A 60,948-nucleotide genomic window follows, 5' to 3' on the forward strand; every position below is an offset into this window, starting at 1 on the left:
TGGATGAAGACTATTGCTTGACATAGTGTAAGCCGCCTTGAGTCTTCGGAGAAGGGCAGGATATAAATGCAAATAAAAAAGAAGAAGTATTCATCACTGGCTGTCAAAATTAATGTCATCTTAATGTTCACAAAGGGGAAGGGGAAATGCTATCAGAGAGACATCAGATCCTCAATTCCATACTGCATCTGAAAAAAGGAGGACCTCAAATACCAACATCAGGGCCTTTCAAGGCGAAGCACAGATCTGCACTGTTAGAAGATGAAGGGCTAAAGCATTAAAGACACCACACAGAGATTAACTGTCTCATTTCTTGGACCACCCCACCAGCATGTTTTTATTCCTCACTTTGAAATTACATTTAATGGAGTGTAGACCAACAATTTCTGTGATACAATAGACTGTCAGAAATGTGTCAATCAAGAAACAAAATAAACTAAACAAGACATCACACATAAATGGAAGAGGGTCTGATCATTTAGAGAATATACCCTAGGGAAGATAAGGGTACTGGATTACTATTTTATAGATGGCTGTTGTAAAAAGCCCTGGAGAAAATCACAAAGATGGAGACATTTATCCTTAGCTAAGAATTAAATGTTATCTAGTCAACAACTATCACAAGATAACGGTGGAATGATGTAGCCTTTTGCAATAATCTGAGACAATATTTTTCAATTTTAGTAGCTTTCAGACGTGTGGACTTCAATTCCCCATGCCGGCTGGAGAATAGGAGTTGAAGTCCACACATCTAAAAACTGGCAAGATGGAGACACACCAAATAGGAAGGACACTAAAAGGTGTAGGGGGCTGTTGGATCTATCTTAATCTCAGTCAAGAATGTACTTTGCACTTGAAAGCTGCTGATAGATATTTAATTGGCAACTATAGCTTTTTAAATCCCTACTCAGAAGCAGCATATTAATGGCTCGAGGTTATTGTCCTCATTCTGCATGCCAGACAACAGAAGCATCTGGCTGGCTACTCCTGAAAACAGAACAGCCCAATGTCCTGATTAGCTGCAGGAGTCAAGAAAAACCCATTCAGGCACAATCCGTATTCAATACCAGTTGCTGAAAAAAATATAACCTGGGAGAAGGTGATTTTTAAGCCAGCTCAAGAGATTATTTATGGCTTCTATTTATTAGGGGTGGGAGGGAAGAGTACAGGTAAATTGTTTTTGAGTTGTCAGCCTGATTTGAGATGTCAGTAAGCACTGGTTGTACCTTATCACACACTCCTTTCCCAAAGTAGAAACGGGCTTGATATCAAAACAGATAATCAATCAAATTAAATTTCCCCGCCACAGAATGCTCTAAACTTCCTGTATTACCACAGAGTGCAAGCCATCCTTGTCACAGGAGCCATTCAAGCCCCAGGGAACAAAATTGCCCCACAGAGCGAAGCCGGCAGTTTGACATTAAACTTGAAGAGTCATTTGTACAGAAACAGCAGATGGAGAAGGGAAAACAGGCTTAAACTTGCCACTCTAGCAAAGCAGAGGCAGCAGAAAGCCTTCCTCAGTCCCCTTGGGGAATGGATGTCTCGGATCAATGAACCTCAGCTACTGTACTTTTAACTCTTTCTACAAAGAGTTTCAGTGTGATTTGAAAGCAAATATCAACACTGCTACTTTGCCCAATCGGACTAAGGAATCCCAAGCAAATATTGTGCTTTTAGGAACAGCCAGTTGGGAGTGCTCCAGGAGGCCCAGAGAACAGTATTAAGATAGTAGGCTTGTTTTATTTATTCTCTTGTCCTCAGAACCTGGTATTTCAGTATACTGCCTCAGAACATAGAGATTTCTTCATGCTTTTGATCCATGGAAGGGAATGAGTCCAATAGCCAGCCCTACAAGATAGGAATAGGGGTTTATTTATCCACACCATCCATTTTCTAAAAGACAGCTAAAGGTCAGGGGCAGAAGGGCATGGGCTCAATCCAGAGAAGGTAGGAAAGATCATAGACAGGCAACCTTTCTCAGCTGAGGGGCACTGTTCACTTTACAGATCAATCTTAGCAGTCTCTGGAGACCTTCCAGTGGCCTGGTTAACATGGTTAACATGGTTAGCATGGTTAACAGGTTAACATGGTTCATCCCAACTCATGTTTTTTGTTTGGGTGTGATAGTGTTAGCTTGGGAATGGGCATGGTTCAAGAGCCACAAATGAAGCCAGGGGAAAACATGAAACCAGAGATTATCCCAGTTCAGTTTGGGTCACTCAATGTTTTTTGGTGTCCTCACTGTTGCCGGCCAATAGTTTCTGGGATGCTCCTAAAAAGACATGAAGATGACATAATCTTGCCTATATCTGGGGACCCTAAGATATTTCCAGGGAGCCACAGCTGAAAAACACATAATGTAAGGCCAGATCATGTGCCAAGGGAGCAAAAGAAAAGAAAAGCTGTATTACAGGGAGTCCTCAACTTACATTTAACAACATTCAAAATTAATATGGTACTGAAAAAAAGTGACTTATAAGCAGTCCCTCTGCCAGGCCTCCAGCATATAGTTGCGTATTTTTATTGCTGTTGTTCTTTAATGTGTATTGAGCTCCATCTGATAGCCAAACACAATCTTTCATTGTTTGGAAATTAAGTTTGATGAAGTTTGACCCTGTAGGGCACCCATATTCCCATTATCCCTCATTCTAGGGAAAAAGATGCATCCTGAGAAGCCAAACTCCATTTTGTAATGTTCTGAGGTAACAGAAACATCTAGAAGAATCCAGCTTAATTTTCCACATGTTCTTCTGAAAACCAAATCTATCCTATACATAGCATCGCTGTTTCATCTTATCCTGTTCTTTAATAAAGTATCAAGATTTATGTTTACAGTCTAGATCATCAGTGGCTTCGTGTGAGGTACCAGCTGTACGCTGATGACACCTATCCTGCGCAGACTGCACTGGCTACCTGTGGCCTTCCGGTGCGCTTCAAGGTGTTGTCCCGGTGCTTGAGGCCGACGGGTCTGGATGGGGAGAAACAGGTCTAGCTTATTAAAGGATAGCAGGGTTTAGCTGCATGTTGAGCTACACACAGAACACCTTGCACTTACAACCATTGCAATGTCCCTCAACTCACAGGATCAAAATCTAGGCGTTTAATAACTGGAATGTGTTTAAGACAACTGCAGCCATTTGCAACCTTCTCAGGGGGCTTCCAACAAGCAAAGTCAAGGGAGGTAGCCAGATTTGTTTAATGACCATGGCAAAAAAAGATAGTAAAATCAGATGTGACTCACTTAGCAACTACATTAGCAATGGGAGTTGCGGTCCCAAGTACGTAAATACTTGTAAATCAAGGACTACCTGTATACTGCAAATATTGCCTTTATTATAAATAAAAATAAATATTCTATTTATGTGTGCAAATGGCCCTCTTTTTCAATAGTAATGGGACCTGCACAAAGCCCACAGGAGGAAAAAAAAGATTGGAAGCATGCCATGAGCAAAAAGGTTTAAGAAACACTGTTTTAGGCCAACTTCCTTCTTTGGTTTCGCAGTAACCAGTACAATTATTAGGAGATGCCTCAAAGAAGGGCATAAGGACATCAACCCTTCCTTGTACATTTACCTTAAGGTATTTAGTATTCCATAATTCCACCGTAGAACAGCATAAAAATGCCCTGTGTTCTAATGCAAGAATCCATTGGGCATGGACACAAATTCTATTCCTTTATTTGTTAAAAGCATATCCTACTATCTTTATGGATATAAAGACAACCTGGAACTGGGCATACCTAACCAAAACTTGGAAAGCCACAAGTGCACCCCAATAGATTCTTAGGGGGTCAGTTGAAGGGGTTAGTGTATTTAAATGCTTGATTTTATGGCTATCCAGAGCAGAAATCTATTTTACCATATACTAAGATGCACCAAAAGCAAACTATTTATACAAAATTGAACAGTATATACAATGTCCAAATTCAGCCAAGGCTTGTTCTGGCACAAAATCTGGATATCTTTATCTCTAAATTTCAGGACACATGCTGAAAAAATTCCTCAAAATTTTACTTAAGCTTTAAGCAGCTAATCTAGGGTAGTGCTCCTCAGTACTATTTTTTTTATAAAACTCCTTTTCTGCAGGAAAATATTTTAAAATTCTATAACAGACCCAGGTTTGTTAACCTGATCTGGATTTTTCCTTCCAACATCCCATGACCAACCCTGTTCCACCACTAAATTCAGAATTCAGACATTCAGATATCCAAATCCAAACATTGGGACCACCAAGAAATGAACCAAGAAACTAATTTTGAAAATTAAAAAGCAGTTTCCATTTGAAATTCTCACCTTGGTTTTACTGAAAGGAATTAACACTTTGGGGGTGGAATGGGGTGGCCTGGATGTAGGAAGGGGAGGGAGTAAACTAAAACCTAATTGGTTAATAATGACTTTTAAAAAGTGGCTGCGGGGAGGGAGAGAATGTTTCCGAGCATAAGCAAAGAAACTTCACTCTTAGAACAATTAATCAGTGGAACGGCTTGCCTCCAGAAGTTGTGAATGCTCCAACACTGGAAGTTTTAAATTTAGATTTTAAATTTATAGATTTTAAATTTAGATTTTAAATTTAGATTTTAAATTCACAGGGTTTAAATTTGGTTTTAAGATTTATATTTATATTTTTAATATTTGGCATTAGAATAAGTCTTTTAATAGTTATTTTAATTGTATATAAATGTTTTATGTGCCTGTGAACCGCCCTGAGTCCTTCGGGAGATAGGGCGGTATACAAATTTGAATAAATAAATAAATAAATAAATAAATAAATAAATAAATAAATAAATAAATAAATAAATAAATAAATAAATAAATAAATAAATAAATAATATCTTTATCTCTAAATTTCAGGACACATGCTGAAAAAATTCCTCAAAATTTTACTTAAGCTTTAAGCAGCTAATCTAGGGTAGTGCTCCTCAGTACTATTTTTTTTATAAAACTCCTTTTCTGCAGGAAAATATTTTAAAATTCTATAACAGACCCAGGTTTGTTAACCTGATCTGGATTTTTCCTTCCAACATCCCATGACCAACCCTGTTCCACCACTAAATTCAGAATTCAGACATTCAGATATCCAAATCCAAACATTGGGACCACCAAGAAATGAACCAAGAAACTAATTTTGAAAATTAAAAAGCAGTTTCCATTTGAAATTCTCACCTTGGTTTTACTGAAAGGAATTAACACTTTGGGGGTGGAATGGGGTGGCCTGGATGTAGGAAGGGGAGGGAGTAAACTAAAACTCTCTTCTTTGGATCAGACAAAAATGCTTTCTATCTGGATTACTATTACTAGACAACTTTGTGTCAATCAGCCAGTCAGTCAGTTTGAATGTATTTCAAAACTGTTCAGATATTTTTTTTCTTAAATGAGAACTGCATTTAATAGATCTGAGGAATTAAAAGGTATAAGGTAGCATATCAAGCATATCAAGCATATCAAGCATATCAAGCATATCAAGCATATCAAGCATATCAAGCATATCAAGCATATCAAGCATATCAAGCATATCAAGCATATCAAGCATATCAAGCATATCAAGCATATCAAGCATATCAAGTTTAGGCCCCACAAAAGGTTTTTGTTTCCTTTTCTATTTTGGATAGCAACAGTTTCAACAGTCAAGTTTCTTTTTCAAATAAGCATGTTGATCTAAAATCCATATATATGACTTCATGCAATATGTTAAGCTGTAAAAAAACAAACCAAGGTTTACACGAACCAGAATTCACCCTTTTGTAAAAAATGTATGTTTGGCTTGTAATTGAGCATATTCTATGAACACAGTTGGTCTCTGTCAAAAATCTGCAGCAATTCACCACCCAGTCACTACTGTGCTTTTTTTTAAAAAATGGAGTAATGTTATGCATGCCAACCCAATACCAATTTTTTACCTCCTCACAACTAAAACCAGCCAACAGAAAGGAAAACATGAAGCAAAAGAAGAGTTTTATTTTTCTGCCTTTCCATCCTTCATTTTCTGGACTTAAACTAAAACTCTCTTCTTTGGATCAGACAAAAATGCTTTCTATCTGGATTACTATTACTAGACAACTTTGTGTCAATCAGCCAGTCAGTCAGTTTGAATGTATTTCAAAACTGTTCAGATATTTTTTTTCTTAACTCATTTTTTCTTAAATGAGAACTGCATTTAATAGATCTGAGGAATTAAAAGGTATAAGGTAGCATATCAAGCATATCAAGTTTAGGCCCCACAAAAGGTTTTTGTTTCCTTTTCTATTTTGGATAGCAACAGTTTCAACAGTCAAGTTTCTTTTTCAAATAAGCATGTTGATCTAAAATCCATATATATGACTTCATGCAATAATTTTTATAGTAAACCCTGCCAATTCAAACTATCTACCCCACACACTCCCCAAAAGGAGGATTCTTTCTTTTGCATTAAATACCAGGGAAATTGACTTTTCATCTAGATTCTGTCAAGATATTTCTTTACAATTCAACTCCTCCCCTAGTCTTACTGTAAGGTGAGCATTTCCGTATTAACTTTAAATGAATTCACCATTCTCCACAAAGAAATCTAAGTTCAAACCATTAGCAGCATTTTTAACACCTACTCCAAAAAACCCTTCCCACAACTATTTGAGAGAAACAAGAATTCAATCAATGATTATTATTATAATTATAAAATGGCCTAACTCTGTACCATAAATGTATAATTTCTTATAGAAGGAAAGGTATACAGGTAGTCCTTGGCTTACAACAGTTTGCTTAGTGATCGTTCAAAGTTACAAAGGCACTGAAAAAAGTAACTTTTCACACTTACAACCCTTGTAGCATTCCTGTGATCAAAATGTGGGTGCATGGCAACTGGTTCATATTTATGATGGCTGCAGTGTCCCAATATCATGTAATCACCTTTTGTGACCTTCTGACAAGCAAAGTCAATGGGAAAGCCAGCTTCACTTAACAACTGTGCTATTACCTTAACTGTAGTGATTCACGTAACAAGTGTGGCAACAAAGATAATAAAATGGGGCAAAATTCACTTAACAACAATGCGCGAGAATGGCAGCTGTTTAGAGGAGCCCGAATCGGCGACGGCGGCTTTTCCCTAAATGGTGGCTCCGGGCTGACTTACCAGGTTCCTCCGGTCCCTCGGCGTGCTGTACGATCTTCTCGGCTGCCGCTGGAGAGGTTTCTGTATCCTCTCGGATATGCGACAGCCGAGAACGGGCCGAGGGACGGAGCGGCGGTCCAGAAGAGGGCGGCCATTTTTGGGGGTGTGAGGACGCGAGGGAGGCGAGGGAGGCCTGCTGTTTGTTGCGGGCTCCGGCCTCGACTTCGGCCCTGTCCCAGCGGTGATCCCGGCCAGGCTCCAGTGGCATGAGATCTTCGGCGGTCCTGGCCTGGCTCCAGTGGCTTCGCAGCGTGGATTCGGCCTGGTTCCAGCTGGCGTGAATCCCGGCCCGCTTTTTCGCCTGTTGGTAGGCCCGCCAGTTCCATCGGCGCTTCGCTGCGCCTGGCGAGGCCTTGTGGGCTGCGAGACGCCTGTCCAGCGGCGTCCTGTATTTGGCAGCCCCATCGGTGATGGGCGTGGTGAGGCCGCGATGGGAGAGGAGGCCGGAGCCGAGGCGGAGGTCTGTCCCCTCTTCTGGCATGTTACATCGTATTTTACATCGTGTGTCATCTATTGGCCTTTTGTGGCATGGCTTGTTTCCATCTTACCTTCCACCCCCCCCCCTACACCGGACTTTTGGTCACCTAAACTGGGTGGTCATGCACGTTCATCCGCGGGTATTGGATTGGACTGGGCTGGATTGGACTAGATTGGACTGGTCTATGGACTTTGACAGACCGATAGTCATTTCTACTTGATTAAGAGCTATTGTAGAATTGTTTTCCATAGGTTCACTATGGAGACTGCCGGCCTGTCTGTTCCTGCTTTGTCATCGTTATCTGGTTCCGGCTCCATCTGTCCTTCTTGCCAACTGGACATCCGCTGGAAGATCCACCGTTTTTACCATCTGGGATTTTACCATCTTAGCATCCTCCGCCGATTCGCACTTTTCTATGCGCTACACTGTACACGAACTCTTGCGCCTGCGAGGTGCCCCCGCCTCGCAGGAATGGCCCGCTTCGCTACCAAGGGCCGGCCTCAATGACGGGTCTTGGGACCCACAGAGGTGGCATGCGAAAAGAAAGAGCCTTTGGGGTTTTTTAGACAGGGTATTTTTAAGGGTGGGAGGGTTAGGGCGGGTGATGGGGTAGCCCGTCGGGAGGGAAACCAGTTCCAGCGCATGCTCGTGGCGACTATCTAATGGGTTCGGAGGTTATGGAAGTGTGTTCCTTTGTGTGAGGGTGAGTCCATCTGCACGGTAAGTGGAGGCAGATATGGCGGAAGGGGATCGCATCGGTTTAGGGGTCACGCGTTCGATGCATGCAGGCGATCGCGTGCCCGATCCTCTGACTTCTCCCGTTCCCGGATGGTCAAGACCCTCAGAGCCTGGGCCTTCGCCTGATGTTATGCAACGCACGGTCCGTGGCCAATAAGGCCCCTAATACATGATCTGATTCAGGGGTGCCGGATATTATAGGCGCACGGAGACCTGGTTGGGCACTGAAGGCGTGCCCTGGTTGAGATGTGCCCACCGGGTTTCCGTGCATTCCATCAGCCGAGGGCCAGGGTAGGGGTGGGGGTGGCGGTTGTTATTAAAGAGAGTCTAGAGCCGAGGGAGACCACTGTACCTCAGATTGCCGGGTGTGAATCCTCTTGTGAGGTGGGGTCATAGATGTCAGATGGGCTTGCTGGTCGTACCTGGCTCCTTGCTGCGTGACAGCTGCCCTGCCCGAGCTCCTGGAGGTGCTTGCCGGGTGGCAGTGGAGACCCCAGACTTTTAGTCATGGGGGACTTTAACTTGCCATCTGCCGGCTCGTCATCAACAGTAGCTCGGGGGTTCATGGCTTCCATGATGGCCTTGGACTTGACTCAAGTAGTGGATGGCCCCACTCACATCGGGGGAGGCACACTGGACCTGATTTTCATCTCTGGTCAGTGGTTGAAGGATCTGGACTTGAGAGATATAGTCACAGAACCTTTGTCATGGTCAGATCACTCTCCTTCGCCTGACTTTCTGACCGCTACCCAACACCGCAGGGAGACGGAACCATTACGCTGGTACCCTCCCAGGCGCCTGATGCACCCGGAGAGGTCCCGGTCGGAGCTTGGGCCATTTCCTGAGGGTCTGGCCCACGGCACAGCAGAGGAACTAGCCGCAGCCTGGGAACGGGCTGCGGCTGGGGCTTTAGACCGTGTCGTGCCTCTGCGGCCTCTGACCCGGCGCAGATCCCAACCGCCCTTGGTTCTCCGAGGAGCTGAGGGGATGAAACGCCGGAGAAGACGCCTAGAGAGTTCCTGGAGGTCCAGCCGCTCAGAGGTTGATCGGACACTAGTTAGATCCTATACCAGGACCTACCTAGTGGCACTGAGGGAAGCGAGGCGTTGCTACGCCTCCTCCCTCATTGCGTCGGCAGATAACCGCCCAGCTGCCCTGTTTGGGTGACCGCTCCTCCTTCACCAGGGGAGCGGGATGACCCGTTGCAGGGACGTGCTGAGGAGTTTAACGGTTATCTATACGATAAAATCGTTCAGCTTCGGGATGGTCTGGACCAAAATTGTGGCGATTCGGACGGGGCGTCTGAGGGCGGTCTTGGTGATATTGTCTGGGATGAGTTTGACCCTGTGGCTCCCGAGGACATGGACAGGTTGCTGGGTAGATTGAATGCCACCACGTGTTTATTGGACCTGCCCTCCTGGCTGGTGCTGGCCACCAGGAGGTGACAGGCTGGCTCCAGGCGATTACGAGCGCTTCCTTGTTGAGGGAGTCTTCCGCCGCCTTGAAAGAGGCGGTGGTGAGGCCCTCCTCAAGAAGCCTTCCTGACCCGCTGTTTTAGGTAATTATCGTCGTCTCCAACCCGCTCATGCGAAGGTTGTAGAGAGTATGGTGGCATATCAGTTTCCCTGCACCTGGAGGAAACTGTCTATCTGACCTGCTCCAGTCCGGCTTCCGCCCGGTTACAGCACTGAGACGGCTTTGGTCGCTTGGTGGATGATCTCTGGAGGGCCAGGGATAGGGGTTGTTCCTCTGCCCTGGTCCTATTAGACCTCTCAGCGCTTTTGATACCATCGACCATGGTATCCTGCTGCGCGGTTGGAGGGATTCGGTGGTTTCTAGACCGGGATGCTGTGCACAGTCACCACGCCTCGTGACGCCTCGCCTGGATTACTGCAATGCTCTCACATGGGGCTCCCTTGAGGGGCATCCGGAGGCTTCAGTTAGTCCAGAATGCGCTGGTGATAGAGGGAGCCCTCGTGGCTCCCGTGTGACACCTATCCTGCGCAGACTGCACTGGCTACCTGTGGCCTTCCGGTGCGCTTCAAGGTTTTGGTGACAATCTTTAAAGCGCCCATGGCATAGGGCCGGGTTACTTACGGGACCGCCTGCTACCGATACCTCTCACCGACCCCGCGCCTCACAGAGAGGGACTCTCAGGGTGCCGCCAGCGGCAGTGTTGCCTGGCGACACCCAGGGAAGGGCCTTCTGTGGGGGCTCCCACCCTCTGGAACGAACTCCTCCAGGACTTCAACTTCCGGACCTCCGAACCTTTCGTCATGAGCTTAAACACACTTATTTATTCAAGCGGGACTGGACTGATTTTTAGACTTTTAAATTTGTAAATTTTAATTTTAAATGGGGTTTTAGTATTTATATTGTTTTTATCAATCTGGCTATTGAATAAGTTTTTAAATTGATTTTTAACTTTGTATATTTATTGCTTTTTATCTTGGCTGTACACCGCCCTGAGTCCTTCGGGAGAAGGGCGGTATAAAAGTTTAATTAATAAATAAATAAATAAATAAATAAATGAGACATGGCACAGCACAGAGCTCTCTCTGTCTGTGTATTCATAAAAACAGTTGCTGTCAGATTGAGGCTAAAACACTTAGACATATGTATATATCTACTCACACTCACATGCATAGCAATTCTTTTTAAATTCTCAAATGATTCCAACACAGCAGCTGGCCAGAAAAAAAGACTACAACTGCGATTTTGTTTTACTTTCTGCCATGGAAATGCAATTCTTCGCCTGAGTTTCTGACCCATGCATTTGTTGATATTGAGTTTTTCCTGATCTGACACAATGCCAATCCAATGTACCCAACTAGCAAGACCATAAAGGGGAGCTAAAATATATACATAAATCAGAGAAAGAGAGAACTTTCAAGGAAGTTGCTTGTCCTCTAATAGGCCAGGTAAACCAAAGTGCACCAGGGAGTTTCCAAAATAAACAGATTTGATAGATAATATGAAAGGTTAAGAAAAGTAAGCAAGGGAACAGAGATCAAATAAATGGGCGTATCTAGAAAATGCAGGAAAAATCTGTTTCAGAAGACAAGGAAAAGCAAGGTCTCCACGTTTTGATTACAGATAGTCTTCAACTTACAACCATTCATTTAGTGACAATTCAGAGTTACAACAGCACTGAAAAAAACAGTATATCTGTTCCTCGCACTTATGACTTATAGTATCCCCATGGTCACTTGATCAAATTTTGGGTGTTTGGCAATTGTTCATGTATTTAAGAAGTTTGCAGCATCCAAGAGTCACATGATCACCATCTGACATCTTCCCAGTCAGAGTCCAATAAGCAAAGTTAATGGGGAATGCCAGATTTATTTAACGACCATGTGATTCATTTAATAACTACACCGATGCATTTAGCAACTCTGACAAAAATGATTGGAAAATTGGATAGACTCACTTAACAACCACCTTGCTTAGCAAGGGAAATTCTGATCCCAGTTGTAAGTCGAGAACTGCCTGAATCTGGAAATGAATATCATATTTACCTTACTTACTTCAGGAAACATGTAACTGATATACATCTGAACGTTATCTCACATCCCTAGCTTCATAATATTGCAGTCATATCTTTTATAAGGATATAATACTTGCTGCTATCCTTCCATTTTTTTTTCTTGTCACAAGAAAAATGCTACCTGTCTGGTAGAGCTGTTGTACACAACAGCAAGATCCTCTGTCAGGATGATTGAGCATCATTCTAATATTGCCAGGAAGAAAAAAGAGTTGAGGCCTAAACTATGAGTGGATCTGAGAAAACAAAGCTTACTGTTTTAAGAAACATCAGATGATAAATACTTGGTTGCAAAATATGAGTAGGAAGGTCATTTTAAAAGCATAAACAGGAGGGAGGTTGGAAAGGAGGAAAAGGGGGGGAAATCAGGAACAAATGAATTAAAAAGGGTGAGATAAAGAAGAATTTAAATACTGAGGCAAGCAGAGAATGCAAGAAATGTCTAAAGCTGGGAAATTCTGGCAATTGAAATCCACACAGTTTAACATTGTTGAGGCTGAGAAATACTGCTTTAAAAGACAAGGTGGTCAAGTCACAACAAGCATCACCAGTCAAGGATACAATCTCACACAGCTCAGTTCAGAACCTCACAGTTGCAGTTGACTGAGTTACTTTTTAATGCATTACTTATTATATTATGGAATGTTAGTCCATTTGGTTAGTTTATGGCAGGGGTGGTATTCACTTACCTTTGCTACCAGTTTGCAAATGTGAGTGCGCGCCCACCTCCGCACATGCGCGGTACCTTCTGCGCGTGTGCAGAGCGTCAAAAACGGGATGTGATGACGTCTGGGTGGGTGGGTGGAGCCTCTCACAGCTGCTGCTATCGATTCACCTGAACTGGATAGAACCGGCTGAATACCACCCCTGGTTTATGGTATAAGATACTGCACAAACTCAAACAATTCAGTAACTGGGTTAAATGCTGGTTAAAGACTGAGATGGGCATTTGGGAAGAGCAGTTGTTTAAGAAGACTAAGTGGACAAGAATGCATAGCAATGAACAGACCAGAATTGGAGTCCATTTGGGAAAAGCAAGAGACACTGTCTACTGAGACAGATATAAAAAAAACTTTAACAAGGGATTTTTCTTTTCTTTTTGAGTGTGGAAATGAAAAGGCGTTCATGGGAAACCTGTCCCATAAAATCCAAATACTTGGATTTTACATGTAGTTGGTAAAGCCAAATCAATATTCTTTCTCAAAGAGGGATGCAAATTTACATTATGTCATGCCTTCATGTTTAAGGTATTACAAGGTTTCTATCCCCACCTTTCTGCAGGGGATACAATTTCTACAAAAATACAATTTCTGTATTTTTATACAGGGAATATCCTGTGTGATGTTTTCAGTTACATTGATTGCAAGGAGGCATATAGCCACAGCAATAGCACTTAGACTGATATACTGCTTCCCAGTGTTTTGCAGCCCTCTCTAAGCAATTTACAGAGTTTACATATTGCCCCCCAAAATCTGTGTCCTCATTTTACCAACCTTGGATGGAAGGATGAGTCAACCTTGAACCAGTGAGAATTAGCCTGCAATACTTCATTCTAATGACTGTGCCATCACGGCTGTATACACCTTTCTGATAGACTGCTTCACTCATGGGTTTATCAGAAACAACTTTGGTCCAGCTGCTTCTGTGACTTTTTATGCCTCACATACTTCCTTAAAAGAACAGGCTGAGGAAATCTCTATCCACCCGTTTTCACCCCTCTTCTTGGCAAGCAACATTAGGCTTCCATGTGCATTTCAGATGGTAATTGTCTCCCATACTGTAAACCCTGGATCTCTGGTGTATGCTCCTTTCTTTCTGCCTGTCCTTGGGGCCACTATATTTACTTAGCCAAGACAGAAAAGCAAATTGGTCCAATACGTGAACATAGATTCTCTTCTGAAGTCCTTCCTGACATTCCTAATGTAAAATTGAACTGGATCTCCACTAAAATTTTAAGTATGTATGGCATTGTCATAAGGGAAAAAATAGTAGCATTCTTTTGTCTGTGTCAAGTCATGGCTGAACATGTTTACGGCCTAAGCACTCTTGTAGTATAAATTCATAGTAAGCACCTTGTACTGATAATGTTTTAAGTCTCTATACTTATAGCTCTCCCTGTTTTCCAGATTCTCTAATGAAACATCTCTCTGAAAAAGCTGTAAATATGTACTATGATGACACCCTTAAGGCACTATAATTAGAATGTAATATTATATATGATTATCTGATTCTTGCTTCATTCCATCTTCTTTTAACATGCAAACTTATTATTATACAGTAGATCATCATGTGCACTTTGAAGAAAACAAGCCCAGGTGTTCTCAACTTCTAAAGGAGCCTAATATGAAATTTAGACCAGGGTTAGGCTGATCTTTGCTGAGACCTGAAGATCTAGCCATCAAAGACATGTGCAAAAATGTGCTTAGAAGTGACATACCTACTGAGGAATTAGTTTTCAGATGAGAACTCAACTGAGTTCATAGCCTTTTCCACACAACATTCTACTCTTAGTACCCCAGTAGGTTTTTTAAAAATCATCCTTGTTGAAGTGAAAAAAGCCTTTTGGATGTTGCTATCGATTAACAGTTGGGACAGTATTGGTCCATGCAATAAATTGCACAGAAGATTACTGTATACACATTTGTACTCTGAGTCTCAGAAATATTCCAAACCAAGTGGTGTTTAGTGGTGGTATTCCTTGTTTAGTCAGCAAAATTAGGATCAGAACTTGGTTATTAAGCAAACTGGTCACTAAAGTGAAACAGCAACTGTGCTTATGATTTTACACTTTGGCTTTCCAAACTTGTGAAGAGTGTAAATGCATGGACTGGTAGCAAAATTACTTTTACATCACTGACATAATTGCAAAGGGTCACTGTGTTGTAGAAAAGACAAGACACAAGCCAGCTCCTCTGGGAAGGAAGGGTTTATTATATATGCGCAGGTTCAAGTACAGAACAAGGCTGTAAGTCTGAACAAATTAGGGGATTTCCAGCCAGGCTTTATATACCTTATAGCTACGTGCAAGCAGCAAATATGTTATCTCAGCATGTTACATTCCATATATGGGTATAGTTCCAAGAATAACAGAAATGGGGAACCGATATTATATCAGGGGGTCACACAAGCATGTTTACAGTTATGGTAAAGCATAATATCTGCAACGGCAGCAGGATGTGGTTATCTGAGCACAGCATATTTCTGGGTGGTAGGGGGTATATGGTCCACCGGAGGCAGCTGCTTATCTGTTTCAGCTGACAAGGCTTTTTGCTTGACCAAAGATGTTTCTTTCAGAACAAGGCCTACTGCTTGATACCTGTCTGTTTGGTTCTCATATTCCTTTACCAACCCACCTTATTCCCCCCTTTGTTACTCATCTCAAGGCAGAAGAGTAACATACCTTCATCGTTACCTCTGAGGTCATGTGTCCTAGCTGCCACATGGCCATAACCTGAGCCGTAGCGTTTCTTTTGGCTATCAAGGATAAGCTGTTGGATATAGCGCATAAAGATTGATAGTACACAAGGAATGAGGACACAACCAGCTGCAATAAGGCCTATGAGGGCCATGATTGCCTGCAAGCCAGGTAATTTCGGAACCAACTACGAAGACTTCCTTGAGATTCACTCCTTTGTGCCATACTTGGTCGGGGTTATATGTAAGCTGTCTTAGCTCAGTGGTTAACTGCTTGATTACTGTACCTGTCTCATCGATCTGCAGACAACAGTTAGACAGCTTGAATTTACCACATACTCCTCCTTCTTTGGCTAGAATGTAGTCCAGGGCTAGTCTATTTTGGTATACTGCTGTCCTTAATCTATCTGTGGTATCTGATAGCACGTTGAGGGCAGTGCTGATTCGTATGCCAGCCATGTCTAATATTGCCTGCAAACGTATGAGACGGTTTAACAAATAAACAGGAGTCCGGTAGCCCCAGGATCCATCCTCGGCCCATGTTGCTCTACCATAAGTACATACAATTCTCTCATTGGTCCAGATTTGCAAATCGGAGGTGTCCTTTTCCTCATATTCTGCTAGATTTTTACATGGGAAGGATGAAAATGGTGAATCAGGTGTATGAGAGTTGCTAAATAAGGACTAGAGTACCTGTACTTAGTTCCCTTATCCAGAACATAAAATGAAATTCTGTGCATGGCTAATCAGCATGCCAAAAAACAGAGCAAGCATGTACAGATGCTCTTAAATATGCATCCCTTCTGACCTGTCTGCTGGTTTTGCATGCTAAGCTAAAACTAGGTTGGGGGGGTTGTGATTCAGCCTATTGTAGGAATCCTACACATAGTCCTTGACTTACGACCATAACTGAGCCCAAAATTTCTGTTAAGTGAGATATTTGTTAAGTGAGTTTTGCCCCATTTTACGACATTTCTTGTCACAGTTAAGTGAATCACTGCAGTTGAAAAGTTAGTAGCACAGTTGTTAAGTGAATCTTGCTACCCCATTTACCTGGCTTGTCAGAAGGTCACAAAAGGTGATCACATGACCCTGGGACACTGCAACTGTCATAAATATGAATCAATTGCCATGCGTCCAAATTTTGATCACATGACCATGGGGATGCTGCAGTGGTCATAAATGAGAAAAATCATCATAAGTCATTTTATTCTGTTGTAACTTTGAACAATCACTAAGCAAACTGTTGTATGTCAAGAACAACCTGTAGTCTTAGCAAGTTGTCTGAACCAGACCATCATATTAAATTACAGATAGATGCATATTTTATTACAGTCATAGACCAACTCAGAAACAAAAACTTGTGGAAAACTCTTAAAAATATCACCGGTTATAGCAAACTTCCTTCTTGGGCTGAAGGAAATCAACAACTGGCAGATGACGTGAACATGTTTTACTGCAGGTTTGAAAGGAAACTACAACCACTTTTCTCCACAACAACAGCCAAGCCTCCTACAACTGACCCCATCCTATTGGGTTCACAACCCCTAGTGATCACAGAAAACGAAATGCAAGACCTATTTCACAGACAAAAGCCAGGAAAAGCTCCAGGCCCAGACAAGATAACTCCTTCTTGCTTAAAAGTCTGTGCTGACCAATTGGCCCCCATCTTCACCCATATTTTCAATAAATCACTAGAGATGTGTTATGTTCCTTCTTGCTTCAAACGCTCTACCATCATCCCAGTGCCGAAGAAGCCCACCATCAAAGAACTGAACGACTACAGACCAGTTGCTCTAACATCTGCAGTTATGAAAACTTTTGAAAGGCTAGTGCTGACCATCATGGATCCGCTGTTAGACCCCCTGCAATTTGCATACCGAGCAAATAGATCAACAGATGATGCTGTTAATATGGCTCTGCACTGCATCCTACAACATCTTGAGTCTCCAAAGACCTACGCAAGGGTCCTTTTTATAGACTTTAGTTCAGCATTCAACATCATCATTCCAGACACTCTTCTAACTAAGCTAAACCAGCTACAGGTACCTAAACACACTTGTAAGTGAAACATAAGCTTCCTAACAGATAGGAAGCAGCAGGTGAAGCTAAGCAGAATCACATCAGATACCTGTACAATTAGCACAGGGCCGCCCCCAAGGCTGTGTGCTCTCCCCACTTCTCTTCTCTCTGTATATCAATGATTGCATCTCAAACGATCCATCTGTCAAACTACTGAAGTTCGCAGATGACACAACAGTGATCGGTCTCATTCGAGACAATGATGAATCCGCATACAGACGGGAGGTTGAACAACTAGCCTCGTGATGCAACCAGAACAATCTGGAACTGAACACACTCAAAACTGTAGAAATGATGGTGGACTTTAGGAGAAACCCTCCCATACTACCACCTCTTACAATACTAGACAACACAGTATCAACAGTAGAGACCTTCAAATTTCTAGGTTCTATCATATATCACGACCTAAAAAGGACACCCAACATCAAAAATGTCATCAAAAAAGGACAACAAAGAATGTTCTTTCTGCGCCAACTTAAAAAGCTCAAACTGCCCAAGAAGCTGCTAATACAGTTCTACAGAAGAATTATTGAGTCTGTCATCTGCACCTCTCTAACTGCCTGGTTCGGTTCTGCAATCCAACAAGACAGACACAGACTTCAGAGGATAATTAGAACTGCAGAAAAAACAATTGCTACCAACCTGCCTTTCACTGAGGACCTGTATACTGCACGAGTCAAAAAGAGGGCTGGGAAAATATTTACAGACCCCTCACATCCTGGACATAAACTGTTTCAACTTCTACCCTCAAAACAACGCTACGAAGCACTGCACACCAGAACAACTAGATACAAGAACAGTTTTTTCCCGAATGCCAGTGATGAAATGCTTCTGATTTGGACCGGATTGGGCAATCCGGTACCGATGGGGGCGGGTAGTTTGGAGAACCGGTAGCAAAAATCCCTATTCCCCCCCCCCTGCCCATGCCCCCCTAATCGCCTGGTCCTCACTTGCCTACTTGGCAGCTTCCTGCTTCTTTCGGCCTCACTCGCTATTCCAGCCTTGCTTCGGCTGTTGCAATCAATTGCATCAGCTAGCAACTCAATCTGCCTGCCTTTTCCTTTGAATTGGGTAAGTAAGGTGGGGGGAGCTTTAAAAAAATAGTTAATTGGGGCTTCTTTTAGGAGTTTTTTTTTTTTAGACATAGCAATTTAAAGTGAAGGAAGTTTTAAAGTTAAGGAAGTTTTAAATTTAGCTGCTTTTATCTAAAAATATAAATAAAATAAAATAATAAAATATTTGTGCAGCTTTCTGAGATTTGATATATTTCTGTAGTGTTTCACTCTAACTACACAAACACATAAAATCTCACAAAGTTGTATGTGGCATTTTGTGTCTGTGTGAATCAGTTGTGTTGTGTTGTGTGTGTAAAGTGTGAAAGTTGGTTTTTGGGCTTTTTGTGGCTGCGTGAGGTTCCTGCTTGTTGCAGGGGCCATTTTGGGTGAAGTGCAGCTGCTTTTACATTGTGTGTGTCAGTTGTGTTGTGTGCGTAAAGTGTGAAAGTTGGCTTTTGAGCTTTATGTGGGGTGTGAGGTTCCTGCTTGTTGCAGAGGCCATTTTGGGTGAGGTGCAGCTGCTTTTATATTGTGTGAGTCAGTTGTGTTGTGTATATATAGTGTGAAAGTTGGTTTTTGGTACCTCTTATTGTTTTGTGTACTTTATTATTTTTATTATTTATTGTTATTGGCCACACCCACCCAGTCACCTGACCAACAAGCCACACCCACAAAACCAGTAGGGAAAATTTTTAGATTTCACCCCTGCCGAACGCCATCACTCTGCTAAACAAATAATTCCCTCAACACTGTCAAACTAGTTACTAAGTCTGCATTACTATTATCTTTTCATCGTTCCTATCACCCATCTCCTCCCACTTATGACTGTATGACTGTATACTTGTTGCTGGTATCCTTAAGATTTATATTGACTGTTTCCCTATGACTATCATTAAGTGTTGTACCTTATGATTCTTCACGAATATATCTTTTCTTTTATGTACACCGAGAGCATATGCACCAAGACAAATTCCTTGTGTGTCCAATCACACTTGGCCTATAAAGAATTCTATTCTATTCTATTCTATTCTATTCTATTCTATTCTAAAAGAAAATGAAGTCTGAGATATCAAGGAAAAATCATAGTCAAAATGTGAAATATATTATATAAATAGTAAAATAAACATATCAATATATGTTAATAAATAAAGTCACATTAATCAAAAAGTCACAACTATGGTCTATTGATATGGGTATTATTTCTGTGTCTGTAAACCACTTTGATAATTTTTAAATACATTTCATGTTTCTTTATATACATTATTTTCACCTCTTAATTGCTGACAAGGTGACAGGGAATAAATTAGAAATAAAAAGCATGGACAGAAATAAAAAGCATGGACAGCCACTTGTTTGAAATGGTATAGGGTCTCCTGTGTCATATGTGGCAGTTAAGAAGGAAAAAAGAAAATTGTCTTCCAAAACTCGACATCCTGCTTGAGCATGCGGCTGGACTAGAAGACCTCCAAGGTCCCTTCCAGCTATGTGCTATTCTAAGCTCACCCATAAAATGAGGGAGAAGAATTCTCAAGAGGCCCAAATGATAACTATAAGAAGAAAAATACAATACAAAGTGCCCATTTCCCTGAAAATAATGCTGATTGTAAGGGTTTTACATGGCTTAACAATGTCAAAATTGGCAGTGCAGTTTGAATCTGGGCAATGAGTCAGAAGCTGCTGAATGTATTTGCTGAGATTTCACTTAATCCCCAGAACAAGTAGTTCACATCCTCCAGGCAAAGAAAGGCAAGGGCAGAGCCAAATATTCTTTGGAAAAGAGATGCCTAATGCACAAGTATCCCATTTTCACTTCGTCTCAGTGGGTTCATCTCAGTTACTTCAAAAGACTGGGGATTCCCTCAACACCCACAATTTTGTTTAAAAAAGGATATTGACAAAAAGGACATGTATAGAATGATTTCCACAAATCTTTCCCATTTGGTCTTAGATAGATAGGTAGACAGACAGACACAGACAGACAGACGAGTGGTACAGTTGCCTAGAGGTGGAGCTCTCGCCTCACAATCAGGAGGCTGTAAGTTCGATCCTAGGTAGAGGCAAGTATTTTTCTCTCTGGGCACAATGAGTAAATATCAGCTGCGAACTCTGCATTGGCAACAAGAAGGGCATCCGGCCAGTAAGCACTCAGCTCCATGCAGTTGCCCTGACTCCACCACGATGCAAGGGATTACAGGGTTATTAAAAGGCAAAAAAAAGAGAGAGAGAGAGATAAGTAATCCTTGATTTAGAACCACAACTGAGCCCAACATTTCTGTCACTAAGCAACACAGTTAAGTGAGCTACACCCCATTTTATAACTTCTTTGCCATAGTTGTTAAATGAATCACTGCAGTCGTTAAGTAAATCATGTGGTCGTTAAGCCAGTCTGGCTTCCCCCATTGACTTTGCTTGTTGGAAGCCGGGAGGGAAAGTTACAAATGATGATCAAATGAATGAGGAACAGTGCAACTCATAAATACATGCCAGTTGCTAAGAGCCTGAATTTTGATCATGTGACCATGGGGATCCTACAATAGTCATGTGAAAACTGGGTCATAAGTCAGTTTTTTCAGTGCTGTCAAATGGTCATTAAACAAATAGTTGTAAGTCAAGGACTATCTATAGAACTTTTTGCAGTCCTGTGATTCATTTCTAGGAATCGTCGAATTCAGTTTCCTTCTTATGCAAAAGAATTATATCTGATCATTCTCTAGCTCATTCTAGTTCACTTTCTTTTAGGGTAAATGACTTCAGGCTTCGTCTGAATGATCATAACATTCCAACCTTATTAAAGTTGATATTAAACCAATGATAAAAATAAACAGAACGATTGTTGCTGAATTTTCAAACATGTTCAACATTTATATACGTCGCCTATAGATTGTTTTTGTTGTTGTGCATTGATTTGTGAGGTACCTTCCACATTTGTGTGATAAGCCATTCTGAAGTCCTAAGGCTATATAACCCAAAATTGGGGGGAAATGTCCAGGAAAAAATAATGAGAAATAAGGCATTACCTTGCAGCAAGATGGGGGAGGCCAATAAATTTAATCCATAAATAAATATTCCCAAAAAAATACCTTTTACAAGGGCATAGCAACAGCTCAATTCAATATTTTTTCCCCTCACATTTAGCTGATCCCACTCTGCAGGGAATCACTGTGAAGTAATATAAGGCAATAATTTAAAAATAGTTTTCAAATGTTACTTTTTAACAATGGACATCTTATCTTTGGAATTCCTAGGAATTTTCTAGGAGTCATTTTAAGAATTTTTGCAAGCTTTTAATAATTGATTTTGCTACTAATAATTCGTGTTTTAATTTCAGCTATGAGATTTCTTTTTTGTTTAAAAAGTTTATTACAGTTCAAAAAATAAAAGGCTAAAATAGAAAATTAGAATAAGAGAGGAAATGTAGGAGAGAGGAACAAGAAGGAATGTTTAAAAAGTAACAACACTGGAAATTTTTAAGAAAATGTTGGATAGCCATTTGTCTGAAATGGTGTAGGGTTTCCTGCTTGGGCAGGGGGTTGGACTAGAAGACCTCCAAGGTCCCTTCCAACTCTGTTATTATGCTATGACATAAGAAAACAAAGAATAACAAGAAAAATGTTAAACTTCCAATTTTTTCAACATACAGTTATAAAATAAAATATACTCTTATTTTAATTTAAAAGAAAAGAGATACAAAACTAAATATATAAAGACATACATATCAAACAATGAAATAATAACATTAATGTATATATCATAATCTCTTAATCTGATAAAACATATAACCCATAAATGCATTATCAACTCTAAAAATATACATATTGCTAGATATTTCTATAATTTAAAAAATCTATAATTGAACATTCTCTGCTTTCAGATTAGACAAATACGTATTTCCATAATCAAAAGATATCAAATCCCAATATCAAAATTTCATTTTTCTCTTGAGTAAAAATTCCAAAAGTGGTTTCTAAGTAGACCACTTGTGAGGTTTCTGTGAATATAATCATATTTTTAAAAAGTATCTGTATATTCTCCCAAATAAGGCTATCCATAAATAAGCTGACAGTCAACATTTTTATACAATTTAATCTTTGTAACTGGCTTATCTGCACATGGCACATTTTTTCATGGCATTTTCATTAAAAATTTGAGGATTGGCTTACCTGTGGATGGGCTTATCCATGAGTATATTTGGTATGCTATTTTTTCCCCATACTGTTTAGATTACTCTATCATGTGCTGCGCTATGCTCTGAAAGCTTTAAATATTTATTTTGCCCCAAATAAATATCAAATGGTGCAATAAAATATTGACTTGGCAGAAGTTTCAATGAATACGATGACAAATTTCTAAGTAAGCATACATGAAGCTTAGCAGTTAATCACTTCCAAGTTCTTAAGCTCAACATTTGGTATCTTAAGATGTATACAAAATATAATGATTAGGTTTAATTGACAAGAACTTGCCACAATTAAATGGTATATTAACATTTAAAACCATTCAAGTACATCCAAAAAGCTTATTGGTTTATGAAGAATAAAGTATGAGATTAATCATCTAACAGAAGTTATTGTTAAGAGTCAAATGGTTTTTCAGATGTTTGTAGGGAAGGAACATAAATGCCATTCCTAAAGATGTAAAAAATTTTGCCAATCTGAACTCAGAATTATTCTAGTGTTAAAGCCATTAGTCATGAGAATGGATCTCTATTTGATAGAGGTGGGATTTTTTGTGTGGGGAAAAAATCTGTTTAAAATATAAGGCTTTCAGCCCAAGAATCTTAAAAATGAGTTGGTTCACAGATGTTAAATGAGTATAGCTTTAAAAGAGAGCCAATATAGTACAATGATCATTATACTGGAAAAATCCATCTTGGTCATTATACTGGAAAAATCCATCTTTAGCTATGGAAACTCAGAATGATTTTAGGCCAATCATTATTTCAAACCCAGCCTATCTCACAAATACTAATTATATCAATAGGATTTTTGTACAAAAATATTTTGTACATACATATTTTTGCTTATATCCCATCTTTCTTTCAGGAGTTCAAGACAATGTATACTTCCTTCTTCAGTTTTGCCCGACAAGCTTGTGAACTAGGGGAAGTAATAATTCAGTGAGTATATCAATCTAATTTATAAATGCATATATGTTATTGACTTAACCTTAACTGGTTGAGTTGGTAAAGTATCTTAGGAGCCACAATGGCAAAAAAAAATCAGGAGCCCACCTAGCAACTTTTCTAACTTTTAATTTGTATTTTGTGAGCTGTAGCTTAAGTATATAGGTGGTCTTTGACTTACAATCATTCATTTAGCAATTGTTTGAAGTTATAGCGGCGCTGAAAAAAGTGACTTACAACCAGTCTTCGTACTTACATCCCTTGCAGAATCACCCTGGTCATATGATCAAATTTTGGGCACCTGATGACCAATATGTATTTATTATGGTTGGAGTGTAGCCAGGATAATCATTTGTGATCTTCCCAGCTGGTTTCCAAAAAGCAAAGTCAATGGGGAAGATGGATTCACTTAACAAGCTTACGCCAAATACCTGACCTTCGGACCTTCCGCCGCGAACTGAAGACACATCTTTTCATTCGCGCGGGGCTGGCTTAAATTTTAAATTTTAAATTACATAAATTTTATCGATTTTAAATTTTTTACTAATTTTAAATGGGGTTTTGGTTTTTATAAATTTTTAATGTTCTAGGCTAATTATAATAAGTTTTTTAACTTGCATTTTAAATTGTATACTGTAGTGTCTGTATTTTATTGTTGCCTGTACACCACAATTGCATCATTCGCCTAACAATTGCAATGATTCACTTATCGATCATGGCAAAATTCGACTCAACTCACTTGCTTGGCAATGGAAATTCTGATCCCAATTGTGGTCATAAGCCAAGAATTGTTTGTATCTCTTAATAAAAAATGTCAGAAAAGTTCTTATCAGACTTCTGATTTTTTTGGGGGGGTGGGGGGAGCACCACAGACTTAACAAGTATGCAAGGAGCAGAGCTTCAAACATACAGTCTTGGCTGTCCTCTTTTGACTTTTTAAACAACCCCTCACCCAAATGGATACCCTTAAATCAGGATTTACAATGTTTTCGTTTTGACTTAAATGGTCAACCACACCACAATTTCTTCTGGCTACTGTTGTTAGAGGTGGACTCAAGGGTTTCATGTATTCTCCCACTACCACTAACTATCAAGTCATCGTGCATATGTTGTTTGAATCTGCCCAATTTAAAGGTATTAACAAACCATGCAGCCTCTGTGGATTTGAAGCCCTGAACTGGTGAAGGAGACTCTTCTCCATATGCGCGTTTCCAAGTTAACAGAACAGAAAGCAAGGGCAGAACTCCTTACGTACAAATCTTTTCATCTTCTGGCAGAAGATGCATATAGGAGCTTTGAACAAGGACTGAGTTATTTTAGGGAATTGCTTGCCTGCAGCTGTAATCATTCACCACCCAGCACTGAAAGTATTGCCTGCCTAAACAAAGACTATTTATCTCAAATTAAAACACACTTCTGCTTATTTTTCCTATGTGTTTTTTTATATACTTTTCAAAAACCTAAAACACACGTTCCAAAAATTGATGGTGTTCTACCAGTAATACAGAGGATTTAAGTAGATGGTCAACATTGCGTTGGAAAGGTTGGTCAGACATTCCCATTTTAGTTATATGTGCATAAAGTAATGCATAAAGCAGGTCTCTTGTTCTTTAGACTTGATATGTCCAAGCAAGCAAGGAATCCAGAATTTGGAAAATCTAAGGAGGAAGGTGCCCAGGACATTCAGAAACAGAATATGGCAAAGCTACTTGATGTTCTCCAGATGTTTTGGACTACAATTCCTTCTTGCCATTGATTACTGGATTCTTTCAAATATTGGGAAGATACAAGACTACTAGACAGATGTTTGGAGGTAGAACGTGAAAAGTGAGGGAGGAAGACAAAGGGGCACTGACTAAACAATATGCATTTAGGTTTCCTTAGCAATTGGCTGTTTGCCCAACAAACTAATCCTAGACCATGGTTTATATCTGCCAAAAGGATACAGGACATGTTACGGCTAAGAACTAAGTGCGAGTAGACCCAATGAAGAGTGAAGGCCTCAGCTGAGAAACAAAGAAAAGAAAAACATATGGGCAATCCTTGACTTATGACAGGTTGCTAAGCAACCATTCGAAATTTATGACCAACCTGAAAAAGGAGCTTAACAACCCAAATTCAAAGTTCCAATGATTGAGCCCCCCTGTGACCACATGACAACTTTGGCAATATGGCCGTATTCATGGCCATTTGCAGCATCCTATGATCACATGAAAGCCAGTTTTACAACAGTTCTGGCCAAAATTGGCACATTTAGTTTTTGGCAAAACCTCACCCATAGTGAACCATTGGATTGTTTAACAACCATGGATTCACTTAATTACCATAGATTTGTTTTACAAATACAGTGCTTTGCTTAACAACTGCTGCAAAAAGGTTGTAAAATTGGGTCAGTCATGTGACTGACCCATTGTGTGACTGTTACGACATACAACCGTAATGGATAGGCCAGGGGTCTGCAAACCTGGCTCTTTTAAGACTTGTGGACTTCAACTCCCAGAGTTCCTCAGCCAGCAAAGCTGGCTGAGGAACTCTGGGAGTTGAAGTCCACAAGTCTTAAAAGAGCCAAGTTTGCAGACCTCTGGGATAGGCCATTGTTAACCTATTAATGATCTGCTACTTTATATGTGATACCCTTTAGTAATAACAGGAAAACTGGAATGCACTTTCCTAATAAATGAACAAGTCCATAATGCCAACGTCTGTGCTATTGATGTGTAAAACTTTCCAGGTAGATAAGCATGAAAATTGTGAAGCCAACTATAGCATCTGCTTTGGGATGATCTCAGATTCATATTGCAGTAGAGAAGCATGAAAATTGTGAAGTCAACAGTAGCATTTGCCCTGGGATGAACTTTGATTCATGTTGCATTTACAATACACAAAACGTAAAAACAAACAGTGATCCCCCTCCCTTAAAAGTTTATACTGTAAATAATTCTCCTGTGGTGTACAAACAACTGAAAAACATAGTGACAACACTACATAGTCATCATGGAAACAGTGGGAAATCTGCAGATTCTCATAGCAAATGATGAGTTTGGCCAACTCTTCCTGATGCTAAAAAGGGGAAGATGGTCTCCTGCAGTTCAAGTCTACGTCTGGCTCCCCTCCTCTTCCACAGCCATGGGTTGCTGCTCCTGCTCTTGTTCCGGGTCTCCAGGAAGCATGCTGGTGACTGTCTGGAGAAGGGATTCAATTTGCTCTTCTGTAAGCCTCTCTTCACTTTCTTCCACAATCTGCAAAGGACAATGATTTAGTATCTACCAGTATGTTCTGATCACCCTTTTACAGGCTAACTTCCAAGCTCCTTAGGGTGGACCTAACTCACAGAATTCCCAGCTGGTACAGCAAGAGAGTGTTCCTAAAACAATAAAGCCGGACATTATGCAGCAGAGGAACAAAAAACGACCAACTTTAACATTTAGCGAGGCTCAGCAAACCTAGGATAAAATGAAACCAATCGCTACAACTCAGAATACAGTCAACTAATCAGGTCTTCTAAAGAACTGGCACAAAGGCCTTACCTTCCCTGGTAAGGAAGGGCATTTCTACAGATAAAAGACTGTTGGCATTGATAAGAGCTTTCCCCATCTAGGCACTGATTGAATGCATTAGTCAAAGTTAGGTACTGTCAATATGTAGATACACCCTGGACTCAAATCTTATAATTGAATCATTTATCCTAATTTCTGGGTCTCCCACCAGCTCTATTGGCAGGAAGGCTGCACTGAACTTATTTGCAGACGTTTGCCCTTGTGGATCCAGGGAGGTAGACACTCTCGCTCATGTCCTCATACTGTGTCCATTTTAGGATGCCCCAGGATGTGCTATGATCTCCCCAGTAATTTCCAAATTTGAAGGTAACACTGACAAATTTTATGTTTATTACTTTTTAAGGGATGCTAGAACCACACTCAAGGATGCGGTGGCTCAGTGGCCAAGATGCTCGCTAAGCTTGTCAATCGAAAGGTCGGCAGTTCAGCGGTTTGAATCCCTACTGCCGCGTAATGGAGTGAGCTCCCGTTACTTGTCCCAGCTTCTGCCAACCTAGCAGTTCGAAAGCACATTAAAAAATGCAAGTAGAAAAATAGGGACCACTTTGGTGGGAAGGTAACAGCATTCCGTGCGCCTTTGGCGTTGAGTCACGCTGGCCACATGACCACGGAGACGTCTTCGGACAGCACTGGCTCTTTGGCTTTGAAACGGATGAGCACTGCCCCCTAGAGTTAGGAACGACTAGCACATATGTGCAAGGGGAACCTTTACCTTTAGACCCACTCTCACATATCACATACCCTCACCAAGTCATGCAACCATGCAAAGCCTTTAATTAAAGATATCATTTGATTGTCCCTATTGTTTCCCCCCCCAATAATGAATTGTTATATCAAACTATTTTTTTTACTGCAAAAGCAGATCAAGGATCATAATATAGGTATTTGATTTGATCCTAATTTTTGCTTTTTCCCCATCTCCTGCTTTTTAATATCCCATCCAACTGAGAGTTTTAGAGAATTCAGGAACTTCTTTGGCCATTGGACTGTTCAGGTTCAGCCTTGCTCTACTTGGGATGCAGCTTGAATTTACAGTGAAGCATTATTCCTTTTATGGAGCTTGACCTTGTAGTGATGAAACAGCTGAGATTTCCTAACGATGTTATAAACTATAGTATATTCCCAGAAACGTCATCCATGACAGATATGCTACAGATGAGGGCTCTGACTAAATACAGTCCACTGGAGAAAAAAAGAGCAATCTACTCCAGTGTTCTGTCAAGAAAATCATCGACGGCTCGTCATCGACAGCAGCTCGGGAGTTCACGGCTTCCATGACGGCCTTGGACCTGACTCAAGTAGTTGATGGCCCCACCCACACGGGGGGTGGTACACTCGATCTGATTTTTGTCTCTGGTCAGTGGTTGAGAGATCTGGACTTACAGGAAATAGTCATCGAACCTTTGTCATGGTCAGATCACTCTCTCCTTCGCCTGGACTTTCTGACCGCCATCCAACACCGCAGGGAGACGGAGCCGATGCGTTGGTTCCGTCCCAGGCGCCTGATGGACCCTGAGAGGTTCCGGACGGAGCTTGGGCCATTCCTGAGGGTCTGGCTCGCACGCCTGAGGAACTTGTTGCGCCTGGGAACGGGCCGCGCGGGGCCTTAGATCGTGTCGTGCCTTTGCGGCCTCTGACCCGCGCAGGTCCCAACCGCCCTTGGTTCTCCGAGGAGCTGAGGGGATGAAGCGCCGGAGAAGACGCCTAGAGAGCATTTGGAGGTCTAGCCGTTTGAGGCTGATCGACACTAGTGAAGTCCTATACTAGGACTTACCTAGTGGCATTGAGGGAAGCGAGGCGCTACGCCTCCCTCATTGCGCCGGCAGATAACCGCCCAGCCGCCTGTTCCGGTGACCTGCCCTCCTTCATCAGGGGAGCGGATGACCCGCTGCAGGGACGCTGAGGAGTTTAACGGTTATCTATACGATAAAATCGCTCAGCTGCGGACGGGTTGAACCAAAATTGCGGTGACCCTGGTGAGGTGCCCGAGGGTGGTCTTGGTGACATTGTCTGGGATGAGTTTGACCCTGTGGCTCCCGAGGACATGGACAGGTTGTTGGGTAGGCTGAATGCCACCACGTGTTTATTGGACCTGCCCTCCTGGCTGGTGCTGGCCACCAGGAGGTGACACGAGGCTGGCTCCAGGCGATTACGACCGCTTTTGGTGGAGGGTGTCTTCCGCCGCCTTGAAAGAGGCGGTGGTGAGACCTCCTTAAGAAGCCTTCCTGACCCGCTGTTTTAGGTAATTATCGTCTGGTCTCCAACCCGCCGCGGCAAGGTTGTAGAGAGTATGGTGGCATATCAGTTTCTACACCTGGATGAAACCGCTCTATCTAGACCTGCTCCAGTCCGGTTTCCGCCCGGTTACAGCACGGAGACGGCTTTGGTCGCAGGATGATCTCTGAGGGCCAGGGATAGGGTTGTTCCTCTGCCCTGGTCCTATTAGACCTCTCAGCGGCTTTCGATACCATCGACCATGGTATCCTGCTGCGCCGGTTGGAGGGATTGGGAGTGGAGGCACCGCTTATCGGTGGTTCTCTCCCATCTCCGGCCGGTCGCAGTCAGTGCTGACAGGGGGCAGAGGTCGGCCCGAGGTGCCTCACTTGTGGGTGCCGCAGGGTCGATCCTCTCGCCTTCTGTTTAACATCTACATGAAGCCGCTGGGTGAGATCATCAGTGGTTTCGCGTGAGGTATCAGCTGTATGCGGATGACACCCAGCTGTACTTTCCACACCGGACCACCCCAACGGTTATCAAGTGCTGTCCCGGTGTCTGGAGGCCGACGGGTCTGGATGGGGAGAAACAGGCTCAAGCTCAATCCTCCAAGACAGAGTGGCTGTGGATGCCGCATCCCGCACAGTCAGCTAGCCGGCTGACCATCGGTGGCGAGTCATTGGCCCCGGGAGGGGTGCGCAACTTAGGCGCCTCCTGGATGAACGGCTGTCTTTAGAAGACCATTTGACGGCCGCTCCAGGAGAGCTTTACCAGGTTCGCCTGGTACGCCAGTTGCGCCTTTCTGGACCGGGATGCCCTGTGCACGGTCACCACGCACTCGTGACGCCTCGCCTGGATTACTGCAATGCTCTCACATGGGGCTCCTTGAAGGGCATCCGAGGCTACAGTTAGTCCAGAATGCAGCTGCGCTGGATGATAGAGGGAGCCCTCGTGGCTCCCACATAACACCCATCCTGCGAGCTGCACTGGCTACCTGTGGTTTTCCGGCGCGCTCAAGGTGTTGGTGACCACCTTTAAAGCGCCCATGGCATAGGGCCGGGTTATTTACGGGACCGCCTACTGCTACCGAATACCTCTCATCGACCCGGCGCCTCACAGGAGGGACTCTCAGGGTGCCGCCAGCGAGGCAATGTCGCCTGGTGGCGCCCAGGAGGGCCTTCTGTGGGGCTCCCACCCTCTGGAACGAACTGCCCCCGGGACTTCGTCAACTTCCGGACCTTCGGACCTTCCGCCGTGAGCTCAAAACATACTTATTTCATTGCGCAGGACTGAGTTAGGTTTTAATTAATGGGTTTTAAGTGGGGTTTTATTTTTTATATTTTTAATTATTTTAATTGTTAGGCTTTATAATAAGTTTTTTAATTGTTTTTTTAGATTGTATTTATCTGTTTTTTAAATGCCTGTAAACCGCCCTGAGTCCTGTGGGAGATAGGGCGGTATATAAATTTGAACAATAAATAAATAAATAAATAAGTGGATGTCCACAACCAAGACATCATTAACACGATTTTGAAGCTTGGAAGGCATGAAACAAGCTACTGGGCAAGAGCTAAGAGCAAGGGCACTGGTGCTTATAATGTGTTGAATTAAAGCCAAAGGGAAGCCCAGCTGCTGACTGCCCAGAAGCAAAAGGAAAGGTTGAAGCTGCAAAGATATGTCTACCATTGGTCCATGGAATGTCAGACCATGAACTAAAGTAAAGTTGATGTCAGAACAGAAATGTCAAGAGTGAATATTCACATTCTTGAAATCAGCAAATTGAAGTGGACTGAAATGGGTCCCTTCACATCAGAAAAGCAATAGATCTTCAATTGTGGGTTACAATCTCATTGAAGAAATAAGGCTAGCTATTATTATTATTATTAAAATAATAATAATAATAATAATAATAATAATAATAATAATAATAATAATAATAATAATAATAATAATAATAATAATTTATTGTATCAAAGTCAGTGCTTGGATACAACCCTCCCCCAAATGGGAGATGATCTTAATTTGAATCAAAGGTAAGCCAATTATCAAATGATAAATCCCATATACCTTAAACCAAGATGCAGTGGAAATGGAAATCGAACAGTTCTATGGCAATTTGCAACACCATATCAAAAAAAAAGGCATAATTCTAATTACAGTGTAGAAATCTGAGATACTAAAGCTGCAAATAGTATCTGGATTGACAGGAAAAATTTGTCACGTATGAATGAAAGAGGCAGATAATTCTGCTAAGAAAATTAAATGTTTACAGCACTTACTCCAAGAACCTAAAACGTAACTCCACAGATGGCCATCATCAGATGGACAAGTCTGAAATCAAACTGACAACATATTCTAAAGGCAAAAATGAAGAAATTCTATGCTGCCAGCAAAAAACACGTTGTGGTGCTCACTGTGGCTCAGATCACATACTTCTTATTGCACAGTAGCATCTTAAACCAAAGAAAATAAATAAAACATCTGACTGGTATATCAATCTATTCGTTTTGGTATCGTGATGAAGGTAAAGACTAAATTTAATGGATTAGGTTTGGTAACTAGAGTGCCTGAAAAAAATCCATGGCCTTATTAACGATGAAGCAAAAAAACAACAACAACAAATAAACCCCAGAAATGCAAAAAAAGTTTCTGTTTTGCAATGAAAATAACTGAAAGCAGAAATAAACAGTACAAAAAATTGAGAATAATTAAACAGGAAAAGCAAGAGATATTTACAAAACGTAGAGAATTAAATATATTTGACAGACAACCCTAGTAAAATGATGTCCATCACAAAGAGTTAAAAAGCAACTGAATGACTGAGCAACATATCACTGTTCTAGGAGATTTATTTTTTCCTAACCATGCATATCGTTCTGCTGAAAACTATAAGAAATTTCTGATGCAAACCATCACCTATTAGATCTGCCTAAGAACAGCAAATAGAAATTCTTAGTCACACCATAAACCCAAATAAAATCCCTTCCTCTTTAAACAAACAACTTTGGTCACAGCTAATGCTCTTTATGGAGCTACTGCTCTTATCTCAGAGAAAAACAAACTTCCTCAAATGGAGGCTATGCTTTTGTGATCTTTAGCTTTTTGTAGCTATCAAAACGACTTAGATATTGGATCCTAAAAGAGGACATTTTACACCCTTGGCTTCAGTAGAGTTGTACTTTCCTATTCTGACAGTGTACAGTCTGAAGTCTTGGATTCATAGCTCCTGCTCAATTAGCGGGTGACAGTTGTGGCCAGGAGGGCCCTTGTACAATACAGATAGTCCTTGACTTATGATCACAATCGAGCCCCGAGTTTATGTTGCTAAGAGAGACATTTGCTAAGTGAGTTTTGCCCCATTTTACAACCTTTCTTGCCACAGTTGATAAGTAAATCACTGCAGATGTTTAGTTAGTAGAATAGAATAGAATAGAATAGAATAGAATAGAATAGAATAGAATAGAATAGAATAGAATAGAATAGAATAGAATTTATTGGCCAAGTGTGATTGGACACACAAGGAATTTGTTTTGGTGCATACGCTCTCAGTGTACATAAAAGAAAAAGAAAAAAAATACCTTCATCAAGGTGCAACATTTACAACACAAATGATGGTCATAGGGTACAATTTAACCCTTAATGATAGCAACAAAAAGTTAGTCATACAGTCATAAGTGGAAAGAGATTGGTGGTGGAAACGATGAGAAGAAGTAACACGGTTGTTAAGTAAATCTGGTCTCCCCATTGACTTTGCTTGTCAGAAGGTCGCAAAAGGGGATCACATGACTCTGGGATGCAATCTGTTTGAATTTTGATCATGTGACCATGGGGATGCTGCAAGAGTCATGTGAAAAATGGTCATAAGACACTTTTTTTCACTGATGTCATACCTTTGTGTGAAACAGCTAGCATGCTGCGATACTTTCAACACAAGTAGTCCTTGACTTACGACAGTTCATTTAGTGACCATTCAAAGTTACGATGGCACTGAAAAAAGTGACTGATGATCGTTTTTCATACTTACGACCGCTGCAGCATTCCCATGGTCACATGATCAACCTTCTGACAAGGAAAATCAACGGAGAAGCCAGATTCACTTAACAAATGTGTTACTAACTTAACAACTGCAGTGATTCACTTAACAACTGTGGCAAGGAAGTTGGTAAACTGGGGCAAAATTCATTTAGCAATGGTCTCACTCAGCAAGAGAAATGTTGGGCTCAATTGTGGTTGTATGCCAAGGACTTCCTGTATTATTGAATAACAACTTCTGCCTATCCCAGGATCTTGGGAAGAACTCAACAGGTGGATAAAAGTGCCAAATTCAATCTAAACATCTGGCTGACTGTACAACAAACCATAATAATAATAACAAATTCCTCAGTAAGTAAAGATTATTTTTGAGCTAAGCAGATAGAAATGATTGTTTTTCCCTACTTAAACTTTTAAATACTTGAAAGACAGTAAAAAAGATACAATAATTTAAAAAATGAAGTTACCCAGGTGAAACCCATTGTAATATTGAATTATTTTCACCTATTTCAGTTAAAATCAGCAGCCTTGACCGTGTATCTAGGAAATATTTTGCAATCAAAATATTTTTCTGGAGGGGATTAAGCTGAGAGTGCTCTCTTGTTTTATTTTCTATCTCCTGTAAACTAATAGACTTCCTTAAACATGGAATAAAGCAGATGGAGAGCTTGCCTTTTTGCTAAATCAATGACCTAAGAACTCCCACATCTTCCGCGAGAGCAGGCGCCACCTCAGAACATTTGCTTCAGCTATTCATTTTCTTCTAAAATGAAAATTTTATTTGCTCAGGGAATCTGCAGCTCTCAAGTCAATGTATCAGTCAATATCCATTTATTATGCAGTTCTCAGAGGTTTGTTAGCAGGGAATGACGCAGCCTGGAGAGGAAGTGGAAGGGGGTGGGAGAGATAGAAAGTAAGCAGAGAATATTGAGAGAAAGTGACCACGGAGTGCTGGAGATCTTGATTAAAGGAAAGGAGATAAGGGAAACTTACCTAGTTGACTGGGTATTTCGAACTTTGCACCTTTTAATAATTCAGAATAATGGTAAATAGGAATCTGTGATCAGAGAAGCTAATGGGAAAAGGAACTGTATGACTTTTTAAAAAAGAAAGTATTTAAAAATGGGGATTGCCAGAAAAGCATAAAGTGTCTATTTTCCTCCTCAGAGCTAGTAGATGCAAGTTCAATGTAAAGAAGAGCAATAAAAATGATGAGGGGCGTGGAGGCTAAAGTTTAGGAAGAATAGATGAAGGAGCTTGTCATGTTTAGCCTAAGTGAAGATGGAATAACAGGTAACACAGGAACAGCAGAGCTAAAGTCATATTTTTTCTCACGCTTTTTCAATGACAAAAGAACTAGACAACTGTACAGGACCACAATTAGAGTGGGACCATGTTTATATTTACTGTAAAGGTAAAGTTTCCCCTTGCACATACGTGCTAGTCGTTCCCAACTCTACGGGGCGGTGCTCATCTCCGTTTCAAAGCCAAAGAGCCAGCGCTGTCTGAAGACGGACTCCGTGGTCATGTGGCCAGCATGACTAAATGCCAAAGGTGCACGGAACACTGTTACCTTCTGACCAAATGTGGTCCCTATTTTTCTACTTGCATTTTTTACATGCTTTCGAACTGCTAAATTGCAGAAGCTGGGACAAGTAAAGGGAGCTCACCCCATTACTTGGCACTAGGGATTCGAACTGCCGACCTTTAGATCAACAACCTCAGTGTCTTACTTTGCATGAGTTTAAAGCTCCAGGGATCAGACGAAATGAAGAACATGAAAGAACTTTCTGATGGCCTGGTCAAATGTTTATAAATTACCTTGAGAAAACCAGGAGAACCAGAGAAATACCAAGAGGATAAGATTCCCATCTTTAAAAAAAGAACAAAGGAGGATCTAGGAAATTACAGACCAGCTAGCAGAATATCAAACTAGACAGATTCTAGACCAAATAAATGAAGAGATCATTCCGTAAAAATTTTAAAATGTGCTAGCTACCATAAAATAGCAGTATCTCACTTTTATCAGACAACTTTCAGAGATGGTAGAGTTTCAGAGTTGTACGTATAGTATACCTTGATTTCAACAAAAATGGGGCAAAGCATCCCACAAAATTTGGATTAAGTTAGTAAAGTATGGACTTGATGACATGTTAATTAATTGAACACATAGGTGGTTTAAAACTGGCTGTCAGAACCAACCTGACTTCTAGATACATTGCTCTCCATGACGACCTGATTTTATTGTACATATTTCGTGCATTTCGAAGCATTCCATATTTGGATTCTGTTGTGTATAGGATACAAATTTCTCCTTACAAAACTAAGTAGCTATTTTGTAAGTTGGTATAAATGTCCAAAAAACCCAGTCTGCTCCTGACCATTTTATTTTTACAATTAATCTGGATATAATTACTTCGCTTTGTCATTCTTCTATGGATTCTTGTTTATTTCTTGACATTTATTTATTTAATTTATATGGCTACCCAAGTCATTCTCAGTGACTTGGGTAGCTTACACAATATATTTACATCTATTATAATAACTTACATTTCAGCCTTCTAATACAGGGGTCTCCAACCTTGGCAACTAAAAGCTTTGCTGGCTGAGGAATTCTGGGAGTTGAAGTCCACAAGTCTTCAAGTTGCCAAGGTTGGAGACACCTGTTCTAATACATTTCCAAGGCAGCTTACAATACATAATCGAAGAATAACAAACTGTGTATAATAAAATGAATACAAAATAACAGAATTCCAAAGTCTAACTCCTCCTGACAGCTGCTGTCCCTCCTTGGCTTTTCCCACCTTTGCCAGCTCTTCCATTGCAACCGGTGCAATGAGGCTCACATGACCTGGGTCCTGCTGTCCATGATTTCATTCCATCAAATGTATCTTTGTGCAGTTGCTGCTGCAACCGCTTCACAGCCAGAGTAAGCAATAAAACAGGCTGAGAATAAGAACAAAGGCAAGAAAAAGGATACTCAGACAAGAACTATATCAATCCCGCTACTATTGGAAAATTGAGAAATCTCCTTGACTAGTTTTCTATGTTCAAAGCAATGTTTCAGGTAGCTTTGTAACTTACCAGCTGGATTTCAACAGCAGTTGCAGGCCTGTGGTTGAGTAGTTGCAATTTTTCTGCCCTGTACCCAGGCAAAAGACACAAATACATATAATTTAGGGATTCTGGTCACAGGAATGAATCCACATCATAACAAAACCTTGTCCACAGAACATCCAATTTATTTCAGTGTCTTTCTTAAAGCCTGGCCTTAGAACTACAGCAGTCAGGAATGAAATAATTTGGGAGCTTGAAAATCGCCATTCCCACATCTGTAATCCATTGGAATTTACTGGTTTGTAGGTTTTAAAACCCTCAGTGACCTTTTGTTCAGGAACATCCACAACCCACTGCTCTTTCTGAACCCAGATTTCAAAAGCTTGTTTCCTTAGATGGTCCCAAAGGGCTGAAAACGTATTTTAAAATCCTGTGCGGCAGAATAAAACCATTAAGGGTCAGTTTCACATCCTTGGCTAGCAAGACAGGCAGAAAACAGGGATGTCAAATTTATTTGGGATCAACAGCTGGGTGAAATTTTATCACTTTTATGTAAAACAATTATTTAAATCAGTTTTTTCCCCCAACCATGAGTTAATTATAAAATTAAGTTCTTGTGAACAACATTTAAGCTAAATGAAAACATAACCCAGGATGAATTCATAATTACTACTATACTTGTATATGTCTGAGCTTTTTTAAAGGACAGAAAGGGAGTTCAGGAATTTAAATTATGGTGTAACAATCCAGAACAACCCAGAATAGAGATGAAATAGCAGAAAGAGATGCCCACAGAGGTGCTGGAAGGAAGTCAGGTGTATATTAGATCCACATTCTTCTAAATTGATTAAGATCTGTGGGGAGACAATGTGTGGTTGAATCTAAGAGATGGTACATTAATTCTTGAGTGAACTGATAGTCATGCCTGGGTTAGGGATGTAATGGTACATTTTCTTCTCAAGCACTCATTGCTGGACCAAACTATGTTGGGTAATTTCTGATACATCTCCAACTTTCCTTTTCTAAAGAAGGCATTTGAGATAGAAGTAGGGCTGCAACTTCAGACAGTCCTGATGAGAAGATTATTTGTATTCTTTCCAGTCTGATTCCAGGCCTTGGACAGTACTGAGATAACATGATTACACATATTGACTACCTATGATGGGAACATGATTTGGGATCTGCATCCATCCCCACCCAACCTTGATCTTTCAACAGCCGCAGGTATGTCCCAAAGTAATCTTTCTAGAATTATTTGATTAAAAATAAATGGTATCATTCTGCCCTGATTTTGGGGCTGAGAGTAGGAGACATAAAACTGATTCTCTTTCTAAACCTAGTTCTATTCCTCAGAGCTCAATTCTCTTCTCTCTTCTTGAGTGGGGTCAACTTTGACATGAGCCTCCAGGGCTACTGATTTTGGAAATCTTCCATCCTTGGTTCTAAATGGGGTTGCAGTGACTAGGCAAAACCAGTCATGGTCCCTGCTTGAAGAGTAACTCAGAAGGCATTTGAGATAGAAGTAGGGCTGCAACTTCAGACAGTCCTGATGAGAAGGTTATTTGTATTCTTTCCAGTCTGATTCCAGGCCTTGGACAGTACTGAGATAACATGATTACACATATTGACTACCTATGATGGGAACATGATTTGGGATCTGCATCCATCCCCACCCAACCTTGATCTTTCAACAGCCGCAGGTATGTCCCAAAGTAATCTTTCTAGAATTATTTGATTAAAAATAAATGGTATCATTCTGCCCTGATTTTGGGGCTGAGAGTAGGAGACATAAAACTGATTCTCTTTCTAAACCTAGTTCTATTCCTCAGAGCTCAATTCTCTTCTCTCTTCTTGAGTGGGGTCAACTTTGACATGAGCCCAGGGCTACTGATTTTGGAAATCTTCCATCCTTTATAAGGTAGGTAAATGAGGACCCAGATTGTTGGGGGGGCAATAAGTTGACTTTGTAAAAAATATACAAATAGAATGAGACTATTGCCTTATACACTGTAAGCCGCCCTGAGTCTTCGGAGAAGGGCGGGATATAAATGTAAACAAAAAAAAAAAAAAACTTCAGACGGTCCTGATGAGAAGGTTATTTGTATTCTTTCCAGTCTGATTCCAGGCCTTGGACAGTACTGAGATAACATGATTACACATATTGATGGGAACATGATTTGGGATCTGCATCCATCCCCACCCAACCTTGATCTTTCAACAGCCGCAGGTACCGTCCCAAAGTAATCTTTCTAGAATTATTTGATTAAAAATAAATGGTATCATTCTGCCCTGATTTCGGGGCTGAAAGTAGGAAACATAAAACTGATTCTCTTTCTAAACCTAGTTCTATTCCTCAGAGCTCAATTCTCTTCTCTCTTCTTGAGTGGGGTCAACTTTGACATGAGCCTCCAGGCCTACTGATTTTGGAAATCTTCCATCCTTGGTTCTAGATGGGGTTGCAGTGACTAGGCAAAACCAGTCATGGTCCCTGCTTGAAGAGTAACTCAGAAGGCCTTTGCAAAAATCCATTTTGTGTATTCATGGCTTGGTTATCTCAAATCTGAATTACTGTATCATATCCTACTTGGAATTGCTCCTGAAGATCACTTGAAAGAAATAGCTAGTTCAGAAGGAAGTAGCATTGGTAATTACGAGGACATGTTGATCCATGAAACACTGCTGCTATATGAATTGCATAGCAGACTTTTGAATACAATTCAAAGTGCTGGTCATATATATATATATATAAAAGCGAAATACCATTCATGCATCATCACAAAATCTCCAGAACCATAAGGCCTACAAACTTGAAATTTGCCATGTATGTTCCACTCGGCTTCTAGGTGCTCACTAAGGAAAGATTTTTCAAAATGACCATCAGAGCATTAGTATTTCCTATATTATGATTAACAGGCTCTGATACTAAGGAGTTCTACTCCTGCTCCCCATCTGAAATCTGTTCCAAATACAAAACACAAGCAGAGGAGAGAAGTTTCAGTTTTACTTTCACAGCAACAAGCAGGGGACAGGATAGGGAAGGCTTCTGTGGAGCAAGCCTGAGGGAGAGAAGGGGGTAGGATATGGGAGGCTTCTGTGGGGCAAGGCTGAAGGAGAGAAAGGGACAGGATAGGGGAGGCTTCTGTGGGGCAAGGCTGAGGGAGAGAAGGGGATAGGATAGGCTTCTGTAGGGCACGGCTGAGGGAGAGAAGGGGAGAGGAGAGGCCGATCGTAACTACTCATTAATTTTCAAACTGTAATTGTTGAGTTATCAAGTCCGATCACATAGTTTCATAGTGGAGTACAGGTATTCATCTAGTCACCTATAAAATCCTTCACTGCATAGGGCCTGGCTTGTCTTGGATGACCTTTTTTCATCAATAACATTTGACAGGGTCCAATCATTCAAGCAGTATTACTTTGTGGGACCCAGGAAATATGCCTTTTCTCTTACTATGCCTGTCTCTGGAACAGCATCTCCCCCCACCCCCTCAAAAAAAAATATGGATCCAATCCTGCTTGTCTCTGAAAATGTCTCTTCTCTCCACACAGGATTAAGAGATTATGAACTCTTCTTCTCAGTGCAATGTTTTAATTTTTTAGCTTATTATTTGCTGTTTTAAATTTTTTGTTAGCCAGCCTGAGTCACATGGCAAGTGGGTGGCCATATATTTTGAATTTATAAATAATAACATCAATCCCCCTGCTCTCTTCTAGCATCTTTAATAGATGAGCATCCAGCCTCTGTCTGGAGACTTCTAGCAAAGGAGAAGTAATCTTTTCACATGGCAGCTGAAGTTTACTCTGAATCTACTTTTTTGTAATTTTATTCTAATAGTTCTGGTCATACTCTCTGGGGCAATACAGAATAAATTCATTCCTTTTTTTCCTTCATATTTTTTAAGAATGTTACTGAACAGTATTTCTTCTGACTTGTCTTTTCCATAGGCCACACCCACACAGACCCTTTAACTAGGGAGTTTTGTTTCTAAGCCTCTCATTATCTAGTCATCTTCTGAACTCATTCCAATTTGTTTCTATTCTATACAGTGACAAGACAGTGACAAGCACATGGGATCTGACCAAGGCAAGACAGAACAGAAGAGTTATATCTTCTCTTCTGGACCCTGTGCTCCTATTATTGCAATCAAAAATAGCTTTTGCTTTTTTAGCAGGTGCCTCTCATTGCAATTTCCTTCTCGCTAATCTTGTGAATGCTACTACATTTTAGCTGCTCCGTTTTGGCCATCACTATATAATAAAACTCTGTGGAGGAAGCTATTCCTCTTTATATCTGTGTTTTCTGATTTCTAAGATGTTATTAGATAGTGTCAAAACCTGTTTTCATCTAACCTGTTTTCATCTACCTGGACATCTGGATTACCTCTGAAGTGCTGGAAGGACCGTCTATAAACATGACATGACAATTGAAGGCACAATGGTCTTTTTTTTTCTTTCCCTTCCTTCCTTCCTTCCTTCCTTCCTTCCTTCCTTCCTTCCTTCCTTCCTTCCTTCCTCCTTCCTTCCTTCCTTCCTTCCTTCCTTCCTTCCTTCCTTCCTTTCTTTCTTTCTGCTATATCAGCTATCTGGGGGAAAATTATTAATAGAAGAGAATTTTTGCAGCTCAGAGTTCAACTGTGGGATAGTATCATCATATGTTACCTAAAACATATGATTTTTATTCATAGGATTCATTACTTGGTAATGAAACGTCTGCAAGAAAATAACAAAGCTCCAAAAGCACCAAGGACCCCACAAGAATTACTTGCCTACCATAAAGAGTTGCTAAATAATATAAAGCACTATATACATCAACCTTCCCCAATCTGATCTCCTCCAGATGTATAGAGATTGCGGTGACCCACATTGCCAGCCAGCAAATAAAAATTATATAAAAATATTATTTTTTTAAAAAGGAAAAAAATGATGTATTTAAAGATCTGGTGAGAGCTGGCCTTCCTATATCAATTATATTGTCAATGGGCGCCATCTAGAGGTACCAACTACTAATTTATGCTCTATACAGAACCTGGATGACAGCCCTACATGTATAACTGAGCACTATAAACACAGATGGAGAATTCGCAGCCTCCAGATGTGATTCTCTGTAGCTCTTACGATCACTCAGCATTGGCCAAGCAAGCTGAGGCTTCTGGGAATTTTTGTTTTAGCAACACAAGTAGAACTATGGGTATCTAACTCGGTAAACGTGAAGGTATAACACAAAATGTTCTTCGATAGCACAGAATGCAAATCGAGAGCCCCCAACTTCAGCCATACGTTCTCTGGATGCCTTTACGCAGGCTCCTCCATCTGCTGGAGGTCAGAAGGATAACAAATGGCAATGTCTGTGATGATATAATTACACAAATTTCATGATTACTTGCAAGCATCAAGATGTGGGGCAGGTACTGAATCACAGCATTAATGTGATTATATTAAATTATATATTATTTTTATTAATGTTGTCATTTTGGTGTCCTCACCGTTTGCTGCAGACACCATTGTGGAAAATGGTAATAAGGATTATCAAAAACAACTACACAGATCAAGTGAATGCTCAGAAAGACAATATTGTTTACCATTGGAAAAGTACTGTGACAATTCTTACAATTCTCTTCACAGCTTTTTATTTTGATATAATATTTTTAGGCCAAAACAATTAAAATCAAACTAAATTGACTACAAATCGTCCTCGCCTAATTAATCAGTTGTTTGGCAACTGTTCAAAAGTTACGATGAACTCCCCGAAAGGTACTTAATAACCCAGATTGACGTTCCAATGTCCGTGATAATATTTTGGGCACTCAGCAACTCTCCTAACATTGACGGCTGTTTGCAGTGTCCTGGGGTCATGTGACTGCATTTTATAACTTTTTTTTTTTGCCAGAAACTTCTGTTTTCCAGCAGGAAAATGACCATTTCAAACAATGAGTTTGTTGAACGATTGCAGCTTAATCAAAGCCAGAAGACCCAATAATGACCACTGCAAAAATGTACCAAAATTTGGCTGATCACATGACGATTTATTAATGACCAGCACAACGATGTTAATACAGGCTCAATTATGGTCATAAATCAAGGACTACCTATTTTTTGAAGGATTTATGACAGAAATTGACTACTTTAAAAGATTTAGGAATAGAAAACAAATCTGTGAGAGGATTATTATATATTGAAGGGAGTTTTGCAGAGAGAAGTGCCAAGGAAAATTTTCCAGACATACAGTCTAAATCAAGGGTGTCATACTCCCCATGGGGTGCATCCGGCCCATGAGGTGCTCAGATCTGGCCTGAGGGGCCCTCCCGAGCTCCGTTTTTGCTGGCAGAGGGCTGGAGCAGGCCATCGAGTGACATGAAGCTGGGCCTCCCCACACACACACACACACAAACACACGAGGTCAAGCACAACCCTGATGCGGCCCTCAATGAAATCGAATTTGACACCCCTGGTCTAAATGCTTACCTGGTATTTCCACTATTGTCTAAGTAGTGAGATAACATTTTCCACACCTTTTAAAATGTAAATTTCTGAATGTTTATTGGTTTAATTAAAAAAAGGCCATTGGGCATGTAGTGCCCCTGCTAGTCAGCAGAAGATAGATATTCCTGATAATGTGCAGACGCCAACATTCCCAATGCACATTCTCTTAAAGGAGAAATGTTCTTTGTTATATATGCAAAGATAGATAACCCCAGTCTCTCTCTCTATTGCTAATCTGTAATATTAATTCAAACCAATCAATTTTGTTTACAGCCAGAAGGCCTAAAAGCAAGTTACAAGCATAAATTAAACTTGACATTGAATAAAAGTTTAACAAGTAAAATATTTAATAAACATTACATAGTAGACTTAAAACCCCAGTTCCCTTATTAAGTACACTTAGTCCTCAACTTCATTTAGTGACCGTTCAAAGTTACAATAGTACTGAAAATGTGACTTCTGACTATTTTTCATAGTTATAACCTTTGCAGCATCCCCATGATCATGTGATCAAAATTCAGATGCTTGGAAGTGGTTCATATTTATGACCTTTGCTATGTCCCAAGATCATGTGATCAGATTTTTTTTTTTTTAATTGAAAGAGTTTTATAAAAAAAACAAAAACATTTTTCCCCCTTTTTTCCCCCTCCCTCCCAAAAAAACAAAAAACAAAAACAAAACACCCCCCTCCCTCCCCCACCCCCCGGCTTCCCGGGTCAATCACAAGGTAAAGTTATACATAAACCAAACATAGAATAAAATTTTCCCTTCCAATCCAAACAACCACATCCAAAGCTTTTCGTCTCCCAACCCCCTCCCCATTACATAAAATAACTTTCTAATTATTCAAAGGCAATCTGATATTTCTTAATCTGATATCTGTTTTGTAGATAATCAATCCATTTTTCCATTCAATTAAATATCTTTCCTGCGTATTGTCTTTTAAAACGCTGAGATTTTAGCCATCTCAGCCAAATTAATAACTTTCAATATCCATTCTTCTATTGTAGGTATCTCTTCTTCTTCCAGTATTGTCCAATCAACAGTCTTGCTGCTGTTATTAAGTTCAAAATCAATTTAGTCTCAATCCCTGTACAATCCATTATAATTCCCAAAAGGAAAAATTGTGGCAGGAACTTTATCTTCTTCTTCAGTACATTTTGAATAATCCACCAAATTCTTATCCAAAAGACCTTAATTTTCTTGCAAGTCCACCAAATATGAAAATATGTAGCATCATCACAATCACACCTCCAACATTTCGCTTGGATATTAGGATACATACATGATAATTTTTTGGGATCTAAATGCCATCTATAAAACATCTTATAAAAATTTTCCTTAAATTCTGTGCTTGTGTAAACTTAACATTTCTAACCCAGATTTTCTCCCATGTTTCCAACATTATTGGTTCCTGAATATTCTGTGCCCATTTTATCATACAATCCTTTACCAAATCCTTTTCCGAATCTATTTCAAGCAACACATTATACAATCTCTTTATATGCTCCTGGGTCTGATTTCTAATTTGCTTTATTAAATTTTCCTCCCTTTGCATTATACCAATTTTTTGATCTTCTTTCCATCTAGCACTTATTTGCCCATATTGAAACCAAGTATAATTCCTCCCTTCTTCATTTAATACCTGTAATGATTTTAATTGCAATCTACCTCCTTCAGCATACAAAAGTTCTTTATATGTAATCATTTCCTGTTTCTGTTCTATATTTATATTCTCTATTGCATGTCTAGGGCTCGCCCATATAGGAATCTTGTAATCTAATTTATAGGAATATTTATTCCAGACCAAAAGAGCACTTCTCAACACATGATTCTTAAAAGCCCTATCCACTTTTTTCCATAAAATAAGTACGCATGCCATCCATATAACAAGTCATAACCTTCTATATTCAAAATTCTTTCCTCTGTTAAGTTAAACCAGTCACTTATTACTGAAAGGGTTACTGCTTCATAATATAGTTTAAAGTTAGGCATTCTTAAACCACCTCTTTCCCGTGAATCCTGTATTATTTTCATTTTAACCTCGCCTTTTTACCCTGCCATATAAATTTATTAATCCCACTCTGCCAATCTTCCAAATTTTTATCCTTTTAATTATAGGTATCATCTGGAACAGAAACAAAAATCTAGGTAACACATTCATTTTAATAGCCGCAATCCTTCCCAATAGGGATAACTGCAATTTCTTCCAGCCACTCATATCATTCTGAACTTTTTGCCATAGCAAGTCATAATTATTCTTATAAAGTTTCTTGTTCGATGAGCTAATATAGACCCCTAAATATTTAACCTTTTTTACTACCTCAAATCCTGTCATTTCCTCTAGTTTTTGTTTCTGTTGTATAGACATATTTTTAATTATCACTTTTGTTTTATTCTGATTTATTTTAAATCCTGATACCTTTCCATATTTATCAATTACTTCCAACAAAAATCTACTTGAATTTATAGGATTCGTTAACGTAACCACTACATCATCTGCAAAAGCTCTAACTTTGTACTCATATTGTCTAATCTTAATTCCTCTATTTTCATTAATTCTCGTATTTTATCTAATAATGGTTCCAGAGTCAAAACAAACAATAATGGTGATAAGGGACATCCCTGTCTTGTTCCTTTCGCAATCTTAATAACTTCTGTCAAACTACCATTTACTATAATCTGTGCTGTTTGCTCTCCATAAATCGCTTTAATTATTCTAATAAAACAGTCTCCAAATTGCATTTTCTATTAATTTAAATAAAAATCCCAATGCAATCGATCAAAGGCTTTCTCTGCATCCAAAAAATAAGTGCTGCTGAAGTATTCTTCTTTTCCAAATATTCCAATATATTAATAATCTGTCTAACATTATTCCTCATCTGCCTCCCTTTTATAAAACCAGATTGATCAGTATGAATTCTTTGTTGTAAAACTAACATTAATCTATTTGCTATTATTTTTACAAAAATCTTATAATCATTATTTAAAAGTGAAATCGGCCTATAGTTACCAGGTTTAGAGCAGTCTTGCTCCTCTTCGGTATCAGTGAAATAAAAGATGTTTTCCATGACGGGGTATTCCCACCCTAATTGTATCTGATTAAATAATTCTTTAAGTGGGCCTAATATTTCATCCTGTGTTTTTATAATAAGTTGCTGTAAGACCATCTGTACCAGGGGTTTTCCCCATTTTTAATTGTTTAATTGCCTCCACTATTTCTCCAGTAGCTATCGGTCCGTTCAGCTCCTCCCTCTGTTCTAATGTTAGAATATTCACCTTATAATCTTTGAAATAATCATAAATGTCCCTATCCAATATTTTGTCTTTTGCATATAGTGCAGTATAAAATTCTGAGAATGCCTTTTAATTTTATCCTGTTGGTATATCTCTTTACCTTTATATTCTATTTTTTGTATGACACGTGCTTTCTGTTTCTTCCTTAAATTATATGCCAACCATCTCCCAGGTTTATTTGCATTACAAAAGGTATTATGTTTAGCATATTGTATATTCGTTGCCACCTGGTCTGCCATTAACATATTAAATTGACTCTGTAATATTTTTATAGCCTCTTAAGTTTATGATCTTGTGGGTTTTGAATTAATAACTGTTGCTTCCTTTGAATTTCTTCTTCCAAATATCTACGCTGCCTTTGTTTATTATTCCTTTGCCTGTTGTCCAAGTAAATCAATATCCCTCTAATAAACGCTTTGCTCGCTTCCCACACAGTTCCTATAGGTGTCCCTTTGTACATATTAAAATCAAAAAATTCTTTTAACTGTTTCTTACAATAAGTTACATTATCCTCATATCTAAACAGATTTTCATTCAACCTCCATGTTCTACCACCTTTTTTCCCTTGTAATAATTCCATCCATACTGGGCTATGGTCAGTTAAACACCTCGGAAATATCTTCGTTTTCTTCACCCTAGAAAGCAAGTCATTAGAAATTAAAATAAAATCAATGCGTGAAAAAGATTGATGCCTATCAGCAAAAAGTAAAATCCCTCTCATCTGGATTCCGTAACCTCCATATATCTCTAAACTCAAAGTCTTCCATCATTTCAAAAAGGATTTTGGTAATTTTGCATGTATAGGTATCTTCTTGGAGGAGGTTCTCTTATCCCTTCTTGTATCAATTACTCCATTCCAGTCTCCTAATAAAATAAACGAACTATAATCCCAGAGGGTCAACCTCTCATGTAACATTTTGTAAAACTTTTCTTGTTGCTGATTAGGTGCATAAATACCTATCAACAAAGTCTTTTTTGCATCTATCACCAGTTCAATAGCAATAAATCTTCCTTGAATATCTGCCTCAATTAGCTTAGCTGGTAAATCCTTCCTGATATATACAACAATTCCATGCTTCTTTTCCAAAGCTGATGCAACAAAATGGTTACCCAATTTTGAATTAATTAAATATTTTTGGTCTGATAATTTTATATGTGTCTCTTGCAAACAAATCACATCATTTTTAAATTGTTTCAAGTAGTGAAATATTTTCCTTCTTTTCTGAGCTGAATTCAAGCCATTAACATTCCATGACAAGATTCTATTTGCTGGCCTCCTGAAGCTTTGAAGCAGACAACGGAAGCTCCTCCTCCGGTATCTTCCGTCTAGCTCCTCCCACAGCTTCCATAATGGGATCCTGACTTTTACTTTGAGACTGTTGCTCTTCTTTACGCTTAAGGGCTCCTCTTGTCACCCTTTGCTCTTGTGGTTCCTCTAATACTGGCAGCAATAAAGGCTCTTGGGTCACCACGCCTTCTTGAGTCTCTTGAAGTTTTTCTATCACTTCTATTTCGACTTTCAAAACTGTAGAAAGAAAATCCTTTGCCTTTAAAACAGTGTCAATTCTATATCTCCTTCCTTGATAGAATAGTGTCAGTCCAACTGGCACCTCCCATCTGAATTGAATCTGATGTTTTTTAAGTTCTTGTGTAAAAAAAGCAAATTCCTTCCTGTCTCTTAACATCTTTGAAGGAATCTCTTTCAACACCTTCAACTCCTGTTCTCCAATTTTTAAAGTTGTCTGATATGAAACTTGCAGAATTTGATTTCTCATAGTCCTTTTCACAAAATAAACCACAATGTCCCGAGGAAGCTTTCTCTGTCTTGCAATCCAAGAATTAACTCTATATATTTTATCAATTTGGTAAGCTACCTCTTGGGGTCCACTTCAATAAATTCAGCCAATGCTTCTGATATAATTTTTCTTAAGTCTTCTCCACGCTCTTCTTGCATACCACAATTCTAAGAGCTCCTTCCATAAGTTTATATTGTAATATCACAACCTGATCTTCATTTTGATCCACTTTTTCTGAACACCTTTCATTTGTCTTCTAAATGCTTATTTGACTGAGAGATCTGTTGCATTTCCACTTCCAATCCTTCAATTTTTTACTCAGTCCTTGAACTGCCATAAGAATATCTTCTCTTATTTTTGCATTAAAATTCTCCATCATCTCTTTTGCCTATCTTCAGAAAGTTTTAATTGTTCTTTCAATATTTCCTCAAGACTTGGTTCAGATCCCTTCTTCCAGAAGGCTTTAAAGGTTTAGCTGCCATTCTGTCTTCAAAAGAATCAGGAATTCAAACTTAATAACTCTCCTTCCCTCCTTTCAGTATAAAAACTCCGTTTGTAACAATCCACAAGTAACGCTGCTTCATCGTACTAAAAATTTTACTTTCACTTTTAGACGCCATTTTAAAAGTCAATTAATCAAAGACAAAGAAAGGTTTCAAGTTTCAAAAGGAGTCGGTACTTGCCGTGTTGATTCTGCATCAAAGTTCGAACGCCAGAAATTCCGTCTGCTTGGAATATCAATCAATTTAATAAGCCTTCTAGAGCAGAAGCGACATTCCTCTCCTTTTCCCTGATAAAAACAGGGGCGTGCTGAAGTTGGAAGGAGTGGAATTCGGTGGGGTCATAAATCCAGGAAAATTCGCTCTTGAGAGCAAACCCCCTGTCAGACCTGCCACTCTTCCACAATTCTGATAACCTCTTTCACCCAGAGATTATGCTAAGCTCAGTGAACAGTGATTTATTTTCTGTTTCACTGACTTTTACAATCTTCTAACACGGAGTGCTCTGTTAGAGCACCCAACAGGAGGGTGACGTCACTGGAGCCCCTCCATGTGATCAGATTTTTGTGACCTTCTGACAAGCAAAATCAATGGGCAAGACAGATTCACTTAACAACCAGGTTACTAACTTATCAACTGCAATAATTCACTTAACAACTGTGGCAAGAAAAGTTGTAAAATGGGACAAAACTCACTTAACAACAGAAATTTTGGGCTCAATTATGGTCATAAGTTGAAGAGTACCTGTAATTTAATAAATATTTCCATTGCCAAGTGATGAAGTCATAAAGTGTGACTGCTTCACTTAGCATTGGCAATCCTGTCATTAATTGAATCCACAATCTTGACAAATTGATTTTAGGTTCCTTCATACAAGTCCTTTCAGATACAGCAATTATTACTTTTGTCACAGTTAACTAACAAGTAAGGACCTATACTGTCTCATATTTGAAAGTACTGAATATTTACTTAGGCTCCTTGAATTTAATCTTCAACTTAGATAGAATATATTTTTGTATGATTAAATACTGCTTTACTTCAGATATTATTACAGTAAACTGTTACTTGGGATTTCCCATAAATAAGTAATATATTACATTTATATGGCCGCCTATTTCACACAAATTGACTATGTGGGCAGCATACAACATCTACTATTAAAACATACTACAAAGCTAACGAAAACAGTAAACATAGATAAAAACAGTACTTACAAAGTAGGAGAGTATCACACATATTACAGCTGACTTTCATGCTCCCCACCACCAGGGGATCTCCTGGTCTGAGATGAAAGTATTTTTATGAGCACCAACAATTCAACAATATTATTATGAATAGTTGGAATATATGTAATCAAAGCAAACATTTCTAATCCATTGTTGCATGGTGTAATTTTTAACTTACTTTGTTAGCTTGTGATTTTTCAGTGCTATGAGGAAATCTCTTACAATCTCAGGACTCTGGAACTTACATGGTGTCTTTGATATGTATTTCAGTGTCTGGAAGGGCAGAAAAAGAAATTTTTCATGTAATTCTCACTGCAATGGGGCAGGCCATCTTTAGTTGAGAGTGACACTTCTTTTTTCCTGGTTTCAAATGCTGCAAATAATATTATTACTGTAGATGTGTAAAGTCAAAATGTTTTGCTTTGTGGTTCTTTTTGCAGCAAGAGCAATGAGCTTGCCAAAGCTGCTATTTATTTCATGTAATCATGTTGCTATATTTTAACATTTTTCAACCAGATTTTAGTAGTGTGATTTGATTGGGGCTGGGGAGGTGGAAGGGGGCTCCATTGTCACTTGCTTTTTTTAACTTTTTTTTTATAAATAATTTTTATTATAATTTTTCTTTTCCATAACTCTTAATACATAGTTAAACAGACAGTGTCATTTTTATATTTTAGATTAACAGTTCAAGTAAAATCTACATTATATACATATATATATACATCCTCAACTTCCTTATAAATATTACCTATTTTTGTTTCTGTTGTCTATCCACCTATACAATTTGTCCCAAACCTCATAATATTCCAAATTATCTTTTTCTTTCAATTCTAAAGTTAGTTTATTCATTTCAGCACATTCAATTCTAAAGTTAGTTTATTCATTTCAGATAATCAATAACTTGCTAACACAAGTCTTGCTGCTGTTAGTATACTTGCTTTTTTTTTAATCCTAATGACAATTGGATGAAATTCACAGAAAAAAATTCAACCACATTTGGAACTCAGGCAATCCAAGGATGAACAGTTTTAGAATGGCAAAATAATCCACATCTGATAATGCATATCACTGGAGTTGGATGAAATATAAAAAAGTCAGGCAAAATTATCAGAGAATATGATACTAAGGCTTAGGAAATGAAATGTTATGATGGAGGATGTAATAGAACTATAGATTATTATGGTTCATTGCAGTGTCAGTCAATATTCAGACTGGGTTTGGTATTTTTATCCACTTATTAAGTCATTACAGATAGTCCTTGTCTTATAAACATTCATTTAATGACCGCTCAAAGTTACAAAGGCACTGAAAAAAGTGACATGACCATTTTTCACATTACTGTTGCAGCATCCCAACAGTCATGTTATTAAAATTTAGATGCTTGGCAACTGTATTTATGACTGTTGCAATGTCCCGGGGTCATGTCATCACCATTTGCAAACTTCTGACAAGCAAAGTCAATTGGGAAGCCAGATTCATTTAACAACCGTGTTATTAACTTAACAATTGCAGTGATTCACTCAACAACAGTGGCAGGAAAGGTCGTAAAAGGAAAGGTGGCAAGTTTGGGGCCAAACTGACTTAACAAATCTCTTAGTTAACAACAGAAATGCTGGGCTCAACTGTGGTCATAAGTCCAGGATTACCTGTATTATTATTATTATTATTATTATTATTATTATTATTATTATTATTATTATTATTATTATTATTATTATTATTATTATTATTATTATTATTATTATTATTATTATTATTATTATTATTATTATTATTATTATTATTATTATATTGCTAGCTATAGTATTCCAGTAGTATTATAGAGATATTTTGTTTTTAAAAATATGAAAATTATTTCACTGATATATCACTATGTTCAGGGATGTATTTTATTTATGTATCCCGCCTTTATTTAGTTTTTAAAAATAATGCAAGACAGTGAACATATCCACCATGTCTTCCTACTCCTTTTTTCCTCAGAATAAAAACCCTGTGAGGCGAGTTGGCCTGAGAGAGAGTTAATGGCCCCAAATCATCCAGCTGGCTTTCATGTTGTATAAGAACAGGAAAACATGAATTGTACTACTTCTTTGAATTTCTCTTTTTCTTTTAGTAGGTATCAGAATTACAAAAGCGTCCTGTTCATGGAAGTAGGCAAGCGTGATATAATAAAGCATGAGATTTTTCCTCATGTCTTTGCTTAACTTACTTCATATGTGATTGTGTTCAGATTCTGCTGGCCAACACTCTGCTTGCTCTTCCCAGGCTCTTTGCACTGCTGCTTCAGATCGGTCAACAATTTGTAGACCTGGGAAGGAGGGAACAGCTTTAAACAACTCTTTAAACAACTTTAAACTACATCGCAAAAAAAGCTCTAAGAGTTGTAAACCTAATCTTGCATAGCTTCTTCTCCAAAAACACTACTCTATTAACCAGAGCATATAAAACATTTGCTAGACCAATTCTTGAATATAGCTCGACTGGCTGGAACCTATAACACATTTCTGACATCAATACAATTGAATATGTCCAGAAATATTTTACAAGAAGAGTTCTCCACTCCTCTGAATACAACAAAATACCTTATGCCACCAGACTTGAAATCCTGGGTTTAGAAAATTTAGAACTATGCAGCCTTCGACATGACCTGAGTTTAACTCATAGAATCATCTATTACAATGTCCTTCCTGTCAAAGACTGCTTCAGCTTCAATTGCAACAATACACGAGCACACAACAGATTTAAGCTTAATGTTAACCGCTCCAATCTTGATTGCAGAAAATATGACTTCAGTAACAGAGTTGTTAATGCCTGGAATAAACTACCTGACTCTTTGGTCTCTTCCCAAAATCCCAAAAGCTTCAACCAAAAACTGTCTACTATTGACCTCACCCCATTTCTAAGAGGTCTGTAAGGGGCATGCATAAGAGCACAAGCGTGCCTACCATTCCTGTCCTATTGTTTCCTTTCATTATATCCAATTCATATAGTTATTACATACTCATATATTGTATAATTATTTCATGTTTATGCTTATATATACTGTGTGACAAAATAAATAAATAATAAAAAAAAATTCCAGAACTTTGCAGTAACATGTGGCAGAAGACCACTTTAAAGTAACAACGTGGTAAAAGACCATCTTGAGGACTCTTCCCTGAAATATTTTTATTTATATATTAAATTTGTACACACTGCCATCTCACCTGAGTGGCTCTGGGTGACTTGCATTAAAAATGCTTGATATCACATAGTCCTACCCATCTAGCCTTCTGAAAGGCCTTAAATAAGTGGCTCTCTTCCCAAATATTGGGCTAAAGTGAACCTGGAACCCAATATATGTGGATGCACAGATTTGGCCGAGTTTTGTTTTCTGGGGCCTGGAGTTATTTTTATGCAAGTTTTGTGGTTATTTTGTGTTTTATTATGTCTGTGTGAGTCATCCAGTCACTATCAGCTTTGCCAGGTACTCAAGGCAAGAAACAAGTCCAGAAGTTCTAGCTCTAACTTTCTGCCAAAATTACATTAACAGAATCTTGCAAGCCTGAAAGAATATTTCTTCCCCCATATCTTTAAAATCCAAGAAGCCTAGTAGGGTCATTTCTGAGATGTATGGTGTGCCCTCATTCCTCCTGCTGTCTCTTATTTGACAGTTGTCTAGTCTGGGGCTCTTCCTGCTCTCAAGATCATTCCTACCTAATATTACATAATGTCATTGTATATAAAAAGGGCAGCCATATAAGTTTTTTCATATAAAGTAAATATCTATAAATAAATATTAGGAGACACTGGAAAATTCTTTCCAATAAGCCAGTTAAGTTTCCAAATGTTTAAACTCAAATTACCTCAGGCTTTAGGCTAGTGAAACCTACTTTAGGTACATTCACTTAATTATCAGTTAAATGCATGCTGAATAGCTCCTCAAGAAAATGGACAGAAAAATTAGAGAAAAAGAAGCCTCTGAGAATGTATCCAGCTCAAAATTTTCTTTCAGTAGTATAACTGGAGCTTGCACATTGCTACATTCTGTTGCTAATATTCTTAAGCGTTCTTGCTTTCAGCTAATTTGAAGGAGCTTTTTTTGTCATTACTATTAAACAAAGGAAGTTAGCAACCCTTCGCAGATTTGTAATTCATCTGGCACAATCTAGCAACCCTCCATTATGGCTACATTTTAAATGATGGCCACCCTCCTTTATGGCTACCCTTTAAATCAATTATTTATTACTGGAGATGGATACATTTTGAATGTCCTATTTTAACATTCCAAAAGTACAACATTTTATTTACAGAATCGATTTTCATTCAACAGTAGGTTTCCCAAAGTGCCTTATAATTCCCATTATGTAACAGTAAATCTATGGTTTCCGTTTTTGTAATTATTAAACACAAGGCAGAGAGAGATGTTAGTCTTTTAAGAAGGAAATAAATGAGAAGAGGAGACACCAATTAAGGAAATAAATGAACAAACCTAAAAGGATTGGCCTAACACTACTAACCTAGGCTCCATCATGAAGGAGCTGGTGTCCTCATGATCATTATATTGCAGCCTCAGATAATGGTGGAGGGACACAAAACAAGTTCACTTCTAGAAAAAAATCTTCCCTAACTTGAATGTCAGTAGATTAAAAAAATCTACTGAATTACAATGCCTTCATGAAAACAAAATTCACCTTATATGCAATTTTTCAGAACACTACAAATTACATTACCTCATAATTGCTGAGAAGGGCTGAATTTCCATCTTTCCTATGGAAAAAAAAATCCAAAGAGATTGTAAGTACAATGATACTTGAACAGGACAAGTATGGAGAAGCCACTTTAAAAAGTTGAAAGGAACATGGGCACAGAGCTAAGCTGAATTTGATGAAGGATTTTACTGATAAATCTTTTTTAAAACTGCACTTAATCTGAAACTAAGAATAAGTGTGCCATAACTTGCAAAGACTATTGAAACCAAATCTGTTTACAAGGGCTTGCCAGAGACCTGCCTGCTTTTGTTTTCTATTGAACTGCATTCCAATTAACAGCAAATAAACTCATTTTATTTTCAGAAAATGAGTAAAAAAATCAAGATTCCTTTTTAAAAAAAAATCACATTCACTTATCATGAATTAGCTATACATCCCCGGGACAATGAGTACAGCTGGATAGATAGGCAGCAGAAAATATCACTAGCATTTACAACGGAAGGGAATGACACTGTTTTCAGGTCCCCTGTTGCAACATACTTAAAAAATACAATGCATTATGTCAAGCACAGCCGACTGTTTGAATAGAACCACCACACTCATCACTTTCAAACAAGTTCAACAACTTTTCCACAAACTTCCATAGGCTCTAATGTTGTCTTTACAATGTACTGGTTGAGTGGACGAGAAAAGGGAGCCCCTTCTGAAAATATGCTGAGTTGGAGTTCTCATTGCATTGTGTCGATACAAGAAAAGCTACAGCAATTATGTTCATACACACACAGACACAATCATTTCATGAAAAGTGTTTTTGTTGTTGTTGATGGACATATATTCTCTTTTGTTGGTGGAGTTAATTCTTTTGAAGGTCTTTGCATTCCATATGCATCTGGAGAAATCTGAGTCCCCGTGCCCAACAACTATTGTAAGAAAAAATAATCGAAAAGAGTAAAAGATCCACAGAGAATTATTCTCAATTGGCCCAAAACATGGGAGATGAGTGAATTGGCTCACTTTAGAACAAATGTTGCATGGTTTCAGAGGATCTGAGGTGGTAATTTGGTCCATGTCCTTGTCTGCTGGGTGGAACCACTGCCTACATGAATTTTTAAAAATGTTTTGCCATCTTTATCACTGCATCGACACTCAGGCTGATGCTAGTTGATATTTTCCTCTTTGACTACAATGCAATATACACCTACTAGGGAAATGAACAAAGAATTGTTGGCTTTCTAAAGAAATATGCATATTTAAAAATCAGTCTGTAAGAAATAGTAATTCCCCTCCATTTGTACCTTAGATCCTATTCTTTTCACTACAAAGATATGATGGAGGGTTTTAGCTTTAGGATAATTCAAATTAATATCCCCAAATATGCTCAATACATCTTTCAAATTAAATAGGTATATATATTTTTATTTTAAGCATTATATTTAAAGAGAAGGCTATGGAAATTTATAAGACTTGCATCAACTCTGAGACCAGCTGCAGCATCAAGGGTTCATTCCAATGGTCTACGGTTAATAGAGGTGTCTAGGGCATCAGCAACTATCTGGAATCCAGCACCATCACTGGAACCAGGAACATGGTCAACTAACACACAGGATGAAGGCACTCCTCATCTAAAGGAGGGTAGGAACATTGAGCCCTGAGGCACCCACACATTAGGGGACTCAGCCACAATCTCTTTCCCCAAATCAGTACTGGCTGGAATGCCTCCAGGGAAAGAATGATCCCCTCACTACTAATCTTCATTGATGGTCCAGATGGATACTATGAATCAAATATTATGATATCAAAAGGCAGCTGAGAGATTAACCAGGATGGTATAAACCTCGTCTCTGGAAGTAGAGTGATCACTGTTGTCTTAATTGAAAAGGCTTCACATAATCGTGGGCCCCTCAGAGCTGCAATTCCATTTCTCAGCAATCTTCCCAAAAAAGGATGATTGAAGTGTGCCTAAATTGTCTAAAACTACTATGTCCGGCAATGTCTTTTTGAGGAGGGAGCACAATTCTTCCTCTTTCAAAACTGGCAGACTGCCCTTTTCCCCTCACAGAAGGACGACATGATCACATAGACTGAAGAACAGGTCACTTCCTAAGTAGCTTTCATAAGCCAAGAGGGTCATCTCAAAGACCATGTCCATTTCCTTGGAGTCACAAGCTCATCTCATCTAAACCCACAAGACAATGCCTCAGGCACTTCAGAAGTTAGAATCCAACTCCAAGCAAACCCAGTGACTTTATCCATCAGATAGCTAGAATATTCTTCACAGCGGCCCTGAAGATGGTCCAGCAAGCTTATCTTTCCCCAGCAGGAAACAATCCTTTAAACAAGGTTGCCAGGAGAGCTATCCGGACAGAATAAGAGCAGAGAAATAAAGTTTTGCCCCTTAATCACACAATATAATCCCTAACATACTGATGATGTGACCTAGTCTGGGTAATGTGCCCTTAGTCTGGGTTATGTTCACGGGTGCCAAACTCGCAGCCCGCAGGCTGGATGCATTACGTGCTGGCCCCACCCCTGCCCTGTTTAGCAAAGGGAAAAAAGTCCTGATATGTCACATGCCACCACCATGACGCCGCGAATTTGACACCCCTGCCTTAGACTGATGCCCTATTCTAGGAACAATCAGCCAAACCAAATCCATCTTTTAATTTTTTTTCACTCCTGCTTAATTAATTTGAAATATCAAATAAAACAGACGCATATATAACTTTCTGCTTGCATGATCACCAATAATGTCTAAAAATTGCTTATGGGTAACTATCGATCAGAACATTTTTATCAAAACTGCACTGAAATCCTATGAATATTTAATTTTTATTGGACCTTATTCTTCCAGAAGCCTACCTATTAATACAATGCTGCAAGGGAGCAAATTAAATTAACTGGGATTTATTTTTGGATATATAGTAATTACTTTTTAATGTGTAAACATTAAATAAATAAAATTAAATAAAAATAAAAATAAAGTTAAATAAAAAGGTTAAAAACGTTAAATGTGTAAAGGGTTAAATTGTACCCTATGACCATCATTTGTATTGTAAATGTACCTTGATGAAGGTATTTTTTTTTCTTTTATGTACACTGAGAGCATATGCACCAAAACAAATTCCTTGTGTGTCTAATCACACTTGGCCAATAAATTCTATTCTATTCTATTCTGTTCTGTTCTATTCTATCTATTCTAAACTGCATACTATTGCAAGTTTTTTTTTTTAATTTTATTGTATTTATGTGTATTTTCATTAATGCACAGAAGAGCAATGTGTACCTATTTAAATATACAAATATGACTGCACACACAGATAACAGTTTTCTTCTTCTCAAACTCCTACATCTTCTCAAACTTCTCAAGTGACAAAATAGATCACAAGTCTGGCTTCAGAAATGGTGTCAAAAAAAGCAATGCAGAAAAAAATGTAACTGCATTCTCCAACACAGCAGGCAGAAGTAAGCAATTGAATTTGGCTAGCTAATGCCAGAAAAAAACCCGAAGCAGGGTGAAACCTGGATTTAGATGGAGACCATAGGAAATGTTAGGGTTATAGACAACACTAAGAAGTAATAGTAATAAAAAGGTTAGAAAGTCATGACAATCCACCCTGCTCTTGCCAAACCCTCTCTGAATCTGTCTTCATGAAATCATCAGCACTGAGGCTCGACTCAAAGCCTTTTAATTTACTCCACCCTCTCGCAATATTGAAGGACTACTAGCCAATAGCCGGATCCATCGACATACATAATCTGGTTCCCTAACGATCTCATTTCCAGAGCTTGCACAAGGAAGATGAATCGTGCACTAACTAGCGGGCCACATTCGCACAACCCGCGGAACCGCTTTAAAAAAAAATACAAAAAACCAGCCCGGGGAAGAGGAGGAGCCACGTCTGCAGGCGGTCGAAGCAACCGCGAGGGCTTTAAACGAGCCAGGGAAGAGCGTGGGCGTGCATGGCCGGAAAGCCAGGGCAATTCAGACCCACACCCGGCGCTTCTCTTTCCTCCCTGCCTTGGAGTGTAATAATCCCGCCTCTCTCGCTTTGACCCCTGCAGTGGCGGGAGGCGGGCGGGCGGGGGGCAAGTCTTGTTGGCCTAAAGAAGCCCAGCTCGCTCTCCATCTTACACTTCCATGTTGCCCTCTTGCTGCAGTCCGCGGGCAAGTCCGCACCGCCGTCCCCGCCGCCACGGCGGCCTCCTTGCGCACCAAGAGGCCGGGACGCTTTCTCTTTGCGCCGTCCGTCTCCGCCGGCGCCTCCCCTTCCTTCTCAGGCGCAGCAGCTCCACCCCCCCGCGGCAAGGCTCCGTTTGGGGACCTTGGCGCCTTCCAGATGTTAATGTCAACTCGCTTGAGTGGGTGGGGGAAGAGAACCCTCTTTCTAGCAAGAATGGAAGCTTTAAACATACGTATATATGTAAATGTATGTTTATGTATTTCGCATCTGCCCCTTTGAAATGGAAAGTGCTGCTCCCCAAGAACTGGTACCTCAGATCCTTTTCTCTGGCTTAGTTTATGCAATTTATCTTATTTTAATAATGGCTTTGAAGGGTGTGTATAATATAAAGTAACATAACATATAATAATAATGTAATATTATGATATAATCATTTATTTTATATAATTATAAGAAATTATATAATGATGTAATGTAATGATGTAATGTAATGCAATAATGTTACGCTGCATGACATTATTCATCAAATTGGTATTATTATTGTTATTATTTATTATATTTGTATACCGCCCATCTCCCGAAGGACTCAGGGCGGTTCACAGTCAAAAAAACAACAGAAAACATATAATAGATAAAAAACAGCTAAAAGAATAGATAGTTAATTCAATTGATGCTCTAACTTTTAAATATATATATAGCTGTCCATCTCATAAGAAAGGTCTGGGTGGTGTATAATAATCACAATAATTATATAAGTACAATCATAAAAAATATAAAAAATCATTATTTAAAATTAGAACATTCAAAACTAAAATATAAAAACTGTAGGGATGAAAAGAGTAATTGCAAGTAGACCTCCACTGATGACCACAACTGAGCCCAAAAGTGAGACATCTGTTAAGTGAATTTTGACCCAGTTTACGACCTCTCTTGCCACAGTTCTTAAGTAAATCACTGCAGTTAAGTTAGTAACATGGTTATTAAGTGAATCTGGCTTCCCCATTATTTTTACTTCTAAGAAGGTCGCAAAAGGTGATCATATGACCACAGGACACTGCAACCATCATAAATATGAGTCAGTTGCCAAGTGTCTGAATTTTGATCATGTGACCATGGGGATGCTGCAATGGTTGTAAGTGTGATAAATGGTCATAAGTCACTTTTTTCAGTGCTTTAACTTCAAACGGTCACTAAATGAACTGTTGTTAGTCGAGGACTACATAATAGGTGGTCAAGAGGTCCAACACTACTTTAATTTGATCAATACTGTAATCTGATTTAAGACTGTAGATTAAAAGGAGATGTGCTGTCTGTTTTTCAATATCTCAAGGATTGTCACACAAGATGCAGCAGAGGGTAAGAAATGAAATTTACAAAGAAGCAAACTTTTAGCAGAACATCAGTAACCATTGTTGGACAATGTTGGCCATCTTTCTGCTGCTGGATGTGTTAGGGAAGGAGTGATGTTGCTGCATCCTGCTCCATAAATCATGTCCTTTTCAACTCTTGCATTCTGTGCTTGTTTACTTCACTTTCTCATCTCTAAATTAAGATAATATTCATTCAGGCTTTGAAAACACAAGATAATTTCTTTGACAATTGTAACTGGTCACTGTGGAGAAATTAATGAAAGACAACTAGAATATCCCTATCAAACTTCCTCTTTTTCACATAAATTTAAGCATCTAATGCATTCTAGGACATACAGTTAGATCATATCAATAATTGTAACCATCCCCACGCTACTGAATGATCTTGCCTAGCAATTTCATGAAGATGTTAAGAGGAGCAGTGAGTGACCCAAACCCTGAGGCACGCCACACAAGAGGGGCCTAGCATTGAACCTCTCCCCTGCTACCAACACCAACTGTAACTGGTCACAGAGGAAGGAGGAGAACCACTACATAATGATGCCGCCAATTCCCAAACACCCAAATTGGTCCTGAAGGATACCATGGTGGATGGTATCAGAAGCCACTGAGATATCCAGAAAGGCCAGGATAGTTGCACCAGAGGTGGGTTTCAGCAGGTTCTGACCAGTTCTGGAGAAGCAGTAGCAGAAATTTTGAGTAGTTCGGAGAACCAGTAGTAAAAATTCTGAGTGGCCTCGCCCCCATCTATTCTCTGCCTCCCAAGTCCCAGCTGATCAGGAGGAAATGGGGATTTTGCAGTAACCTTCCCCTGGAGTGGGGTGGGAATGGAGATTTTGCAGTATCTTTCCCCTGCCATGCCCACCAAGCCACACCCACAGAACTGGTAGTAAAAAAATTTGAAACCCACCACTGAGTTGCACCATCCCAATCCAGAGCCACTCCACAGATCATCCACAAATGCAACC

The 60,948-nt window shown here is 39.5% G+C and overlaps 1 protein-coding gene across 2 annotated transcripts; it reads right to left on the reverse strand.

Moving 5' to 3' along the window:
* Positions 1–26,099: 26,099 nt before the first annotated feature.
* Positions 26,100–58,706, reverse strand: CRCP (CGRP receptor component). Of its 2 annotated transcripts, XM_058164489.1 has the most exons (7): positions 58,562–58,706; positions 54,451–54,487; positions 51,948–52,046; positions 49,917–50,011; positions 49,727–49,794; positions 36,467–36,524; positions 26,751–26,818 (listed from the first exon to the last, which is right to left on the reverse strand). In XM_058164489.1, coding segments are annotated over exons 1-7 (366 nt in total). In that variant the 5' UTR covers positions 58,570–58,706; the 3' UTR covers positions 26,751–26,817. The 2 variants fall into 2 exon arrangements, with proteins under 2 accessions (XP_058020471.1, XP_058020472.1); XM_058164488.1 differs by lacking the exon at positions 49,727–49,794 and having other exon boundaries at positions 26,100–26,818; positions 58,562–58,699.
* Positions 58,707–60,948: the final 2,242 nt, after the last annotated feature.

The sequence above is a fragment of the Ahaetulla prasina genome, chromosome 1 (genome assembly GCF_028640845.1).
Source record: "Ahaetulla prasina isolate Xishuangbanna chromosome 1, ASM2864084v1, whole genome shotgun sequence".
Taxonomy (NCBI): domain Eukaryota; kingdom Metazoa; phylum Chordata; class Lepidosauria; order Squamata; family Colubridae; genus Ahaetulla; species Ahaetulla prasina.

Coding starts and splice junctions, on each gene's coding strand:
- CRCP (XM_058164488.1), bottom strand. Junction 50,012..51,947: donor TGAACACAATCACATATGAA/GTAAGTTAAGCA, acceptor CTGCCCTTCCAG/ACACTGAAATACATATCAAA. Junction 36,525..49,916: donor AAAAATCACAAGCTAACAAA/GTAAGTTAAAAA, acceptor GCCTGGGTACAG/GGCAGAAAAATTGCAACTAC.